Here is a 60,948-nt window from a genome sequence, read left to right on the forward strand (position 1 = left end):
ACTCAAGGAGACCCCGTCTCTAAATAAAATACAAAATAGGGCTGGGGATGTGGCTCAGTGGTCAAGTGCTCCTGAGCTCAATCCCTGATACTCCCCAAAATAAAAATAAATAAAAATAAAAATAAAAATATTGGGCTGGGGATATAGCTCGGTTGGTAGAGTGCTTGTCTCACATGCACAAGGCCCTGGGTTCAATCCCCAGCACCACACACACACACACACAAAAAAAAAAAAAAAAAGTAAAAATAAATAAAAATATTAATTCCTGGTATCCCTCCCCAAAATAAACAGTAACAAAACAAAAAGAAAGTGTCTTTTTTTTTTTTCCTTTTTTGGTGCTGGGGATCTTTTCTTGGATGCTCTGAGACTTGCACATGCTATAAACAAGATCCCTGATCCCTCCAAATTGTCTTCAGTGAGCATAGATTCACTTGTATAGGGAGGATTTATTTTCCCTAAAAGGTACCAAGGTTCTAATTCTGTTCTTTGCTGAGAAATACCAAACAAATCCTCTGGGACCACGGGCTCCTCTCTTTAGCTCTCTGCCAGCTCAGTGAAGTTCCACCTGTCAATTGATATGATCTCTCAGTGGTTCCAAGATCAACTCCATTAATCCATGTGAAAATACTTTGAAGAGTATGAAAACAAACAAACAAACCACTCCCTGCACTCAATAATTCAAGTCATAACGCATAACATCTGCTTCATTTACAATAATTATTTTTTCAGTGCTAAGGATGGAACCCAGGGGTGCACTACCACTGAACTACATCCCCAGCCCTTTTTATTTTCTATTTTGAGATAGGGTCTCACTGAATTGCTGAGGCTGGCCTCCAGTTTGTGATCCTCCTGCCTCAGCCTTCTGAGTTGCTGAGATTACACGTCTGCTGCATTGTGCGTGGCTATGTTTTTCTTTCTCTCTCTCTTTTTTTCTTCCAGTGTTGGGGCTTGAACACAGGGCCCCTCCCATGTTCAGTGCACTGTACTACTGAGGTATATCCCAGCCCTCCCCGGACCTCTGGATTATCTACCACTCAAATAGTCTCTGATTTCATCTGTCTGGTCTTGCTCCCTCCAGGGCATTGCCAGTCAGTAATCATTCTGTGATGCAAGCTTGGTCAAGCCTTCCCCAGCTCAGAATCCTTCCATGGCTCCCACTGCCTTATAAGATTAAGTTCAAGAGCCTAGTCCTGCCATCCAATGCCTCTGTATGGGATTTTAATCCCTTGATGCATCAGACTATTTCAAACTCCTTTGTTTTGTGTTTTGTTTTGTTTGCTGTCCTAGGGATTGAGCCCAGGGGTGCTCTACCACTGAGTGGCACCCCCAGCCCTTTTTATTCTTTATTTTGAGACAGAGTCTCACTAAGTTGCCCAGATTGGGCTCCAACCCATGCTCCTCCTGCCTCAGCCTCCTGAGTGACTGGGATTACAGGAGTGCACCACTGCCCCCGTCTTTATCTCACACCCCAACCCCTTTATTTCACTTGTACTGTTCCCTCTGCCAGGAATGCTTTTCCTGGCAACGACTGCCTGACAAACCCCTACCCATCTTTTGGGACTCAGCTTAGATGCCAGCTCTTGTTACTTCCCCTCTCTGTCTCCTGGTAGAACGGGCCACATCCTCCTTTGTGCCACTTTTCCCAGAGGAGAAAAACTGCAACACTGTAGCGGATCCTGTTGCTCCAGATCCTCGCAGATCTCTTACCAGTCCCTCCTGCCTCCTCTTGGGCTGTGGCTTGCTTTTGCTTCTAAAAATCAGCTCCTGGAGACTCTTCTGAGGAAGAGAGTCCTCAAGTTACTGGAATGGCTTTGATCCTTCCTTTTCCTAGTGTCTGTCAAATGGCTGATTAGATGCGGGAGTTTGAAAGCTCAGCATATTTGCTTCTGGATAGAATTTACACTCCTGAGTTCCCTGAGGGATTAAGTTCCTTTATGGATTAAACTACCTTCTCTGGGTCTTTGCCTGAAACTGCATCTTCCCTTGTTTGCTCCCCCTTCCCGGTCCTGCTTCCCCTGGTCTCTTACTGGCTTCTCTTTGGAGAATGTGCTTAATAATAAATCTCACCCGGGACTCCTCCGCCAGGTTTGCTTCTGAGATCCCCCAGGCATCCGGCTGTTATGCCTTTACTCCTTATTGTATGCCAGAAGCGAGATGCTTTACAAAAGCTAGCTTTCTTACATCTCACAAACTCTGTGAAAAAAGTACATAATTTAATGTTTGTATACCTGAATGTTTTAATTAATTAGTTAATCGATTAATTAATTTTTGGTACCAGAAACTGAACCCAGGGTTGCTTAACCACTGAGCCACATCCCCAGCCCTCTTTTTTTTTTTTTTTTTTTTATTTTGATACAGGGTTTTGCTAAATAGTTCAGAGCCTCGCTAAGTTGCTGAGACTGTTTTTGAACTCGCAATCCTCCCACCTGAATGAATTTAGACTCAGGAATCTGGGTAATTTATCTTGGGTCACCATGCATGGAGACTTATGCCTGTCATCCCAGTGACTGGGCAGACTGAGGCAGGAGGACTGCAAGCTCTAAGCCAGCCTCAGCAAATCACTGAGACATTGTCTCAAAAAAAAAAAAAAAAAAAAAAAAACCTAAAAAGGACCCTGAATGTAGCTGGGTGATAGAGCACCCCTGGCTTTAATCCCTGGTACCCAAAACAGAAATAAACAAAAAACTCCTCCTGGGTCGCACAGCTATTATAAGGATTAACAGCTTAAACCTAGTCTTTTTTATTCTAAGATGTGTCTTTTTTTTTTTCATGGACACAATATTTTTATTTTGTTTATTTATTTTTATGTGGTGCTGAGGATGGAACCCAGCACCTCACATTGCAAAGCAAGCGCTCTGCCACCAAGCCACAACCCCAGCCCTAAGGTGTGTCTTTTTCACACATTCTTAATACCTCTTGAACGCTAAATTCAATGTCTTTCTCTTTGTGAACACTGCAAGAGAGGCAGACTAAGGTAAAATCATTTGGGGGAACTCTGATTTTTGGTGTTTATCTACTTATCTGGGGGATTCATTTGCCAGTTTCTACAACTTTTAGATTGAGTGGCAAAAGCAGGTAAGAGATAAAAATGTCATTAGCCCCTCTCTCTTTTCTCCTACTAACAGGTTCCCTTAGATTAACCATAAATCACTCTACAACTGTGTGATCTTTGGCAAGTTTCCTCACCTCTAGACCTCAGTTTTCTTACCTTTAAAGTGGGGAAATAAAAACATAAATAAATAAAAATAATAAAGTGGGGAAATAATACCTATCACGTAGGATAGGTTAGTGAAAAATCACTTAGAATCGTGCCTGACTCAACCTGTGCACTAATAAAGGCTGACTGTTATTATTATTTTATTGCTATTGCTACTTATAAATTGGTTTATGCTCCAAAAGGCTAAGTCCTTTTGTTCACATGTTCACGGTAGTGTGCAACCACAAAGACTCAGAACAATCAGACGCTGGCATTGAGCCACTCTTACAAGACCTGGATGTGACATGCCGAGAGGGGTGGTTGCTTCAGTATCAATATTGTTATTAGATCAGAAATGTTATTGAATTGTCCTCACAAGCCACAAGATTCAATTCCCTTTCTCTCTTGTAGTGACTTCTAGAAATACCATTATCATTTTTGCAAGGATATTTACAGAAACAACAGAGAAACCATACTCAGCCCCTTCCAATGCAGGAGGTCTGGGTTGTAGCTCAGTGGTAGAGCATTTGCCTAGCACATGGAACTGGGTTTGATCCTCAGCACCACATAAAAATAAATAAAGGTATAATCAGGATTCAGACTACAATACAGCTGTTAAGTGCTGTGTTGTCATTTCCCCTGCTCAAAATAAAGTTGTTTCTTACCTGTACCTGTCTGCTATACCCTTATAGCAGCCAAGGATGCTTGGTCTCATACATGTTCATAAAATTAAATGTTGACCTGACTGGTGTTTCTTGAATTAAGGTTTTTTTCCTTTGCAGCATGGTGACATGGACCAGAAAGAGAGAGATGTTATCATGAGGGCATTCCAATTGGGGTCAAGCCGAGTTCTGATCACTACTGACTTGTTGGCTTGTGGGATTAATGTGCAACATTAATTTTGCTTATAAACTATGATCTACCCACCAATCGTGAAAACTATATTCACAGGAGTCACTGGCAGCAGTTGGTGATGAGATGATGCTCAGAAATGGCGTTGATGTAACTTAGGAGACAGAATCATAAGCCAAATTGGCAGAGGGGGTCGATTTAGGAGGAAAGGTATGGCTACAAACTTTGTTACTGAAGAAGACAAGAGGATTCTTTGTGACACGGAGTCTTTCTACAATAGTACAGTGGCTGACCTTATTTAATTCCTGGGATGAGATATATTTGAATTCAGTGCTGCTGTTGCTGAATAGGCGATTACAACATGCATTGTGCTTCTTTGGGAATATTTGAATCTTGTCTCAAAAATGCTCATAACGGATCAGAAATATAGATTTTGATAGCAAAGTGACATTAGTTGTGAGCTCTTGTGAGGAAAGTCACTGGCTTTATCCTCTTTAAGGTTAGACTGTTGGGATGGGCATAAGAGATAGTCTGTAAAATATTTCTAGATTTCCAGAAATTTATTTCCTAGTTCTGTAGAAATGGTTGTATAGATGTTTTCTATCACTTAATCATATACTTATGGACTAAAACATATAAGTCCTGTATAAAATCAGCCAATTATGTTAAACTAGCATATCTGTCTTTATTGTGTTCATCATTAGCCTGAATAGAAAGGCTTTAAAACTAATTTTTTTTAGAAAGCATTTGAATGTATTTTGTTTGGTATTGTATTTATTCAATAAAGCATTTAATTAGTAAATAAATAAAGGTATTGCATTCATATACAGCTAAAAATATTAAAACAACAACAAATGTAGGACTGGGCACAATAGTGCACACTTGTAATCCCAGCAACTCTGGAGGCTGAAACAAAAGAATCACAAATTTGAGATGAGCTTCAGCAAGTTAACAAGAACCTGTCTCAAAGTAAAAAAAAAAAAAAAAAATGAAGGGACTGGTCATGTGCTTCAGTGGTAAAATGTCCCTGGTTTCAATTCTCAGTACCAAAAAAAAAAAAAAAAGAATTCATCAATCCAATAATTAGACAACCCAATTTTTAAAAATGGCAAAAGAGTGAACTATGGTGGCCCAGGTCTGTATTCCCAGCAACATGGGAGGCTGAGACAGGAAGATTGCAAATTTGAGGCCAGTCTGAACAATTTATACCACCCTGTCTCAGAGTAAAAATAACAAAAAGGGCTGGGGGTGTAGTTCAGTGGTAGAATGTCCCTGGGTCCAATCCCCAGTACCACCAGAAAAAGAAGAAATGTGTACAGATTCTTCTCCAAAGATATACGAACGATCGATCAGCATATGAAAGGATGCTCAATTTTATTTGTCATCGGGGAATGCAAATTAAAAACCACAACGAGATATCTGCACACATCCACCAGGCTAGCTATGGTTTAAATAGGCTGTAACACCAAATGTTGGTGAGGATGTGCAGCAGCTGGCACTTTCATATGTCTCTGATTGACAAGTGGCTTTCTTCTAAGTACCAATTCCTCCTTCTTCTACACGGCTCTGCCTACTCCAACATGATTTTTTTGTTTTGTTTTGTTTTGTTTTTTTGGTACCTGAAATTGAACCCAGGGGCACTCAACCACTGAGCGACATCCCCAACCCTATTTTGTATTTTATTTACAGACAGGGTCTCCCTGAGTCGCTTAGCGCCTCACCATTGCTGAGGCTGGCTTTGAACTCATGATCCTTCTGCTTCAGCCTTCCAAGCCCAGCCACTGGGATTATAGCCATGCGCCATCATGCCTGGTCACTGTGACTTTTAAAGGGATCACATTTGTCAAAGGAGGAAGGGAGAAAGCATTGGAAATTCTGCTTGGGAGGATTTTGTGGACAAATTATAACTGCTCACACCCTGTTGGCTATAGCTCACCCACATGGCCACATCTGTCAACAAATGAACATGGAAGTCCAGGTGAGTGCCCAGGAAGGAGAGGAAGCTGACTCAGAGGGTACACAGTCAGAAGTGCTCACAGCACTTAATAGTGAAATAATTACCATTGTCTGAACATCTGCTTTGTGCCTCAAATGATGCTAGGCACTTTACTTTATTAACTCAATCCTCCACACCACCCCTTCAAAGCAGGCATGGATACAGAAAAAGAGTGAGGTTCAGAAAAGTTGGTCAGTCTGCTCAAAGTCACATAGCTAGAGGGTGGTAGAGCCAAGGTTTAGAAATCTGGATCTGAATGATTCCAGAGCCCCATCCAGTTATGAGGTTGGGATTCCTTTCTACCTGTGATCCTTATTTGTATTTATATTTAACCTTGCCTCTAAAACCACTTAAGAAATTATTATTCTATGTGACCTCCCAGTACTTACTGCTTTGCACATAATTGGTGATGTTTTTGGTTTTTTTTTTTTTTTTTTGTTAAATAATACATGTGCAAAGTGCTTTAAAGGTATACAGATTCCTTTCATGTCTTTGGCTTGGTGATGCATGCCTGTAATCCCAGGCTGAGGCAGGAGGATCACAAGTTCAAGGCCAGACTTAGCAATTTAGTGAGGCCACAAACAATTTAGCTAGACCCTATCTCAAAATAAAAAAATATAAAGTGCTGGGGATGTGGCTCAGTGGCTGAACACCGCTGGGTTCAATCCCAGGTACCAAAAAACAAACAAAACCCAATCTGGAGCTGGGAATCCAGCTCAGTGGTAGAGGACTTGCCTACCACACATAAGGCCTTGGGTTCCATCTCCAACCACAAAACAAACAAACGCCACCACAGGCCAGGCCTGGTGGCCATAACACCAGTGCCTTGTGAGTTTGAGGCAGGAGAATGGCAAATCTGAGGCCAGCCTGGACACCTCAGCAAGACCTGTCACAAAATTAAATACAAAAATAGCTGTGGATGGGGACTGGGTTGTGGCTCAGTGGTCGAGTGCTTGCCTCACACATGGGAGGCCTTGGGTTGGATCCTCAGCACCACATTTAAATAAAATAAAGGTATTCTGTCTATCTACAAAAAACAACATATTTTTAAAAAGAGGAGGGGCTGTGGATGTAGTTCAAGGATAAAATGCTCTTGGATTCAATCCCCTGTATCAAAAGAAGAAGAAGAAGAAAACACCAAAAGGGTATGGTGAAATAATGTGATTATCCTCATCTTGTTAAAAAACTTAATGCTGGGCTGGGGATGTGGCTCAAGCGGTAGCGCGCTCGCCTGGCATGCGTGGGGCCCAGGTTCGATCCTCAGCACCACATACCAACAAGGATGTTGTGTCTGCCGAGAACTAAAAAAAATAAATAAATATTAAAAATTCTCTCTCTCTCTCTCTCCTCTCTCACTCTCTCTTTAAAAAAAAAAAACAAAACTTAATGCTAAAGAACAAACAAAACTAACGCTCACAGCTCTTTAGTGGTTTGCCTCAGATCATACTCTAAAAATAAGATGTAGGGCTGTTGGTGGAGCGATCGCCTAGCATGTGTGAGGCACTGGTTTCGATCCTCAGTACCACATAAATACAAATAAATAAAGGTATTGTGTCTATTTATAGCCAAAAAATATTTAAAAAAAATAAAAATAAGGGGGTGAGGATGTGGCTCAAGCGGTAGCGCGCTCGCCTGGCATGCGTGCGGCCCGGGTTCGATCCTCAGCACCACATACCAACAAAGATGTTGTGTCCGCCGAGAACTAAAAATAAATATTAAAAATTCTCTCTCTCTCTCTCTCTCTCTCTCTCTCTCTCTCTCTCTCTCTCCTCTCTCACTCTCTCTTTAAAAAAAAATAAAATAAAAAAAATAAAAATAAGATGTAAGCATGAATTTTGATGCCAGGTCCAGTGCTGGTTTCAGCTCTCCCATTTTCTAACAGAGTGAACTTGAGTAGATAATTTAACCTCTTAAGGAAAATGAGTACAATCAAAACTTTCACACCCCTGATACTGGTAAAACATTTATTATGGTGCTTGGCACCCAATAAACTATTGATTTAAGGCTTTAAATTCTTTGACATTCATTTGATTTATGTTGTCTGCTATTCCATTTTCCCATATATAAAAGGAAATAATAATTTCTAGTTAGTTGGCTTGTTCTTTGGCACTATTGACTGAACAAGGGGTACTGTACCATTGTACTACATCCCCAGTCCCTTGCAGACAGGGGTCTTCCTAAGTTGCCTTGGGCTGGTCTTGAACTTGTGATCCTCTTGCCTCAGTTTCCCAAGTAACTGGGATAACAGTTGTGCGTCACCATGTGTGGCTGATTAATTCTTTTTAAGCCCCTCCGCAGCCTTCTGAAGATGGTTTGCAGATGAGGGATAATGAGGCTTCGAGAGGTCAGATGACTTGCCCAGAACCCGTAGCCAGTGACGGCTGACATTGGCGTCTGACCTTGTTGTGCCTCCTCACCCAACCCCCTACTCCCTCCTGAGCTGAGACTCTCACCCCGTCAGATGCTCCGTGAAGCCCATGCCAAGGGCCTAGAACTGTAAAGCTCCGTGATGACAACAGGAGTGACGTGGCCCAAGGCCAGCCCTCCTGAGATTCTACAAATGACTGGGTGACTCAGGCTGCCCCAGCTTCAGTCCTGGTGCCCAGGTCAGGCATGTGTCATCCACCCTCCATTTCTCAATCAGCCCACAGCCCTGGAGGGAAGAGAAACAGAAGAAATTACCTAAAAAAGAAGTCTCAGGTTGAATCACAAGTATGAGCTATAACTCAGAGAGAGGTTCGGGGACAGGAGGGGGAAAGAGGTAGGCTTTATGAGAAGTTCCCTCTTCTCGGAGGAGGAGGAGGAGGATGCCCAGATAAGCTGAGTCTCCCCAGGCTGTGAGAGCTGGGAGGCTGGAGTCCGTGCTGAGGGAGGCGGGTGCAGCCAGGGGTGAAGTATGTACTAGGTCCCAAGCGATGAGCCTCTCATGCTCACCTGCACCAAGAAGTAGGCACTACTCCTAAGTCCCAGTTTAAAGGTGGGGAAATTGAGGCAGAGGGGTTAAATGGCTCGCCCAAGGTCTGCAGGCAAGTGCCCAAAGCTGCACTGTAGACCAGGATACTCAGACTTCAAGAAAAAAAGGTACAACTGACCCCACATCTGCTCTCAGCCACGGCTCTGGGGTCTTCCCTCTTCCTGCCGCTGTTGGCTTGTCACCCAGGCTCTCCATCAGTGCCTGCAGTAGCTCTGTGGGACACTTAGGAAATGTCAGAGCAGCGAGGGATGGCAGGTCCCACTGACTCAGAGCCCACTACCCTCCGTGGCCACCTGCTGCTGCCTTCGCAGATGAGCTGGGCCGGGGCAGAGGCAGGAGGACATGGGGTGAGGGGCGCCTCTGCAGATGTCCCTGGGGTGATGGGCCACAGGTTCTTCCACTCACCTCTTGGGGTTTCTCTGCTTGGCACAGGCTCAGTGCCACCTCTTTTGCCTGCCACTAGTGGCTACCGTCTCTGGGGGTGGGACACGCAGAGATTTCCCTCTTGCTAATGAGTCATTTCTCCCTTGAGTGCCCAGGAGTTACTGGGAACCCCCACACCCCCCAACAGACGGAAGCTGCTCAGACCTCATTCAAAGTGAGGAACTTTCCAACCATGCGGGGGCTGCCTTGTGATGTGGTGGAGTCTCCGTTGCTGGCAGGATTCAAACAGAAACTGGATAACCATTTATGGAGGATTCCTGTAGTGGGTGGAGGTTGGGTCTGGGCCTTTAAGGCCCTTCTGAATGTGAGATTTTTATGAGTCACTGTGAGATGAAATTTATCCTGTGCAGCAGGGTTGGATAGTGGGACATGTATGAGTTCGGAGCCAGATAGACCTGGGCTCAGCCACTTCCTTGGGGACTGTGGCTCGTTCATCCCTCAGCTTCAGTTTCCTTGTTGTAAAATGGAAATGATAATACCTACCTCATGAGATTGCTTTGAATATTAGGGATGACATCTGTGCTCTGCCCAGCGTAAACAGGAATTCAACCCATTGTGCCTAGGACAGCCATTAAACAACTCACAGTCTGGTACATTATTCGGTGGTCTTAAATTACAGGCTGAGTGAGAGAATTAAATCCATGTGTCAACCCTATTGCTAAATGTTTGCTTATATAACCTACATAGGAAACCAGCCTTTTTTCTGAGGGTACCTGTCTCCAAAATCATCCTGCAAAACATGAAGACAAGAGAGTAAAATGCAAGAAACACCCAGGGACGCTGCTGTCTGTGTGGACGATTGGGAATCCGAGTTGCTGGCCCACAGGGAATTACATCAGCCCCTCAAATGTTCCCCCGTGGGAAGAGGAATCCCCTCCAAGCCCTTGACATGCCATTAGTTCCCTGATGTGTAGTCCAGCTGATGGGGAACTCTACTTTATGAGACTGTAGGAAACTCCCCAAATCTCCCAGTTTGTTTTCCACTGTTAGCAGCTTCAGATTCTCCCAAGTAGTCGGGATGACAGGCATGTACCACTGAACTATATCCAAATATTTTAATTTTGAGACAGGGTCTCCTTAAGTTGCTCAGGTTGGCCTCAAACTTTGAGATCCTCCTGCCTCAGGATCCAGAGTCTCTGGTTACAGGTGTGTGCCACCACACTCAACTGGAATTAGAAGTTTTTTTTTTTTTATTGTACTGGGGATTGAACCCAGGGGTGCTTAACCACTGGGCTACATCCCCAGCCCTTTTTAAAATATTTTATTTAGAGACAGAGCCTCACTAAGTTGCTGAGGCTGACTTTGAACTCAGGATCCTCCTGCCTCAGCCTCCCAAGTTGCTAGGATTACAGGCTTGTACCACTGCACCTGGCTGGGACTTTCTTTCTTCTTATTTTTGTTCTGGGGATTGAACCCAGGGGCACTTAATCGCAGAACCACATCCCAGCCCTTTTTATGTTTTGAGACAGGATCTTGCTAAACTGCTTAGTGCCTTGCTAAGTTTCTGAGGCTGGCTTCAAACTTGAGATCCACCTGCCTCAGCCTCTGGAGCCACTGGAATTCTGTAATTGAGACCAGACCCCAATTGTATAGGAAATTTATGACCACATGGTTGGCTGAGGGTAGGGTGCTAAACAGACAGCTCTGTAAAACACACAAGTAGGTCTTGGGCAGTCTCACAAGCAGAGAGGTGGGGCTGAACCCCTGAACGGTGACTCTCAGATCTCAGACCTCCAGTGTGAGTTCTCTTCTGCCATGTTGCTGTGTCCCTGGGCAAGTTAATCTCCAAGCCTCAAATTTCTTCTTGCGTGTGAAATAGGATTGACCATATCTTGTTCACATGAGGGTGTCATGAAATACAGCACTTGGTGCTCCACAAGGTGAGCACCTGCTTAGTAGGTGGATATTTTGTGGGCAGGAGCTGAGGGATTGTTATTTGGGCATTAAAGGGAACAGTGACTCTGGAACTTGGGGACATCTGGTGCTGTGGTTTGAGTGCCCCCTTTCATATGCTAATGATATTTGGAGGTGGGCACTTTGAGAGGTACTAGGATGAGGTGAGGTCATGAGGGCAGGAAACCATGATGACATTAGTGGCTTTATAAGAAGTGGAAGAAAGGCCCAAGCTAATGCTCTTGCCAAGTCTTGCTGTGTGATGCCCTCTGCATGTGATAACAGCAAGCAGCCCTCACCAGGTGCTAGGGCCAGGCTCTTGGACTTTCTAAGCCTCTAGATCCATGAGCTAAATATATATATATTCCCCCCACCACCCGCCCCAGTGCTAGGGATGGAAGCCAGGGCCTCATGCCTACTAAGCAAAGGCTCTACCACTGAACTACACTCCCAGTCCCTGAATTCTTTTAATAGCTTGCATTTCTCCCTGCCTCCACGTCCCAACCTCATCTTGTGCAAACTCCTGGCTCTGAGGTCACAGCTACATCAGCTCCTCTTGAGACACTGAGCATACCCTGCCTGTTTCCCTCTTGGGGCCTCTGTCCTAACTCTGCCTCCTGCTCTTCATTCAGATCTCAGTTTCTGGGTCACTTTCCCAGAGTGGCCTTCCCTGACCCAGTCTCATCCAATTTAACTCTCCACATGTCTTCTGAGTGGCTGACCTAGGTTTGCAAACTGTCCCCGTCCCCTACTTAGATCTAAGACTTATTCTCTCCTGGCTCACCAGCATCTGCAGCAGGGTCATAACAGGTGCTCAGAAAATATTTATTGCATGAGGAAATATCATTCCCCTCTCTGAGCTCATTTCCCCATCTATAAAATACAGATAATAGCATAATAACACCTACTTCATAGGTTTGGTAAGATTAAATGGGATATGGGGGCTGGGGTTGTAGCTCCATGGTAGAGCGCTTGCCTAGCACACATGAGGCACTGGGTTTGATCTTCAGCACCACATAAAAATAAAATTAAAAAAATAAAGGTATTAAAAAAAAAGAGTAAATGGAATGTGCATGTAAGGCCCCAGTACGGAATCTGACACCCTTCACTGGTAGTAAATATTTTTACACTTATGATCATCCTGCCTCAGCCTCAGAGATGCTGGGATTATAGGTGAGGACCATCGTACCAGGACCTGGCCCATTTCTTGTCCCTGCCAAAGCCCTTGACAACCCATAGCAGAGAGAGGGCAGATTCAGAGATGAGAAGTGGAGAAGAGCGTGCTTCGATTTGATTGTAAGTTTATTAAAAAGGCCATGGACAGATGAACCCTGAGTTACCAGCTGAGGAAGAAATGAAAAAAGCCCCTGCCCCTGTGGCCTGCACCCCTGGCCTCCATGACCTCTGTCCAGTAGCAGACTCAATAGAAATCTGCCGAAAAGTGCTCTCCATGTCCTCTCCCTGGGGTGGCCCAACCTGAATGCAGGGGCCCGTGGGTGGGCCGATGCAGATGCTGGTGCCTGGAGCCTGGAGCCAGCAGCTCTAGCCGAAAGTGGTTCTAGACCCCTGGCAGAACAGGCTGGAGGAGCTGGCTGGGGAGAGAGGGAGTTCTACTTAACAGTCGGTGGCTCTGTGAGGCGATGCCGGGCTGCCGTGGGGGATCTGCCAATGGCTCCAGATGACCAATTGTGGGGCCCCCAGGGTAGGACCCCGAAGCTGCTCCAGGAGTCTCAGCCACAGAGAGCCCCAGCATGACGCAGTGCCCCTTCTGGGGTTGCACTGGCTATTTCTGCTCCCAGAAAGGCAAATGGATCTTGTAAAACTCCACGGGGGGTTGATGCCATTATTTTCCTTAAAAAAGGTCAGAGTTTGTACAGTGAACCGATTTCCACCAGCAGAGCCTAAGCCGGAAGAGTCCATCCTGGGGAAGGAGAAGGCACTTCTCACACCCTCACGGGGCGGTGATCTGGGCTGGCTGCTTCCCGGACCCCTCGAGGCTCCAACTTGCTCTGACCCCGTGACTCAGGCTGCTCCCTCTGGGAAGGATGCTGCCTCCATCAAGCTAGCACCGCCCTGCGGCCTGGGTGCCAGGCCCCTCACAGAGTGGTGGATGGCAGCTTCCTCACCCGCCGCTGGGCCAGGATAGATGACTCGATGGGCTTTAGCTGGGGGGTGGGCTTGGAGCTGTTGAGCGCGGAGTACGTGGCTGCCATGGCTCCCTGGGAGAGGAGGTAAGTCAGGTGGCCAGTGAGGAGGTGAGCAGGGGAGGGACACTGTCCCAGGTCAGGCCAGCCCCTCCCAGAGCCCCACAGCCCACCCAGCCCACTATTTCCAGCCTTGGTGGTCCTTCATGGTCATTGGTCCTGCCTCCGAGGCTTCAGAGGTTGGTAGTTGTGTCTGCCAGAAGACTAGAGCCCCTGAAAACAGGACTGTCTCATGTCCTCTGTCCCACCTCCTGGTCCTGGGCACAGACATGGGATCTCCTGGTTCCACTACCCCAAGTCCTTGCACATGACACCCTGGCCTGGGCAACCTGCACCCTGCGGCTGCCAGCGGCTGGGCTGTCATACCTTCACAAGCTGCAGGTCCTGGTGGGACAGCTGGCTCTGGGGAAGCTTGTCTTTCTGGGTGATCCATGGGTGCTGCAGGACCTGCTTGGCTGTGAGACGCTGGTGGGGGTCCACATGCAGCATCTTGGACACCAGGTCCTAGCGGCACAGGGGCAAGGGGGAGGTGTGAGAGGCAGCAGGGGAGAGATCATCTGTGTCCCGCAGATGGGGAAGGGGAAGACAACTGCACCGACCATCTCCCACCTGAACCCTTGCCCCTGCCCTGCGATCCATTCTCCACAAGCCACGGCTTCCCAGGCACAGCCAGGGCGTTCCCCTCTGGGGGCTTCTGCTCTCCTCGCACTTCCAGGAGCCTGCTTGCCTTCCAGGGTGGAAAGGGGCAAGAGCCTAAGGGCTGAGGCCGGGCAGATTCCGGTGCGAAACTGGCTCTTCCGCTCATCAGCTGAGGGCCCTGGGCAAGTCACTTCAACTCCCCGAGCCTCAATGTCCCCTCTGAGAAATGGGGGCAACAACACTGCCACACAGGCTGGTGGAAGTGGTGCTGCTTATGAAGGGCTCAAATCTGTTCGCACAGAGGCTCCCAGTGATAGGAACTGTCACCAATACTGAAAACTCTTCCCTCTTTGGGAAGGTCCTCTCCATGGGCAGTTGCTCTGCTTCTGCTCTGTGCCTGGATCCCCGGGGAGGCCTGCAGGCCTACAGCTCCCCTCCACTGAGCTTCCAGAAGAGAGGTGCTGGGATTGTGCAGTCCTCTGTCCCCCACATGGGAAAGGACCATGAATGATCAGTCACCAAGTTACCCCAAAAAAGGGCCAGTCTGCCTAGGAAGCTTCCTCTTGGGAGAAAGGCTACGGGACACCTGAACTGCTGAAAAGCCCCGGGATGGACCCTGCCCCTCCTCCCCGAGCTTAAAGACTCACCTTGGCTGTCTCGGAAACCGTGTTCCAGTTTCCCCCACTGAGGGTAAACTTCCCACTGCCGATCCGGGTCAGGATCTCCTCTGGGGTGTCACTGGGTCCGTTGGCAAATGGAGTGTATCTGGAGAAAAGCCCACACAGCTGGGTACAGCCTCTGCCCTGGAGAAGGGAGGCTGCCCCTCCTGCTCAGACTGCATGCTTCAAGGTGCAGCTCCCGTAGGCAGGGCCTGTCCCCAGGCAGAGCTGATCTCCCCTGAGACAAGCCCCAGCCCAGGCTGATCCCAGGACAGGAGTGGGGAGGGCCCGGCCGGGCACTCACCCCGCCAGCATGGTGTACAGCAGAATGCCCAGGCTCCAGATGTCACAGCCTTCATCGTAGCCCTGGCGCTTCAGCACCTGGCAGGAAGGCAGGGGAGGGTGGTCAGTCCGAGGGCAGTAGGAAGTGGCCACACAGTCCCCAAAAGGTAGAACAAGAGTCCCCGCTGTGGCTAGATCTGCCCTCAGTCCCTGAGTCAAGGCTATAGACACTGTAGGCCTGGACAGCGTGGGCCTCTAGGTGCGGCACAAAGACTCCTGTCGTCCCCACTCACCTCGGGCGCCACGAAGTTGGCTGTGTAGCAAGGCGTCATGAGGAGCCCATTCTCAGCCCGCAGCTGCTTGGCGAAGCCAAAGTCACAGATGCGCAGGCACTCGGGGTTCCCAGACTCGTCCACGTACAGGATGTTGCTGGGCTTGAGGTCTCTGTGCACAACCTAGGGGCAGAGGACTGGGGTCAGCCTCCATATGGGAAGGCTGCTAGGGAAAAATCTAGAATCCAGGAAGAAGTAAAAGGGCTACCACACAGGAGCCCTTCTCCTAGTGCTACTACTGCCTGCTTGAAATCTCAATGGAGCACGATCTAAGGTGGCAGGAATTCAACCTGCCCAACACTGAACTCCGTAGTTCTCCTCTCAAATCTGCTCCTCATATAATCGCATCCTTCCTGTTGTGTGGGTCCTTTTTCTTTTTCCTCTCATATTCCTTAATAAACCCACAGGTCAACTCTGTTGACTCTGCCATTAGAATATTTCCAGAGCCCAGTCATTTCTCAGCTCCTCGACTGGCGGGGCTCTGGTTCCCCACCATCATCCCCTACCCCTTGGATTAGGGCAGCTACCTCCTAACTGGTCTCCCTGCTTCTGCCTTTCCTCCCTACAATGCGTCTCACCATCGACGCCGCAGCGATCCTGTTAAACATACGTCAGATCGTGTCATCACAGCTCGAAACCCTCCACGCCTTTCCCTTTTAAGTCTTTGCTAGGTGTGGTGACATGCTATAGTCCTGACAGCTTGGAGGATCCCTTGTGCCCAGGAGTGCAAGGCCAACCTGGGGGGTTGTTTTGAAAGGAAAAATGACTAGTTAGGCCCGGTAGTGCAGGCCTGTAATCCCAGAGACTTGGGAGGCTGAGGCAAAAGGATTGCAAGTTCAAGGTCAGCCTGGGCCACTTAATGAGACCCTATCTCATAAAATAAAAAGGGCTGGGGTTGTAGCTCAGTGGTAGAGCACCCCTAGGGTCAACCCTCAGTAACACACACACAGGTATGTCGCAATTAAAAAAAAAAAAAAGAAAGAGAGAAAGAAAGAAAACTCCTTATTATGGCCCACGTGGCCCCACCTGATCTCTCCCCGCCCCTCCCCCATGTCTCTTGCGCTCTTTGCCATCTCCCCCTTGCTGTATCTGCTTCAGCCACATCAGTCTCTCTGCTCTTCTTCAACAGGCCAAGCACATACCTGCCTCAGGACCTTTGTACCTGCAGTTCCCTCTTTCTAGAACACTCTTCCCTCATCCATCTACCTGGCTAATTCTCTTTTTCCCTTCAGGTCTCTGTTCTTATCAGTAAGGTTTCCCCTGAACATCCCCACAGAACAGCCCCCGGCCACCCAGTATTCCTGAGCCTTCTTACTCTGCTCTGCTTTTGTCACACAGTAGCATTTAACACCATGGGACATAATATTTCATTTGTTTTCTGAGTCTGCTCACTGGAATGTAGCTTCCTGAGCATTTAGCTCTCACTACTGAGCCCAGCACTCACACTAGCTCCTGGTACAGGGCAGGTACTCTATGCATCTCTGTTGAAGGAATGACAGGATAGCACTTACCCTGAGGCCATAAGCAAATGACTTTCCCCTGGATCCCGTGTGCTCCTCTGTAACCCAAGGGGACCCGAACACCCCACTCTGCATGCTCCTCCCCCTCTGCATGGTTGTATTCATAGCCAAACCTCTACCACTTAATTACAATCCTCAGATCTCTAGCCCTGGCCCAGAACTTTCCTGAGTCCAGGCTCATAGATCCAGTTTCCTACCAGAAGGCAACTGCTGGATGTTCCATAGTCTCAAACTCAACCTATTCCAAATGCTAGATATCATGTTCTCACCCTCCTGCTCCTTCTCCCACGAGCTAATGGAACTCCCTGGGGAATGTCAAAAACCTTCAATGGGCCTGGTGTGGTGGTGAACGCCTGTAATCCCAGTGACTCAGGAGGCTGAGGCAGGAGGAAGGCAAGTTGAAAGCCAGCCTCAGCAATTTAGAGAGGCCCCAAGCAAGTTAGCAAGACCCTGTCTCAAAATTTAAAAATAAATAAATAAATAAAAGAAGTGGGGATCTGGCTCCACGGTTAAGTGCCTCTGGGTTCAATTCCCAATACCAAAAAAAAAAAACCATTCAATGGCTCCCTAGTTTCGGCAAGATAAAGCCCACATCCCTAGCCTGCCCTGGGAGGCTCAGCCTGCCCTGGCCTCATCACACACCGCATTCTCTCAGGCACTCTGAGCTCAGGCCACACGGGCTCCATCCACAGTAGTCCTAACCATGCCTGCCTGTGGAGTGCCTAATCACCTTGCAGTACCCAGCCAGGGACCAGCACAGAGCAAGTGCTAAGTGAGCTCTGTGCAATGAATGAAGGAATCACACCTCTGAAACATGCAGTCACTTTGCAGGTGACATTAGTTGAGTCCTGCAGACTGGCTGGCTTCATTGTTCCAATTGAACCCCAAGCACTCTAGCAGGTGTCCATGGGAAGGGCAGACTGGAGAACAGGTGTGGCCCAGCATAGCCGGCCTCCAGAGGAAAAGAGCCACACAGACACTGGCCCCGGTGATACTCTGTGAGTTGCATCCAAGAACTGGAGGAAGCCCTTGGACTTTCTCCTTCCAACACGGTCACATGACACCACAGTGCAGGCCCCCAGAGAATGCAGGCTGTCTTCCCCAAAGTGCCCAGCCATGCTTGAGAGGCCAGGGATGCTGGGGACACCTGTACAGGTGATATTCCTGGTTTAAGAGGGTTCCTCATCATGATCTCACTGGGGCTATCCACCACACCTTGGTAATTATTGGCTCCATTTTACAGAGGAGGGAACTGAGGCTCTGTGATGAGAATGGCCTTGCTTGTATAGTAAGAGGCAAACCCAGGTCTGACTGTAATTCCACGGTCTATTGAGCACAGCACAGATAACACTTTTGGGAAACAGGAACATGGGTGTTTGTGATCTTATCCCGCCCCAACAACACAGAGAAACGACGAACTCCACCAGGCCTCATCATGGCGGTAAGAGAAGAACACGGAGGCAGGGGGGCAGCTTGGAAAAGCCCTGCAGGTGGTTCTGTGACCCGACCCTCAGGTGGGGAGTGGGGAGATGATGCGGTCTCCCATCTCACGGCACAGGAAGTCACAGCAGGCTGGGTGACTGTGAGGGAGGCCAGGCTAGTGGGAACCACACCAACCAGTCTAAAGGGGCAACTGCTCTTGGTGCCAGTCGACAGTCACTGCAGAGCAACTGGTTTTTTAAAAGTAGGGCCTGGTTTTTTAAAAGCAGCCAAATCACTACACCTTACCAAACCAACCCCAAACAAAAGTCATCCCATATCGTGCAGGCCAAACAAAATATTTTTATAGGTTAAATGCAACCACGGTCAACGGGCCATGACCTCTGGCAGTCACAAGGAGTCGGGCAGGCTGGAGTGTGAGTCTTGGATTTGCCCTCCATAACTGTGTGGTCCACCTCTCTAGCCCTCACTTTTCTCAACTGTAAAATGGTGATGATAACAGTAATCAAATCCCTGGGTAAGGGCTAGAGATGTGGCTCAGTAGTAGAGCATCTGCCTAGCATGTATGAGGCCCTGGGTTTGATCCTTAGCATGGAAAACAAAACAAAACAAAATCAGAAGACATCCTGTCCAGAGCATCCAATCTTGTGCATGAGTTCAGAGCCCAGACTTCAGATTAGCTGTAAGGCTTCAGGCAAGTTACTTAAACCTCAATCCTCTCACTTGTAAAATAAAGATCACGATGACACATTCTTCACCAGTTCCTTTTTTGTAACAATTAAGTGAGTTTAATATGCAAAGTGCTCAGAACCTTGCCTGGCCTATAGAATGTGGCAAGTGGCGTGAACTGCCAAGAGCAGCCCCAGGGACAGTCCACCGCTGAGCTACCTTCCCAGCCCTTTTAAAGTTTAATTTTGGGATAGGGTCTTACTAAGTTGCCAAGGCTAGCCTCAAACTTGGAATCCTCCTGCCTCAGCCTCCTGAGTCAAAAAGATTACAGGTGTGTGCCACTGTGCCCAAAAGCCACAGTACCTTTATCACCATCAGCATCCACAGCAGATGTGCATTTGGGCACCCGTGACAAATTGTTCTGTGTGAAACATCTGGTTAAAGACAGAGCCAGGGGGCTGAGGTTGTGGCTCAGTGGCAGAGTGCCTACCTTGCACATGTAAGGCACTGGGTTCAATCCTCAGCACCACATAAAAATAAGTAAACAAAATAAAGATATTATGTCCATCTATAACTAAAAAACAAAACAAAACAACAACAACAACAACAACAAAAAGACACAGCCAAAGCCTGGTGTTGGCTCTATTGAATCTGCATCTCAAAGGCTGTTCCTGGCATGATGGGGACCTTATGGAAACAGACAAGATGGAGTCTGGGGACATTTTTTTTTCCTTTCTCTCCTCTCTCTCTCTCTCTCTTTTGTACTGGGGATTAAGCCTTGGGGTGCTTAACCACTGAGCCACAACCCCAGCAATCTTTATTTTTTATTGTGAGGCAGGGTCTCACTAAGTTGCTTTAGGGGCTCTCTGAATTGCTGAAGCTGGCTTTGCACTTGCCATCCTCCTGCCTCAGCCTCATGAGCTCCTAGGATTACACACATGTGCCACCATGCCCAGTAGTCTGAACTTTAATAGGCTTTACACATTAAACAAAGAATGGCTATAAAATAACACGAAAGGAGCAGACAACCCAATTTAAAAACATGGACAGAAGATGGGGACAGCCATTTCAGGAAAGAAGGCATTCAAATGGCAATATGCATGTGAAGAAGCATCAACTTCACCAGCCATCAGGGAAATGTCAGTTAGAGCCATAATGAGATTCCATCCACACCTATCAGAATGACTACTTAAAAGATGGAAAACATTGCTGGGCACAGTAGCACACACCTGCAATCCCAGCAACTCCGGAGGCTGAGGCAGGAGGATTGCAAGTTCAAGGTCAGCCTGGGCAACTTAGCACAACCCTGTCTCATAAACAAAAAGAAGGACTGGGGATGTGGCTTACTGGTCAAGCACCCCTGAGTTCAATCTCCAGTGACCCCCGCCACACACACATAGGGATCCCAGAGGATCTGGAGCCCCAGTCACTTTTTCCCATCCCTCAGTTTCTGTTGGATTCCCATCTTATAGACCACAGCTACTCCAGATGCCAAATCAACCCAGAGAATGCCCTCCAAATACTTCAATAAGAACAGCTGCCCAGGGGCTGGGGCTGTAGCTCAGTGGCAGAGCACTTGCCTAGCATGGGTGAGACACTGGTTTCGATGCTCAGCACCACATAAAAATAAACAAATAAAATAAAGAACAGCTGCCCATTTCCTCATCAGTTGTCTCTGATATTTGGAGAGGGCCAGACACATCGCAGTTTCCCAAAGTCAACTCCTGGTTTTGGGAAAGATACAATCTCCTTCAAGTGGTTCCTCAAACTTGGAACCTGCCTTGTGGAAGGGACGCCCTTTGGAGGCATCTCCTGCTCTAGAAAGCTCTTCCTTGCTCTGAGCTTCGGGCAACCCACTGGTAACTCACTGCCATGGCTTTGTCTCCTAAACCCTCTTGGAGGTAACTTTAACTAGTACTCACTTGACAACAAAACAGGAAAAGGAAACACACTCACTCTTTGATCTCACACGTTTGATCATTAGTCTGTTTGCATTGGCCATTTCAGAAACCAAAGCCACTTCAAACAGGACCATTAAAAGCACATGTGGTCACCAAACTGAAGCTTTGAGCATGAGGTAAAGTTCCTTTTTATAAAAGAGTTCCTGCTAATCAATCACACTTAGTCAGACAGCGCCATTTTTGTACACCCTAGTGAAATAATTGATTCAAAAACCCTGAAAGGAGGAAGCCATTACGTGAGGCTCTCTACAATGAGGAGATAGGCCTGTTATCACCTGGCGTGAATAATGGGGGGCAACATGAGGTCATGTGCTCAAAGCACTTGCACCTCATGGAGTGGCCTCCTGCTGATTTTGTCTTGTTTTGTTTTGCCCTATCCTGTTATTATTGTTTTGTAGCAGAATGGCCAACGTATTATTAGGTAACTGCAGATATTTGGTTGTGCACAAGAGAAGCTAGTGTACAACTGCCAATGGGACATATGATTCTTTTGTTTTGGATAAACACTTGAACACAACTCAGGTCCCATGGCATCTGGACTCTAGGCCTGAATGGAGGAACAGCCTTCCCTGTGCACCTGCAATGATGTCACGATTCCCGCCCCCCACCCCTTCAATGTATGGAAATAGGTGCCAATGATTGAACATGGTCACAATAGGTCCCTTTTCTAGACTTTTCCTTAGTCCTCTACAGACATGATTTGGCCAAGATAAACACAGTTGGAATTCCTTGAAGGTCAATGATTCATAATAGTTAAGTATTCTACATGATTCTCTGGGATCCCAGATCCCGGCTTTCTGAACTTCTCCCATCCCACCAAAATTTGAAGCTACATCTAAATAAGATTCTGGAGCAAGCTGGGTATGGTGGTGCACGGCTGTTAATTCCAGAAACTCAGGAGACCGAGGCATGAAGATCCCAAGTTTGAGGTCAACCTGGGGAACTTAGCAAGACTCTGTCTCAAAATAAAATTCAAAAGGGCTGGGGGTGTGGTGGCTCAGTGGACCAGCATGTGTGACACAGTCCTGGGTTCAATCCCCAGCAATTAAAAAAAAAAAAAAAGGCTTTAGAGGAACTTGCAGTTTACAGGAAACATGAGCAATAGAGAAATAACATAAATAATGCCACCAGAAAGTAAAAGACTTATTCAGAATGTGGGACATTCTACAGAACAAACTGATCTCTTCAGCAAGTAAGTGGCTTACAAAAGGGAGTTTTTACTATGCAGGTGACATGGGTGTACACATTTAATAAAACTCATCAAATTGTTCACAGAACATCTACCTCATGCAGATTTTACTTCAGTTTAAAAAGAAGACTTGCACGCACAAGGCCCTGGGTTCAATCCCCAGCACCACCAAAAAAAAAAAAAAAAAAAAAAAAATCCCTGTGCTTTAATTTTGGGATGGGGTTGTGGCTCAGTGGTGGAATGCCCGCCTAGCATGCATGAAGCACTGGGTTCAATCTTCAGCACCACATAAATGTGAAATAAGATACTATGTCCACCTAAAATTAAAATATAAATATTTTAAAAAAATAAGAAGATTTGGATAGAACAACTAAATGAAATAAATGTGTGGACTTTGCAGGGATTATGATTTCAATGATATCCAATCATGAAAAGAGATCAGGATTTCAATTATTTTTTTTTAAATATTTATTTTTTAGTTCTCAGCCGACACAACATCTTTGTTGGTATGTGGTGCTGAGGATCGAACCTGGGCCGCACGCATGCCAGGCGAGCGTGCTACCGCTTGAGCCACATCCCCAGCCCCAGGATTTCAATTATAATACCCAATCATGAAAAGACATTTTTGAAAGGACAGGAGGGAAAATGTTTTTGTGAATTTATGTGAAAACAACTCACTGCTAATTTTGTTAGTTGGTTGAAAAATAATGTCCACTGTTTTTTGTTTTTTAATGTTTATTTTTTAGTATTTGGCAGACACAACATCTTTGTCTGTATGTGGTGCTGAGGATTGAACCCGGGCCGCACGCATGCCAGGCGAGCGCGCTACCGCTTGAGCCACGTCCCCAGCCCCACTGTCCACTGTTTTTAAAATTACAGATATATGGGCTGGGGTTGTGGCTCAGTGGTAGAGCACTTGCCTAACTGAGTTTAATTCTCAGCACCACATAAAAATAAATAAATTAAATAAAGGTATAAAAAATTACAGATATATGACTAAGATGATGTGAAGTCTAAAACATGCTTTAAAAGACTTTAGTTATAGGGCTGGAGGTTTAACTCAGTGGTACAGTATCCCTGGGTTCAATGTCCAGTACCAAGCAAAAGCAAGACTTTATAAGCCTTTGTAGGTCAAGTGTCAAAATGCCTGTAACTTCCTTTCAAATGCATTTTCCAAAATATATATATTAAGGGAAGCTGAGGTAGGAGGATTGCAAGTTCAAAGCCAGCTTTAGCAACTTAGTGAGACCCTGTCTCTAAATAAAATATAAAAAAGGGGCTGGGGGAGCCGGGGCTGTAGCTCAGTGGTAGAGTGCTTGCTTAGCAGATGTGAGGCACTGGGTTTGATCCTCAGCACCACATAAAAATAAATAAATTAAATAAAGGCATTGTGTCCACCTACAACTTAAAAAAAAAATTAAAGAAAAAGGCGGGCTGAGGACGTGGCTCAGTGGTTAAGCGCCCTTGGGTTTAACCCCAGGTACAAAAACATAAATAAAAATAAATTAAAGGTTGTGGCTCAGTGGTAGTGCGCTTGCTGCTCAGTGGTAGAGGCAATGGGTTCGACCCTCAGCACCATGTAAAAAGAAAAACCAAAAACCTAAATAAAGGCATTTTGTCCATTTACAACTATAAAAATTTTTTTTTAAAAGATATATTAAGTCTAGAGGAAAATGAATTTCATTATATTATTCTTTGACCTTTTCTATAAATTTGATCTTTCTTCTCAAAAAAGTTGAGAAAAATACTTCAGCAGCAACAAAAAAGAAACAAAGGAGGGCTGGGAGGTGGCTCAGTGGTAGAAATTTGCCTAAAATGTACAAGGCCCTGCACTGAAAAAGAGAAAGGGAGGGAGGGAGAGATGAAAAGAAAGAAGTGGCAAATGTAAGTACTAGGGCTAGTTGCCCAGGCTGGTCTTGAACTCCTGGACTCCAGCGATCCCCCAGCCTCAGCCTCCTGAGGGCTGGGAGGTGTGCTCCACTGGGCTGGTTTTGACAATTCTTGAATTTGGGTGTCGAGCACTCTGGTGGTTACATTATTCTTCTTAGTCCTGCGCGTGTGTTGGGGTCCTGCCTCCCTGCTTACATGTGGCAGTTACTGCTAGCCAGCCCTGAGAGTGGGAAGCCGCACTCTCAAGAAAAGTACTTCGCTTCATCCCACAACCACCCCATGATAAGGCAGCTACCACAAGTCTGCAGAAGACCGAAGGCTCAGAGAGGCCGGATGGCTCTCCCAACTGCATGCGCAGGTAAGATGAGAAGCCATGACCACAGCACAGTCAATTGGATTTCAGAGGTTACATTCTTTTTTTTCCCTGCTTGGTGCCAGGGATTGAACCCAGGGGCACTTTACCTCTGGGCTACATCCCTAGCCCTTTATATAGACATTTTTTTGAGACTAAGTCACTGAGGTTGGCCTCTAACTTGCAATCCTCCTGCCTCAGTCTCCCGAGTCACTTGGATTCCAGGTGTGCACCATCTCACTCAGCTCAGAGCCTACATTCCTAATCCTCACAGACTGATTAGAAGTACCTCAGAACATCACCTCATCCAAAGAGAAACTCGGTTAACTCACAGTCATACAGAACTTCTCTACCTTCCACTCTGCGCCTTGGCCCAGAGCCACGTAGTGTTTACTTGCTTTGTGCAGCAATAAAGGCCACGTTCTGCTCTCTGGCTCTACACCTCTTCCGCCCATTGCTTCCAGCAGCATTTCCTCCTGCATCCATTTCCTGTCTTAGCAACTGGTCCGCAGCCAAATTCACCCCTTGGAAGGCTTGCACCTCCCAACAGGGACCCTGCAGCTTCCCAACTCAAAGTCCACTCTTCCCCGCGGCTTCCACCCCCACTCCTCAGCCTGACATCCTGGCTCCACTCTTCTCTGGCTGTGGGGTCTTGGGCAAATGACCTCACACTTGTCATCTTACCTGTAAAGTCAGGCCAATAACTACAACTAACTCAGGGGTGTGAATTGAGATAATATAGGGAGACCTCACCCTACGTTAAGCCTTGGCATAGCAACTGGCACTGAACAAACTGTTCCTTTCTGCAGTTCGGCTTCTGTCTCTCTTAACATCCATCCACTCATCTACACACCTGTCCATCCACTCACCTACACATCGTCCCCTCTGTCTGTCTGGCTGGGTGGAGACTGGCACTCCTGGGCCAGACCATGGTTCTTCCACTGGATGGATGGCATGACCTTTGGCACTCTCTGCCCCTCCCCAAGTCCACACTCACCCCCTGTGAGTGCAGATACTCCACGGTCTTGCTGATGGTGTGCAGGACGAAGCTGGCCTCCCGCTCTGAGAAGAACTTCTGCCTCAGTATCTTGTCCAGCAGCTCCCCACCCCGCATCAGCTCGGTCACCAGGTACACGTGTTTGCCATCATCATACACCTGCCGAAGACCTCGCCATCAGGCCCCTGTCCCCAGTGCCAGGCCTGAGGGCTCAGTCACAAGCACCCAGCAGGGAAGCATGACACGAGCCTCCGGCAGTGTTCTGCCCTGGCCGGACCCTCACCCATCTGGACCCTGTCCTCCTGGACGAGGTGGTGCTGGCCCTGGTCCCTGATGAGCAGGGAAGCTCTCAAGAGAATGTCCAAGTCTCAAGGAGAGGACACTTGGGATGTGTCCAGACCAGAGGGACCCAGAGTGCCCCTGCCCCTCTCTGTGCCCTGGGAGGAGGGTGAGAAACCAAGGCATGACCTCCCACAGACAAATCCTAGCGTCAAGGATGCCGGGCCCCGGCCCAGCCTCGAGGACGTCCACTCACGTCTTTCAGGGTGATGATGTTGGGGTGCTGCCCGTACCGCAGGAGAATCTCAATCTCTTCTGAGGGGTCCCGCTTGCTCTTATCGATGACCTGAAGAAAGTGGGAACAAATGGCATCTCAGGGGGACAGACTCCAAGGTATCTCCCTGCCCTGGGGGCTCTCCTTCAACATCCAGAGCTTCAGGCACTAACCTTCCCCGCCAAAGGACCACACCTACATTGGCCTCACCCCCAGCCCAGCAGCCTTGGCCAGGATGTAGTCAGGAGGCCCACCTTGACAGCATACTCCATGTTGGTGCCCTTGTGAACACAGCGCTTACACACGGAGTAGGAGCCCACACCAATCGTCTCCTTTACCACATAGCCATCACTGAAAACCAGGTTCTTCCCATGGAGTTGCTGCAAGAGACCAAGAGATGAGGCTAATCCCTGGCTCCACAGTGCCAGGGGTCACCCCAGTACCAAGGCCTTCCTGCATGGAGATGGAGTAGGGGAAGAGCCAGGAGCCTGGGGCAATGCTGGCTGTGTGACCTTGGAAGGACCTGCCCCTCCTTGGGCCTCAGTTTTCTACTCTATACAGTGGACACACTCACTGCCTCCTTGCTGGCCCACGGTGGTCTACAGTGAGAGAGGGTGGTGGAAGGGTGGGCAAGAGAGTCAGAACACATACTAAGCGGTGCGTGGTTCTGAGAAGCCTGGGAAAGCCCACAGGGGTGCAGAAGTGCTGAGCTGGATTCCAGCTCTGCCACTTTCTGCAGCTTTGGGTAGGTAGCCTCCTGTTTCAGGGTGTCACAGCCCTCGGCATGGGGTGTCTCAGGTTCTGAGACATTAACAATAGTAAATGCTCACACAGCGTCCTGCGTGTGCTGTGTGCCGGGCACTATTCCAAGCATGATCATCAGGTGGCCATGTGCCACCTGTTGCTCTCATATCCAGTCTGGTTTAATATTTGTCTTGGACAAGGATGTCCCAGTTTGGATAATAAATTACAGTCATCTTGACTTTACTCATATCAGCTCAGGTAATCCTCACAGCAACTCTATCATTACCTCCATTTACAGATGGGAGACTGAGGTCTGGAAAGACAAGTGTCTCAGCCAAAGTCCCTTTACCTTGGAGGCTCTGGACCCAGGCAATGAGATCTGGAGTTGGCATTTCCTTTTTTTTTTTTTTTTTGGTACTGGGGATTGAACTGGGTGCTCTACAACTGAGCTATATCCCCAGCCCTTTTAATTCATTTTTTAATATTTATTTATAATTATATATTTTTTAGTTGTAAATAGATATTTTGTTTTATTTATTTATTTATATGCGATGCTGAAGAGCGAACCCAAGGCCTCACACATGTGAGGCAAGTGCCACAACTCCAGCCCCACATTTATTTATTTATTTATTTATTTATTAATATTTTTAATATTTATTTTTCAGTTTTCGGTGGACACAACATCTTTATTTTATTTTATGTGGTGCTGAGGATCGAACCCAGCACCCTGCGCATGCCAGGCGAGCGCATTACTGCTTGAGCCACATCTCCAGCCCTATTTATTTTTAATATTTATTTTTTTAGTTGTAGTTGGACACAATACCTTTATTTATTTTTACGTGGTGCTGACGATCAAACCCAGGGCCTCACAGATGCTAGGCGAACATTTTACTGCTGAGCCACAACCTCAGCCCCTTATTTATCTTTATGTGGTGCTGAGGATTGAACCCATTGCCTCACATGTGCTAGGCAAGCACTCTACCACTGATCCACAACCCCAGTCCTGCCCTTTTAATTTTGAGAGGGTCTTGCTAAATTGTCAGGCTGACCTTAAACTTGTGATCCTCCTGCCTCTGCCTACCCAGTAGCTGGGATTACAGGTGTATGCCACCGTGCCCCCAACCAGAGTCTACATTCTTTTTTTTGGAGAGGGTACTGGGATTGAACTCAGGGGCACTCAACCACTGAGCCACATCCCCGGCCCTATTTTGTATTTTATTTAGAGACAAGGTCTCACTGAGTTGCTTAGCACCTCACCATTGCTGAGGCTGGCTTTTAACTTGAGATCCTCCTGCCTCAGCCCCCTGAGCCACTGGGATTACAGGCGTGCACCACAGCTCCTGGCCAGAGTCTACATTCTTGTCTCTCAAATCTCAAATTCCCATGAAGCAGCGTAACATACAAACAAGGGATAAATGTGGATACGCAAGTTCCCTGCCACCCAATCAACTAGGGCCTCAACAACCACTCCCCAACTCTACCCTGGACATCCCCTGGCATTTGCCCTGACCCTGGTCTGTGCCAGGAAATTTATATATTCATGTTTCCATCCAATGATGAGAGCCACTGTGTGAGGCGGCTTTGTCAGCCCTGCTTTATGAATGGGGAAGAAGATCAAGGCGCTTGCAGGCCTCTGGCTCACCCAGGGGCACTGGGACTTGACCCAGGGTTGTGCAGCTCCACAGCTGTACCCTTAGTTGTTCTGCCCTGTGTCTTCTGGGTGGAAAAGGACAACTGAGCAGCAGTCCCCAGCCTCCCTCACCTGTACCACCGAGTGCAGGGGGGCCTGTGTGGCCCGAGGTTTGCCATCGTCCTCCATGAGGCCAGTGGCCACGAAGCTGAAGCCACGGAACAGCTGATGGGCACCAGCACTCGGGGGGATGCCTGGGGAATCTGTAGGGGTGGAAGGAGCATATGAGCCTAAGGAGGTACCCACGACCCTGGAGCAGCCAAGCACAGGGAGACCATGCAGGTCCTGCCGGTCACAGCAGCTAGCCATGGAGGGCCTTAGGGGCCCACCCACTCCAGGCCTCAGCCCATCTGTTCACACGTGTGTAGAGCAGCCAGTCCCGTCGCACGGGAGACATAAGACTCTCTCATTCAGCCTCCAGCCCACGCCAAGCCCGGGCCAAGGATCCCGAGTGCCTCTTCCCCGGCCTCCTGGCCTCAAGTCCGCCCCTTTGGGTCCATCTTCTGGACGGCAGCCAGAGGGAGGGCTCCAATACAAGCTGGCCTGCACCCTTCACATGTCCCTGCTGCCCCCAACTCCTCAGTGTGGCAGTTGAGACCCTGGTGATCTTGGCCTCCTGTCTCCCCATTCTGCTGACTGCCATGCTGGGTCTCCAGACCCTTAAAAGGGTCTCTGTGCCCCTGCGCGTGCCAGTCCCTCTGACCAGATGCTCCTTGTCAGGGAGCATCCGCCCTCTAAGGCTCAGCTCCCACGGCCTCCCTCTAAAAAGCCTGGCTGTCGCTGCTCCTCCGGGCCCCTTCTCCTATGAACCTCCCTTCTAAAAATGGCCTGAGCTCCATGAGGCAGGCGGGGTGGGTCTCGTTCACCACCATTCCCCACGGCTGGCACATGGCAGGCACCTGGTATGGATTTGTCAAACAAGTGAATAAAGATGAAGTGGATCACCCGGAGACATGCTGAGCTCCCTGTCACCAGCAGTGTGCAGGCCAGAGTAGAAAAGCACCCCCTTTGCTCAAACATGCCCCTCTAGGCGACATCTCAGAACTCATACCCTCCCCTCTGTCCACTGCTGAAATCTGGCCAAGAATTTACCAGGCCCCCTCCCAAAGTCTCCCCTCTGGCTTCCTGCAGTGACTCTTGGGAATGAGTAGGGCTGGGGCTGAGCCCATGTTCCTGATGAGTACACTGAGGTCCGGCAGTCAGGACAGCCAAAGCTGATGCCCACACTTGGCCCTGGCCTGTGGGCGCTGTCACCTCTGCTCTGCCAGACTGTCTCCACCACGGCTTTGCTGGGTCAGATTCCTTATCCCTGACGTGCGCGCAGGCCTGATGTGTTGAATCCTCCCAGTGGGCGTGAAGGCACCTGGGGCAGGGGTCCTGCTTTTTCTATTGTGCCTTGGCCACCCACACAACTTGCTCTCTCACCCAAACACAAAGAGGCCCACAGAGCCCCAGAGTGGGAGACTCAGGGGGCGTGAGACAGGGACAGAGTCACAGTCCCACAGAGGCAGACACTCATGGCCTATCTACCCACATAGCCAGGCCTCCCAGAGATCCTAACCACCCCCATGCCCCAGGGCGCCCCATTCCCTGCTTCCCTCCTGTACCAGCCCCAGGCTGACAAACCAGACAAGGGACGCACCCTTGGGTGTGCGGGATGTGAACTCAGTGTCAAAGTAGAAGGTGTCGTCAGGTTGCGCCACAGCTGGCTTGAAGGGTGGCTTGATCTCACGACGGTATAGCTTCTGCAAGGTGGGGTGGGTGCTCTGGTCACCACGGTGCCTCCACGTGGGCCCAGCAGACAGTGGCATAACGGCTTGCCCTGGGGAGGCCAGCCCTCAACCCAGGAGCATGCCTTCACCCTTTCCTCCATTCCTGAGGCCCTCATTGGCAGAGCCCCCCACCTCCCACCCTGACACACTCACATTCCAGTCGATGGTGGAGTAGAAGACATGCCGCTTGATTTCCTCTGCTCCATCCGGGCCGGAGCCTGAAAGAGCCCAAATAAAGGGTCTACCCCTGGATGGCGCAAACCCAGACAGCCCCTGCCTGCCAAGCAGCTGCACAGGGCTCTGGGACCAGCAGCTGCTGAAGCAGAGAGGAGGAGGCGCTCACCCTGCCAGATGCACCCAGCCACTGCCCCGAGGCCTGAGGCCCATTTAGCATCTCGATCTTTCTGGAGCTTCTGATGATCAAGCTCCAGAGTACTTATTGAAGAGGAAAGTCCAGAGAGATTGACAACTCTTCCCAGACTACCCAGTCAGGACAGAAGCTGGATTTATCCTGAGACCTCCTGAGGGCCCTTGACACCTCCTGACACAGGTTCTATCTCTGCTCTTCTTAACCTCTTGTCACTTTCAACCATGAGACCCCAGGGACCTGACCTGGACTGGACCTCACAAACTAGGTCATGGTCCAAGTGATCCCAGGAGTGAGGAACCCTAAGTACACTGAACACTCACTCCCCACCAGGCACAGACGTCTTTCATCCACAGGGCTCTGCTAGCTGGCCTGGGACCACCATCTCTACTAAGACAAGGAATCTGGGGCTCAGAGAGGTGAAGTCACCTGTCCGGGTCACATAACTCATAAATGGCACTCATTCACTCAACAAATATTTATGGAGGCCCCACTGTGTGTCAGCAGCGGGGACAGATGCAGCTGGGATGAGGACCGAGCGTCTTTCTCCTGAACTCACGTGCCTTCTCTTGGGCCAGCAGCCTTGGCGGAGAATCTGTGTGGGGGCCCTGTCCTTGTCCTCAGAGGGAGTGGGAATGACTCAGTTCCTGCCTCCCCCTACACACAGGTCACCCCCTCCAACACCACACATGGAGCCAGAAGGCAGGGTGGCCAGGGGCATTGTCTGCCCACACAAAGGACAAGGGGCCCCTTTCAGCCCCAGATGTGTCCCTGTGGCCTAGGCTGCAGCTGCTCCCTGCTCCCTACCACCCCATGCCCTCCCCTGAGCTGGGGTTGCTTACCGAGCCGGTTGGCAGGATTCCGCTTGAATAGGGCCCGCAGCAGGCTCTGGGCTTCCGTGCTCAGAAACTGGGGCATGCCTAGCTTTGCCCTGAAACAGCCCCCAGGTCTCATCAGGGCTGAGCCTTACCCCAGAAGCCCCAGCTCCCCTCCCCCTATCTGTCCAGGTCTCATTCCCAGCTTAGTCTAGACAAGCCAACCACTAACTCACCTGCCAAAGACTTCAAGGATCCCCCCCACGGGCCCTGGTGCACGGAAAGGGGGCTGTGGAAAGTGTAATGTTTAACCCAGGAGTGTCCCATAAATGAGGGCCTCAGAGGTAGGGACAGGGTAATCCTCTGGCCCCCCAAATGGGGTGGAACTTGGGGAGCCCTTCCAGTACCAGGGCAGGGCTGGAGCTTACTTCAAAATCAGGGTCATGGTTTCCTTCCGGTCCTTTCCCTGGAAGGGCAGGGAGCCCGTCAGCATCTCAAACTGCAGAGGATAAAGGTCCATTTAGGCTCCACCCATCTCATACACCAGCTGGCCTCCTCCTGCCCAGACCGCCATACTCTAGCCTAGGATGCTTTTTTTTGCTGCGCTGGGGACCGAACCCAGAGCCTTGCATATGCCAGACAAGCCCTCTACCACTGAGCTATATCTCCAGCCCTTTTTATTTATGTATTTAAAATTCTGAGACCGGGTCTCACTCAGTTTCCCAGGCTGGCCTTTAACTTGTGAGTCTCTTGCCTCAGCTAGGAGTAGCTGGGATTACAGGTGTGTACTGCACCTGGCTCTGTCCCAGGATTCTTGCTGGTCTGTTGGACCTCTGAGCCCAGCTGCAGCAAAGACTGCCCCTTCCCTTTCCCCTCTGCCAACCTAGACCACTGGGAACCACAACGCTAGGGGCCTGAGACCCAGAGACCCAGAGCCAGATCAGGGGTGCCCCATGAGGGGTCCAGCCTGGCATCCATCCATCCAAGAAAGGAAACCGTGGCAGCATGTCAGATGAGGCCAGCTTGGCTGTGAGAGGACAGAGGAGAACCTTGGAGGTGACCAAGCCCCTCACTGTATAGGGGGAAACTGAACCCATCCTAGACTGGATCTTTTTTTTTTTTGTACCGGGGATTGAACTCAGGGGCACTCAACTACTGAGCTGTATCCCCAGCCTTATTTTGTATTTTTTATTTTAGAGACAGGGTCTCACTGAGTTGCTAAGTGCCTCGCCATTGCAGAGGCTGGCTTTGAACTCGTGATCCTCCTGCCTCAGCCTCCTGAGCCACTGAGATTATAGGTGTGTGCCACCACACGGGGCTCTGGGCTGGATCTTTTAACCCTGCCTAGGTACTCACCATCAACACTCCGTAAGACCACCAATCTGCACTGTGAGTGTGGCCCTGGCGGTTGACGACCTCGGGGGCCATGTACTCTACCGTCCCACAGAAGGAGTAGGCCTTCTTCTCGTGGTCAATAGCCTCCTTGCTCAGGCCGAAGTCTGCAGCAAGGAGGGCACAGGACAACCCTTTAGGACCTCTGCCTTCCTCCTGCCACACTCTGCACACTCAATTCCCCTGCCCAGAAGCATGAGGGCATCGCCCCGTCACACTCATGAGAAAGCGAAGGCCCAGAGAGGTTAGGTGACCTCTCTGATCCCATGACGAGCCATGATTTCATCTTGAGGTGTTCCAAGTTTGAGGCCTGGGGTTTGACCCCTTCCAAATAGTTGGCACTCCCTCCCTGGCCCTCAGCTGGGACCTATCGGGAATTCTTTCTACCCAAGTCCAGAGGCCTGAGAGGGCCAGTGCCCACCACTCACCAGTGAGTTTGATGTGGCCCTCCTCATCCAGAAGAATGCTGTAATAGAGACCTGGGAGTCAGGATCTACCAGAGGCCAGTAACTGTGTGGGTTCTGGTGACACCACAAGGCAGTGGGTCTTTGGCTTGCCCAGAGGAGATGCCTTGCCCAGATCTATCTGATGAATGAGTGTTGGATTGGGTTGTGGCAGTGCCAGGCAGGTGTGCTGCTGACCTCCTCCATCAATCCCTGCAAGAACTGGGTGCAGCAGGTTCTATTACGGTCCCCTTTTGCTAATGGGGAAACTAAGGCTCAGGAAAGTTAAGTGACTCTCCACAGTCACAGAGCTGGTAGGTGATGGAGATAGGATTTGAATTCAGGTGTGCCTAGCTGTTTTTGAGATGGACTCTCACTGTGTTGTCTAGGCTGGCCTCAAACTCCTGGGCTCAAGTGAACCTCCTTCCTGCCTGCCGAGTGGCGGGGACTATAGTTGTGTACCACCATGCCCAACTTGAGGTGTGCCTAATGCTAAAGCCAGATCCCAGTCTACCCCATCACTTGCCTCTGGATCCCAAGTTATCGTTGGAAGGTACTGTATTTAGGTATTAAGGGAAATTCTAAAAATGGCCCCAATAAGGAATGCTCTTAATTACACTGGATTAACAAAAAAGTGGGGTGGGGGTGTGTGTACCTGCCTCAGTCACAGCAGCACTGGTGATTAGACAGCCCCTAACATGAGCCTGCTGCTGTCCCTTCCCCCTTCAGATAGCCCCAGAGAGGGGGAAGTTGCTGGAGAACCACACCCACCCCCTAGGCGTGGCCCTGTTCTAGAAGAGGCCTGGAGACTGTTTCTGCAGGGCAGGGCAGGGCAGGAGGGGACTTCACTCACTTCTCAGGCTTGAGGTCTCTGTAAATGATGCCCAGGCTGTGCAGGTGGTCCAGGCCCAGAGCCAGCTCGGCCAGGTAAAACTTCACATCCTCCTCTGTGAACATGACCTGCAACAGGCAGGCAGGAGCTGCAGCTGGAACCGCTTCTTCCTCAGGAATGGGGATGCTGAGTGGTCAGCAGCTTCCTGGTCCCAAGGGTCCACCCTGGGGACACAGCCCAGCACCACAGACCTTTCTCTCTCTAAAGGGGTTTGAAGTATGAAATGACTAATATACAAGTCACTCATTGTAGCATTGTTTGGAATCAGCCAAAGGCTGGAAACAGCCCACATGTCCAGGAGCCTGGAACAAACTGCCTGTCCCCTGCATAATGGAGCCTGTGCAGCCACCACCTAGAGCAGGAGTTTCTCTGTGATCCGATGGGGAGCAATTGCCGAGGTAGACTGTCTTGAAAAAGGACAGGTACAGAACTGTGTACTCAGAATGGCGCTTTTTACATAAGAAGGTGGGAGGTGAGGGTTCAGATCATGTATCTGGTTTGTTTGTAAAAGGAACATGGGAAGGTTAAACAGGAAACCAACAGAAGTGTTCATCTATGGAGGGGTGGAAGGGACTGGGTTAGGAGGAGGACTTCTCAATGAATAGTTTTCTTTTGAATCATGTATTACCTACTCAAACATTAAAATTATATTTTAAAAATGAAGTTTAGCTAGGCATGGTGGCACACGGCTGTAATCCCAGCCACTTGGGAGGCTAAAGCAGGAGGGATCACACGTTGGAAGCCAGCCTCAGCAACTTAGCGAGGCCCTGTCTCAAAATAAAAAGCAGGGATGTAGCTCAGGTGGGTTCAATTTCAAGTACAAAAAATAAAATAAAATTTAAATAAAAAAATAATTAATTAATTAATTAAAAGTTCAGTTTTCTTTAAAAGCTGAATTGCATTAATGGTCCCATTTTTTTATTTGGCTCAGATTCTTTTGTATCCATTCCAAATCCCCTTGGATAACATGTGGGACAAGAATGCTAATGTCTCTAGCTTTTCCGGTGGAGCTGAGCTTCTCCCATGCTCATGGCCTTGGCCAGCGCAGCCCTGAAAGAATGGAGTTGGAGAGGTGAGAGGTACACTCACCCCCCAAAACAGGGTGGTCAAATCCAGGGCCTATTCATCCCCAGCCCATCTTGGGAGAAACTCTCAGCAGCTTTGCCAAGTATGACCTCTATGCCAGGACAGGTGACATCTCCTGCTAGGGGCCGCTGGGTAGGCCTGCGAAGTTCCAGGCCCAGGGCCACGTTGGACGTGTTTTTCACAAGGCCCTGAGACGGGAGGCCTGGTCATGCCCCCGGATCTATCCTGGGGCTGTCAGCGGGACATCAGCTCACCTCTTTTGAGAGCCGTGTGAAGAGGTCCCCACCACGCAGGAAGTCCAGAATGAGATAGAGCTTGCCCTCGGTCTGGAAGGCTGGGAAGAGGGGAAAGGCCATGGTGGTCAGCTGGGCTTTGTGACCTGCCCCTTGGGCCCTGGCTCCCGTGGTCTGCCAGGAGGGAGGTGGGACAAGGTACAGGAGAATGCAGCAGACCACAGGCACGGGCCAGTGCTGGGGTGGGAGCTCAGGCAGGGTGTGCGGTCTCACCATAGTGCAGTTTCACCACAAATGGGTGGTTTACATCAGCCAGGATGTCTCTCTCCATCTTGGTCCGAACACGGTCACGCACTGGCCAGAGGAGAAAGGAGTCACCAAGAGTCTACACACCGAGCCACTCTCTCGGTTCCAACTAAGGGCTCTTTTCCACTTGTTCCTCCAGGCCTGCGTTCCCACGGTCCCTCACCTAGGGCTCTGGGGACACTCGATCTTGATTTCCTTCTTCCTTCCCAGGCTGCTCTGCTCCTCGGCTGGCTTTCTGCCCCCCGTTCCTCATGGCAATGCCCAGGGCTAGGCCACGGCACCCCACCAGTTCTCTGGCCTCCCACCATGCTCCGTTGAGGGCCACCGAGCAACTTGTGCCCCTGCCTGTCCTATTTTCTGAGGTCTCCAGACTTTGCCTCTGTACCTCCCCGCAACACTCCTTTACCAGGCCCCTCTCCATCTGCCATCAAAATTCCCAAATTCTAGTCTGGGGTGTTGAGATTTGGTAACCTAGGGAGCTAGCTAGAGGGGTAGATTTTCTGGGTCTAAAATCCTGAAAAATCCTGATTGGTTGCTCTGAGTGGGGCTTCTCCACATTTTTTTTTCCTTTTTCTTTCTTTTCTTTTCTTTTTTCTTTTTTTTTTTTTTTTTTTGGTCCTAGAAGTCACATCTCCAGACCTTTTTATTTATTTTTTACATTTTCGAGACAGGGTGTCCTTAAGTTGCTGAGGGCCTTGTTAAATTTGCTGAGGTTGGCCTTGAACCTGAGTTGCTGGGATTAAGACACGTGCCACTGCCCCTAGCCACATGCTTTTCTTTTCCTTTTTTTTCAGGACCAGGGATTGTATCAAGGAGCACTTAACCACTGAACCATCTCCCTAACCCTTTTTAAAATATTTTGAGACAGAGCCTCAAAATATTTTGCTGAGGCTGGCTTTGAACTTGCGATCCTCTTGCCTCAGCCTCCTGAGCTGCTGGGATTACGGGCATAAGCCACGCACAGGCCTTTATTCGCTTTGACACAGCAGGGTCTGTGCCTCTGAGGTTAACTATTGCAGCCACAGTTTCCCAAACACACCTTACATTTCCAAACCATCTCAGGTAAACGGTCCCTCCTTCCCGGAGTGCCCATCCTCTGTCACTGGGGTCTGGAAAACTCCTAACTCATCCCTCCAGGCACATCTCACATGGCTACTCCTTAGGTGTCCCCCCAGCACTCAACCTGCCCTCTGTGAGGCTGCACCCCCTCCACCTTCAGGCTCCAGCTTTGACCACTGCCACACACAGCAACTTTGCCAAGTATGCCCTGTATTGTGGGAAAATGAGGAGTCTCCCCCAAAATTGCCTTCACCCCACAGGCAGCCCTTCATGAGCCACAAGGCTGATAACAACCTTAGCTGTCACTCCTATTCTCCCTGCCACACCCCCAGCCAGGGCTAGGCTTGGACTCCACCCTGCAGTCGCCACACTGGCTGCCACACTAGTCAGTGACAGCCGCCCCGCATCCTCTTCCAGCTGTCCTCAAACCACTTGAAACCTCGGAATTCTAGACTTTGGCTTGGGGCTCCCTTCCACACCTTTCTGCCACCTACCTCCATGGCTTCTTTGATTCACCCTCTTATGGGCCCAGCTGTCCCCGGTCCCCACCCTGAGCTGAGAGCCAGAGACTCTTCCAACATCACGAAGCACCTCTGCTACCCAAGCACCTGTGCCTGAGCAACTTGATATTGATGAATTCTGGGGGATACGCCCCCCCACCCTGCCAAAAGCAGGCTGCATTCAACCAAATACCACTCTAGACATGAGCCTTCAGCCAGCCACCTTCACTTGGCTTGGGAGGGGGGCCTGAGGGCAGGGACGGCTGAGAGTAGGCCTGTTTCTCCACCTTCGTGCTGGGTGCTCCTGAAGACGGAGCTGCCTCCCTCATCCCACCCAAGCCCCATGAGACCCTCTCACCTTTCAATGTTGCCTTCTTTAGCACCTTCATGGCATACAGGTGCCCACTGTCCGGCCGGGTGACCTTGCGCACTAGGAAGACCTGAGAGGGCAGAGGAGGAAAAGCCAGGGAGAAGCTGGAAGGGGGTTGAAGCCACCAGCTCTGTCCTATGCTGTCCTCTTGCTTCTCTGGGTCCCACATTGACCTTTTCCTGGGTACCCAGGTGACCTTTCACACTTGCCCTCAGAGCCTCTGGACCCCAAGGTGACCCTGACCCCCACCTCTGATGTAGCCGATGCTGCCCTCCCAGACATGGGCTCATGACTCACTTTGCCAAAAGATCCCTGGCCCAGAACCTTGAGGAGCTCAAAATGGGATGGATCGGCCTTCTCGGAGCCAGCCTTAACGTGGTGTGTGATGGAGATCTCCTTGAGGATGCCCTCATCCTGATGGAGGGAGAGAGTGGGTAGACCAGCAGTAGCACAGGGTATATCCCCAGCTAAGTCATTTCCCCCAGAATTCATCAGATCCCACAGGCCACCCCTGGTCAGGGAGCCTCAGGATCATCAATATGAACAGGGTTCAAGGTTGGGCAGGTCAAACCACCAGGTGGTGCAAGCTCAGGAGAGTCACTGCTCCTGTCACTCCTGATGTTCTGGCCTGCTTAGGCTCAAAAAGGTGCCCAGGCCCAGCCAGGCCAGACCAAGCCAACCTGACTCAGGCTGAGGCGAAGGGACCTGCCCCAGGTCCGCCCTGTGGGGCTCCCCTCCCCCTGCTGTTTTCGTTTTGCCACAGTAGGAAGTGGGGCTTGTTCTCATAATGGGGAGGCAGAGCTGGGCCTCTGTTCCTGAGATGAGGGGATCCTCTGGTTGAATGGATAGGGCTAAGACACACGGAGACCCAGAGTCATCCAGATATCCCCCTCAACCCAGTAAATGCCTGTGTGGGGCAGGTGGGAGTTAGGCCAGAGAATCTATGCCTTACTTGCCCGAACATCCCCCCTCATCAGGTCCTCTGTTCTATCATCTGGTCTTGCCCTGAAGCTCCAAAGAGCCTCAACAATTCCCCAAGAAGCAAGTCTAGGCAGGCTGGAGCCCAAAGCAGCTTAAGCCAAACCAGCTGCCTGGGCACCTGTTCCAAGGGCCACAACCAGGCCAGGACTAGATATCTGGACACACTTACCGAGTCCCGCTGGGGACCAGAGCCAGGGCCATGGGCAGGCAGAGAGGTCTGGCCGATCCTGGGCCGCTGCTTCCTGGGCAGCCAGGGGAGCAGGGCCCAGAGCCGCAATCGGGGCGGCTTGGGATCCTGCTCCATCCGCCCAGCAGGGCCACAGCACCATGGCAGGGACAAGCAGCCTCCGGGGCTGCTGTAGAGGTGGTCGGCCCCAAGGCGGATGTACAGGATGAGGGCGCATGGGCTGGGCCGGCCCAAGGCAGCCAATCATTCGGGGCCTGTGGTTTCCCAGCCCTGGGCCTCCACCCTCCCCATGTTCCCTCTCTTTCTCTCTCCCCAGTGCCTGAGGGCTGCCCTCTGGCCCTCCTTGATATTCCCTGAATGCCCACAAAGGGAAAGCCCCATGCCAACCCAGCTGCTGAAGCAAAAGGTACCCAACGGGCACAGTCAGACACCTAACGTGTACAGGCAGATAAAGAGACACCCAACAGGTGGAGACAGATAAAGACTGGCATCCAACAAGCAGGGGCAGGAATGCGCACAGGCTCAGCAGGCAGCGATGTGTGAGGACACACACCAACAGGCAGAGATAGGAGGGAGTCATGTACCTATCAGGTAGAGGCAAGAGGAACTCACATCTAACAGACAGAGGTGGAGAGACTAGCATCCAACATGCAGAGGCAAATGGGGACACAGACCCAAAAGACAGAAGGGAACACAAACCCAATAAGCACCCAACATGTGGCATGTACCCAACTGAAGAGGCACTTATCACACAGAGAACAGAGACAGGAACTCACACACACAGACAGGCTGCACAGCAGAGAAGCATCCATCACGAGGCCCACACAGACTGACAGATACCCAGGGCAGACTCAGGCAGGCAGCAAGGCAGGATCCCCAAAGGATTAAGGGCAGAGCTGTGGGTTCTTGATGGTGTGCCTGGGGGTGGGGAAAGGGATGAGAGGACACAACCTGCAGGGCCCAGCACTCAGGAGAGCAGCCCAGCATCTGTGTCAGACAAATCTCTGAGGTATTCCATTTCCCTAGGTTTTTTTTTTTTAGTTGTTGATAGACCTACATTTTATTTATTCATATGTGGTGCCTCACACATGCTAGGCAAGCGCTCTGCCACCGAGTCCACAAACCAGTCCACCCTAGTTTGTTTCCTCACATTCCAGGGCCTGAGAGAGACCCATGACTAAGGTAGTGGCCAAGAGGGCCATCTCCTGAGTAGAATCTGATAGCTTTGACTCCCATCCAAAGATCCCAAATACCCCTTTTTTCAGGAACATGAAGTTGAGGCCCAGAGGAGAGTAACTCCCAGGCACAGAGCAAAGCAGTGGCAGAGCCAGCATGGACCCAGCCCTCCTCTGGCTCCTGCCTGGCCTGGGGTCCACAGGCTCCAGTACCAGCAAAGGGCGGGCAGGTAAGTCGGTCAGAGCTGCTCCCTGCCCACTCTCACCTTCAGACCTAGGGCCAGTCTGAGACTTCCCGCTCCAGGTCTTGACCCTCAGACTCAACCCTATCTTTGGCAGACTGTACCTGATGGACAAAGGAGTTGGTGTAACAACCCCTCCACCCCCAACCCCTACAAAAAGAAGCCGCATGCTAATCAGGCCCCTGAGCATTACCTTCTGCTGGGACAGGCAGAAAGCCTAGCTCAGGGAGGGGCTGAGATGGGCCAAGACCACACAGCAATCCCTGGCCACCCACCCTGAGATCTGCGCCTCTATCTTGCCAGGCTGTCTCTGACAGAAAACACTCCCTGGGGACAGAGGCAGCCACCCGGAAACCCCAAGGGACAGAGCCATCCCCAAACTTACTCCTTGCTCAAAGACATGGTGACAGATACTACTGGAGGCAGGCCACCCTTCTGCTCACCTTCCTGGGACAGGAGACCAGGTCTCTCTCAACCCTGGGGAAATCTGCTGGGGTCTGCATGGTGGGGCTCCAGCAGTGGCCAGAGGGCCCCGCTACTCCTCTTACTTCTGCTTTTTTTAGTGTTCTTGGCCCAGAAGGCAGGGTCCCTGGCCCCCCTCCTTCTCACTTCCCCCTTGGTAAGGAGGAGGGACAGCAGATGGGTCAGGAGCCTCTGCTGAGGAGAGGACACTGCAGACCCCAAGCTTATAACCCAGGGACAGCCCAAGGGTATGTCCCTCAGGGCCTGTCTCCTCTGACCCTAATGAGGGCGACAGGGTCACAGATAGAAGTCACAAGGCAATGAGGTGGTGACACAGTGGGCTCCCAGTACCCCCAAACATGCACCTGGAGGCCCCCAAGAGCACGTGGGACAGCAGTTGGAAAGGCTGGGGCCCGACTGCCCAGCAGACAGTGTAGGCACTGGCTTGCCCCAGCTGTGGCCACCCAGAACAGCAGCCCACAGAACAGATACCACCATGCCTGGCCCTGCCCCAGCTCAGGTGCCCTGAAGACGCCTGCCAGTCCTAGGCCCTGGGATGGGCAAGAAGACTCCAGCCAGGACCTCACAGAGGGCTACGAGGAGGAGTGGGCCTCCGAGGCCGGAGGTGGAGTGGGCCCAGCCCCTTCCCATGTGGCTTCACCTCATCCTCACACCAGTACACCCACAGGAACTGACAGATACACCCAGTGATGATCGGAAACCCTCTCCACAGCCATCCCCTGCAGAGAAACACGCTCCCCCGCCCTCGGGCGGACTTCCCCTTCCCCATGCTCGTCGGGCCTCGATAACAGTCTGCGGTGATAGCCTACAGGCTTGTGAAAGATCTCCCCTCAGAGGCCCTGTTGCTTCCTTAGGCAGGGCAGCCTGGACACCCAAAGTCCCTTGGTCTAATGCCAGTGCCAATTCAGGGCCTCCGACTCCCTTCATCCCTCAGAAGTAGGGAAAGCACTTCTGTGGCTATGGGGTACCAGAAGGGGCCAGAGGAAGGAAACAGTCTCGGCCCTGCCTCTGCTGAAGGGTGTGGGGGCCTAAGGCCGCTGGTGGCGGAGGAAGGGCCAGCCACCAGCCCAGACCCCTGGGTTTCTGCCTTGTCTCCGCTGTACACACTTCCTCTTTATTTACTTCCTCCCACAGGGCAGCTGGGAGAGAAGGGGAGAGCGCACAGGCGGATCCCCAGTCCGTAAGGTCTTCATGCTTGGCCTCCCCCTACTATGGTCAAGCCCACCTGATAATCCCCGCCCTAACAGACACCAGCAGTTCTTCCTCCGCTGGCAGTGATCTGCAGGACCTCCCAGGTGCTCCCCTTTCTAGTGGGACAGATGTCTCCAGCTCTGTCTAACAGCATGCCTCTGGGAAGGTGAGGGGGGCCCCCAGTTCCCAGGCACCGGACTTGGGGCCAGTGATAATGAGAACTGAGACTCCTGTCCCTGAGCATTCAGGTCCCCCGCCCATTCTATCTTTCAACTTTTGCTGATGTGAATTCCACCAGGCGTATGCTTGGCACTGGGGTTAAGAGCCCACGTCTCAGTTCCAAAGGGAGATATCATCATCCCCATTTTAGAGATGAGAAAACTAGACTTGAAGAGAAAGTGACTTGCCCGAGGTCACATGGCTAGCGAGGCCGAAAAGTAAGAGTGAAACTTACTGACTGCTTCCAAAGCCTGCGCTCTTAACCTCTCACCACAGCCCTCTTGTAAGGCCAAACTGCCTACCCACCTATGGAGGTCCCTGATAGTTCCTGGTCCCTGCTCTGTTCAGGCAGGAACCAGACACTAGAAGGCAGCAGATGCTAAGGCAACCCAGGCCTTGACCTCTGGCAGCTCTGAAAAGAAATAAGATAACAAAACACAATTACCCTGCCCCAGAGCTGCAGTCAAGGTGCTGTGGAGGCCCAGAGCCAAGGGCGGGGTCTGGGTAGATCTTCTGGAGACAGGACAGTGTAGTTGGGTACAAAGATTGTTGACCAGGCAGAATGCAGGGTGTGGAGGGGAGACAGTCCTGGTAGAGAAGGAACTGGCTCCTCACTAGCTAGGTGCTCCCAGGCAAATCTCTTTCTTTCCCTGTCTGAACCTCGGTTTCCTCCTCTGTAAAATGAAGTTTCAAATTACACATTTCATGCTCAGAAGGTTATTTCTAGAAGGTTGTTTGTAGAAGTAAAATGAGCCGTGGAGACAAAGAGACATTTTAAACAGAAGTTCTCCCTGGTTTAGTTGATCTGACTGCCGCAGAATCTCTACTGGGCAAGCTAAAGGGACAGAATCCAGGCACTGGCCCCAGGTGCTGAGCGGGTGGGCTGACCTGCTGTGGCTAGTCCAAGGAAAGTTCTTCCCAACACCTAAGGTGCCCAAGGCTCCCCAAAGTCCACAGTCACATCCTGCCTAAGCTCTGGCCAGGGGCGCATGAGGGATCCGGAGGGATCAGGGTTTCATAAACAGGAAGAGAGGAGGGGAGGGGGGAGACATTCAGTTCTCAAAATAGCAGGGCAGGCACTTCAAAGGGGTCCAGCTCCGGAGATGGCCAGAGGAGAGGGCCTGGGGTGCCCAGTCCATGCCCAGGAAGGGAGGGAAGGAGAGTGGGAACCCCGTGTGCCTGAAGATACCAGGTGCACCCAGGTGCTGAAGAGATCCAGGGAGTACACGCTCTGCACCAGCTGTTTACACCCTCACTGCTAAAACCCAAATTCCCCTCTGCCTGAAATAAACAAAATAAGCAAGCATTAGACACCAATATTATTCTAGAAACATTGTTGGATACCTTAATTTATACATATCACATTTCCTCTTCCAGGTGGCCCTGAGAGGTAAGCTCCACACTGCTTCTATTGGAAAAGATCCAAGCCTTGCAGGAGCAAGTTACTTGTCCCAGGTCACAAGGCAAATGGAGACAGGGGGCAGGAATCTGAACTCAGAATCTCTGACTTCCAAGTCCCCTCCCCTGCTTCTTCTCCATTTAGAAGGCCCTGCTGCTCAGATCCTGCCGTCCAAAGCCTGGCCAAATGCTAGCTCTGCAGGGAAGTGGCCAGGTGCCCAAGAGTCCACCCAATTCTTCTTCCTCTGCCACACATAGCAGTGACCATCTGTCTGGTCCACTCTCAGCCCTAAGCTCAGAGGCCACCAACTGGGGCTATGATGTGCTCATCACATCTTGCCACCAAAAGAAAAATGGGCACCTGGAAGGTGGTATATGTCTCTAGTGGACATAGAATGGAGGTTGTGTATGCCCACAGCCGTGTTCCTGCCGCACCCTAGAACCCACCACACAGTTCTCCTGTTTCCACCCTCCCTCCAAGACCAGGAGCTCCCTGAGGCTGGGGGATGTTGACTTCACTTTGGGGCTCCCAGTATCATAACAAGGTGCACTAATTTTCTGATGAAGGATAAACTGGCCCATTGCCAGTTCCTTCTACTGCACATTGATGAGGGACTGATCACAGGTTGAGCGCCCCCTGGTGTAGTAAGCCTGGAAGTGGGCAGTGGGGATACTGGTGGCTGGAACAAGAGATGGATATGTAGACACCCAGGGATGCTGGCATTGGGGTCAGATACCCGGTGCTCCTCCTCTTCAGCAGAAATCACAGGATGGGGAGATGGGGAGCCAGTAGAGGTTACCTGCCTGGGAAACCTCCTCCTTCCTCTCAATCAGCCTCTCTGACTTTTGTACTAGGGATTTAACCCAGGAGTGCTCTACCATTGAGCTACACCCCCAGCCATTTTCACTTTTTAATTCTAAGACAGAGTCTCACTCAGTTACCCAGGTTTGCCTTGAACTTGTGATTTTCCTGCCTCAGCCTCCTAAGTTGCTGGGATTCCAGGTATGCACCACCAAGCCTACCCTTCCAATTCTTGGGGTGAGAAGCTGCATTCACCACAAGCTCCCCAAAGACTGCAAAATCCCCTGCAACCAAGAAACTCAGCCCCAAGGTCTGAATTTCTGGCTCTCCACCAGGACCTACAGCCCTTTTGTTTTATTTTAGGTAATTAGGAGCAGCTACTCTGTGGGAGAGGCATCTCCAGACCAAGGGGTGGGGGCTGGAGTGGTGGCTCAGTGGCAGACCACTTGTCAAGCACATGTGAGGCACTGGGTTCGATCCTCAGTACCACATAAAAATAAGTAAAAAAATAAAATATGTCCATCTACAGTAAAAAAAAAATAATAATAATTTTAAAATGATAAACCAAGGAGCCCAGATCTTGACAAGTAGCTAGAATCCCAGGCTGGATCCTGGCCTCTCTGCTGGCTGTTGTCACAGTAACCAACAGTGGAGGGGGTGGGAACCTCCTTCTCTCATCCTACCCCACCCCACCAGCTCAAATACCTTATCTTAGGAAGCTGAGTCAAGGTAAACACCAGGACCAACCCCAACTCCATCTCAAAGGTCAAGCCTATAGTAGATGGGCTGACCCAGGCCTGGAAGGTGGGGCTTCTCACAGGAAGTGGAACTGAGCAACACTCAAGGCATTCACACCAAGGGTGCTGATGCCCCCTGGGGGGACCAGGTAGTCACCACCCCATTTGTCCTCCACATCACTCCTGTGAGAAAGGTACTATTTTTCCCAACTTACGGACTCCCACACTGCAACTCAAGAGAAGAGCTTCTGGGCCAATGGTGGGGGATACACTGAGACTAGAATCCAGGTTTGCCCATGTTCTGCCCCAGCCCAGGGGGCTTCCAAAACCACTCCACAGCTGCCTCCCTTGACCCAGAGCTACCTATGAGTTGGGTATGGTCCTTCCTACTACAGAGATAGCCAAAGGGAACAAGGGGACCTACCCAAGGTCACACAACAGGAACCAGCCTCTGGCGGTTCTGGCAATACAAGAACCAGGAGCAGGGTCTAAGGAGCTCTGGAAGGAGCCGGGAAGCAGAGATAGCAGGGGAGAGGAAATGGGCCTCAGCCAGGTGAGAGCCTGAAGAGCCACTCCCCAGGCGCAGGAGCTGAGCACAGTGTCTGAGCCTCTCCCATCATTGTGTAGACTCTCTCCTTAGAGTGATCCAAATTCCCTAAGTAAATAAATCCAGGAAGTGCCCTGGCCGGGGTGACAGGTAGCCAGAGTCCCAGGCTGGATCCTGCTCCTAACCCTTTCTGGGCTGCGACCCCGTCATGTCACGGGGAGGTTGGAACACGTGAGTTCTATGCCCAGGGCTGCTATGAGGATTAGGAGGGATGAGAGAAGGAAGGCTGAACTGGGCAGAGGGGTGAGGACAGGGCCCTCCTCTCAGGTGGGGCAAGGGCAGGCCTCTCTCCCCAGAGCCACACAAACAGAACTCCCACCGTCCCTAGCCCAGGCCACCGGCCCTGGTCCTCACCTTGGACAGCTGAAGTCCAGCTTCTTCCCCTGAGGCCTGTCCATTCTGGAAAAAAGAAGGGAGATGGGGAGGCATTGTGAGAACTCACCTGAGTGGAGGAAGAGGCGCCTCATCCTTGGTGGCTCCCAAGAGTCAGGGAGGCCATGGAGAGGAGTAGGAGTCCTGGGTGGGTCCCCTCGACCTCTGCTTCCGCAGTGAGGGCACAGGAACCAAGTCCTCTGTCAATAGTCCCTCACGACCCTGGCAGAACAATTTCAGGGGCTGCATGCCCTCCCCTGCTCCCCACCTAACACACACCTCATTTCCAGGGAGAAGGAAGAGGCCTGCGTGGCCCAGGCTCTGCCAAGAGAGACTGTAACCTGCGGTGAGAGGTCTCAGTTTCCCAATCTGTAGTGTGGGGTTGGTTACCCAGATTTCCAGAGTTGCCGCCAGCGTGGAAAGAGACAAAGTCTGGGCAAGTGTCCAGCCCAGAGGTGGCGACTGGGACCCCTCCCTCCCCATCAGGCAGAGTGATGGCTGCCTCCCCCATCCCCCTGCATTCCTTCACTATACCACTTGTCGCACTGAAGGGACTGTTTACTCCCGGGCCTGCCCTTCCTAATAAACGGGGAGTCCAGAGAGGGCAGAGAGGAGATCTTGGTGACAACAGCTGCTCCTCTGAGCTCCTGCCACATGCCAGGCTGGGCTCAGTGCCTCACACCTGTGGCTCCATCTAATCCTCACGACAGCCCCAGGAGGTAGGTCCTGGCCCCACTAGCAGAAGAGGAAATTGAGGCTCAAATGGGGGTTAATGATGGCACCTAAGGTCACACCACTGAAAAGCAAGGATTCCAAATCTTGTCCAAAGTCCAAGAGGTGTTCAAAGAAGTCTGTTGCAGAGACTCCCCTCGCTCCCAAGGCAGCTATCGGTGGGAAAGCTGAAGTCCACCCTGGGCAGTGCTGGCTTTTCTAGATTTCACCCTCACACGGGGCACACTGGGGTGTACCAAACCAGGCCATCTGTTTACTGTTGAGGTGAGCTGGGTAACACTGCCTACCTGGGCCTGAAGGAACTGTCCTCAGCCCTCCTGGCATGGAGAGTGTTGTGAGGCAGGCGGTGGGATCCCAGTAGCTAGGAAGACTTAGCCTAGGGCAGGGCAGGACTTTGGAGCCCGGAGCTGGGTCCACAGGGCAGCTGTGGCCTTGCTTGGCAGCAGCAGTCACAGCTGTGCTTTGCCTATTACATAACCTCCCTGCCCTGGAGCAGCACCCTTTGCAGCTCCTAGGACATCCTTCCTGCCCCTGAGCTCCTTTAATGCCCCTAAATCCTCCCCAGGGGCCAAGTGTTCTGCAGGTCCCTACACATATACCCCATCACCTCTCAGCAGCCTAGGGAGAAGGGACAGGTTGATCAGAACCCAGGGCATAGAGTAGGGCAGGCTTGCATTTGTAGGCTGGGTTCCAACTCACCCAGCATTCTAGACTCTTCTTTTTGTTTGTTTGTTTCCGCACCCTCCCTGAGTTGCCCTGACCCTCTCCAGGTCTGCCTTTCCAGACTTGACACAGGAATCATCCCACAGATGATCACAACTGCTTACCCACCAGCCCCCTGCCTGGCCCACTCCACTCTGAACCTTTATCATCCCCCAAATCAAGGGTGACCTTTTCACTTAACACAGTCACCCAATATTTACTGAGACTCTTCAATGGACCAGGACTCAAATATTTCTGTGACAGAGAAGAAAGACTTTGTTGCCTGGAGAATAAAAATTCATGCTTCTTAGCGTGAAATTCAAAGTCATCATCTCCAACTCTTCTGCCAGGAGCAGTGGCCCACACCTGTAACCCCAGCTGCTCAGGAGGCTGAGGCAGGAGGGTCACAAGTTCAAAGCCAGCCTCAGCAAAAGTGAAGTGCTGAGCAACTCAGTGAGACCCTGTCTCTAAATAAAATACAAAGTAGGGCTGGGGAAGTGGCTCACTGGTTGAGTGGTCCTGAGTTCAATCCCCAGTACAAAAAAAAAAAAAAAAAAAATGTGTGATCCCAGTGGCTCAGAGGCAGGAGGATCAGCCTCGGCAATTTAGTGAAGTCCTAAGTAACTCAGTGAGACCCTGTCTCTAAATGAAAAATATGCAAAAAAGGTCTGTCATAAAGAATAGACAAAATAAAGGCATTCTGTCCATCTACAATTACAAAAAAAAAAAAAAAAAAAAAAAAGAATATGGGTTCTACCCACAGAATGGGAGAAAATCTTTGCTAGGTATTCTTCTAACTGAATATGTGTGTGTGTGTGTGTGTGTGTGTGTGTGTGTGTGTGTGTGTATATATATATATAATATCAAAAAACTTAACACCAAAAACCAAATAACCCAATTAATAAATGGGCAAATGAATTAAACAGACACTTCTCAAAAGAAGAAATATAAATGGTCAACAAATATATATAAAAAATTGCATTTCCTTAATTGCTAACAGCATTAGCAATTAAGAAAATGCAAATCAAAACTAAAATGAGATTTCATCTCACACCAGGCAGAAAGGCAGCCATCAAGATTACAAATAATAAATGCTGGAGAAGATGTGGAGAAAAGAAACATTCAACACTGTTGGTGGAATTAAAATTAGTACAACCACTATGGAAATCAATATGTAGGTTCCTCAAAAGACTAGGCAGGGAACCACCATAGGACCCAGCCATACCACTCCTTGGTATTTATCCTAAAGAATTAAAGTCACCATGCTGCAGTGATACATGCAGCACAACTCACAATAGCAAACTATGGAATCAGCCTAGGTGTCCACCAACAAATGCATGGATAAAGAAATGTGGTATATATACACATAGAGTTTTACTCAGCCATAAAGAAAAAGAAAATCATGTCATTTGCAGAAAAATGGATAGAACTAGAGACCATCATGTTCAGCAAAATAAGTCAAATGCAGAAGGTCATGGATCCTGTTTTCTCTTATGAGGAAGCTAGAGAAGGAAAAAGGGATAAAAAGGTGGGGGGTGGATCTCATGAAATCCAAAAGATCAGCAGAGGAAAGGAACAAAGAGGTGGGAGGAAGGGAGGGAGGGGGAAATTATATTGTTATATTGTGCACATGTATATGTAACAACAAATCCCATCATCATGTACAACCATAATGTACCAATAAAAAAGTGGAAAAAATAAAAATTTCCACCAAAAAAAAAAAAAAAAAAAAGAATGCAGGTTCTAGCTGGGCATGGTGGTGCACACCTGTAATCCCAGACACTTGGAAAGCTGAGGCAGGAGGATTGCAAATTCAAGGTCAACCTGAGCAATTTAGTGAGACTCTGTCTCAAAATAAAAAGTAAATTAAAAGGGCTGGGGTTGGAACTCAGTGGTTGAACACTTGCCTAGCATGCCAGGTGTGGTGACACAGGCCTTTAATCCCAACAATTTGGAAGATTGAGGCCGGAGGATCACAAATTAGAGACCAGGCTCAGCAAATTTAGTGAGGCTCTGTGTCAAAATAAAAAATAAATTAAAAGATCTGGGGATATAGTTCAGTGGCAGAGCATCCATGGGTTCAATCTACAGTAACAACAAAACAGAAAGGGCGGGGGGGGGGGCGGCTAGGGCATGGCTCAGTGATAGAGCACTTGCCTAGCACATGTGAGGCACTGGGTTCGAGCCTCAGCACCACATGAAAATAAATAAATAAAGATATTGTGGGGGCTGGGGATATAGCTCGGTTGGTAGAGTGCTTGCCTCATATGCACAAGGCCCTGGGTTCAATCCCCACTCCATTAAAAAAAAAAAAAAAAAGGTGTTGGGGGTGGTGGTTCTAGAACCCAACCTTGTGGATTCAAATCCTGGTTCTACCATCTGCTAGACCCTAAGAAGGTAAAAAGGTCACTTCATTTCTCAGGGCTTGTTTCCTCATCTGTGAAATACAGATAAAAATATTCATCAGGTGGATGCTAGAAATAAATGAAATAATGTCTATAAATATATACACTAGCACATAATTGGTCTATAAACAAGCAATTGTTATTATTGGGTCCTAATTTTTAGCAAAACTGTGTTTCATACCCCCAAGCATTTGTATAGTGGCTCACTCTAAAAAGAAAACCCTTTCTGCCTTTCACTTTGGCAAACTCCTAGGCTTCTTCCAGGGCTGTTTTTTTTTTTTTTTTTTTTTTTTTGAAACAGGGTTTCCCTAAGTTACTGAGGCTGCCTCAGTCTCCTGAGTCACTGGGAATACAGATGTGTGCACCACCACCCAGCTTCAGGACTAAATTCTGGTGCCACCTCCTCTGGCCACAGTCTCAAGTTCTTCCCTCGCTCCTCTATGCACTGAGCACACTGCAGGTTAACTCACAAAATGATCATGGCCTGTCCATCGTCAGCTCCTTGGTACCTAGCCAGTGTCTAGTATGTAGTTTGTCAAATGAAAAGTCAACTCAGCAACAAGAGCAAGGAGGCCAGAGCAGGTTGCATTACTCCCATTTTTCAGATCATACTCAGAGTTAAGGGACTAATCTGAGGTCCCTCAGCTACAAGGCAGCAGCCATGGGACCATAACCCAAAGTCATGTGGCTGCAAGCTGAGATTCCTGACAAGGGATGGGAAAAGGATGTAGGTATAACAGAATTTGTAGGTTTCTTAAGCAGTGGCCTGGATGATTCAGGGGACCCTCCTCCAGGCCATTTGGCTTGGTCTCTGGCCTGGCTCCATCTTCATGGGACTCGAGCCTCAAAGAGCTGATACACAGGTCTCTAGAGGGGAGAGGGCAGCTCTAGAGAAAGGACTGAGTGGTGCTGAGGGAGAGCCTGGGCCCTAGAAGGCTGGGGCCACCTGTCCTTCTGGCCTGATTGCCACAGGGGATGGTGGGAAGAACACAACTGTGCAGCCACCAAGACTTGGCCACTCATTTTGGAACTGCCAGCCACTTACTCTGACCTTGGGTCTGTTACATCACTTTTCAGATCCTCTGTTCCTCCTCTGTACCATGAGGACAGGTCTGTTGTGTTGACAGCTGCCCTCTATTATTTCGAATGGTAACAGTACTTGTCACCTAAGTGCTGAATGAATGAATAAGTGAATGGGGACAATGATGTTGACCCTGAGTACAGGGAAGGCCATTGGGCCTCTTAGAGGCTGGAGATTCACTCTCCTCCCTTTTCCTCAGAGACCACTCATGAGGACAGCTGCCCAGGACCCTCAGACCACTGCACCCCCTCAACCCTTTCAAGAGATCAGAGATGGCTTCCAACAGACATTCCTCCTTCCCACCCAAGCAGCTCTGTCTAGGGGAGAGGGACTCAGGGCAATGTCAAGAGAAGCCGGGCAGCAGATGGAGAAAGACAACAGCACGTGCCCGAGTCAGGAAGCAGCCCCAGGAGCTGGGTTCTGAGCCCAGCACTGGCAGCCCTCTGAGTGGCCGGAGGCTGGGGGCCAGGTGCCAGGGCACTGCCAGCCCTCAGCAAAGGCTGGACAAGGGCCCTGCGGAGGAGGACAGTCTGCCAACATCCGGAGGCACTCTTGGAATACTGTCCACCTGGGTTGGTTTGAACCCAGCCCATCCCCATCCTTGACTCCCCCAACTTGGCGAAAGACAGCAGGAAATCTGGGTTCCAATTCTGGCCCTGACGTTAATTCATGTGCCAGTTCTGCTGTCCAAGTTCCGTTGTCCCATCTGAAAATGGGGTGAATTCCCCAACTTAAGAAGTTATTGTGAGAATTAAAATAAGGTGACACAGGTAAAGCAGGGTGGGTGGCAGATAGTAAAGCTCTGTAGGTGGCAGGACCAGGCCTGGGGACAAGGCTACTACTTTCAGGAGGGCCAGGGAAAGCCCAGGTGGACTCCTCAACTACACTTTCAATGAGTTTTCTCCACTTGGGCCGCACCCTCGGCCAGGCCCTGCCTCCCAGTAGCTCATTTTCGGTAGTATCACAGGGAAGGTGGGACAGTCCAGATCCCAGGCCTCTGCCAAATGGCCCCACCAGCCCCTCACCTGCCTCTTTCCTGGCCAGGAGCCACCAGCAATGGCGCCTGTACCTGCAGGTCAGGCCACTGTATCGCTTACATGTCACCTGGGCTAAGAGAACAGCGAAGCCCTGTTCTCCAGTCAGAACAGAAGAACCGGCACCCTGGCTGCCCTGTGGCTCCTGTTACTCAAACAATAACACCCAGTCGCCTGGCACCCCCATGAACCGGGGGAGGGACACAGGCGGCAGTGCGCAGAGCTCTGCACCCTCTCAGGCCCTGAGAATAGAGCTTGAACCCAGCTCTTGCCACTGCAGAAACAGAGGTCCAGACAAGCTGAGGACTGACTGAGGGTCACACAGCATTTCCAGGGTGACACTTTTGGAGAAAGCATCCCTCCCATTCTCAGGAATTCACCAATCTTCTCTCAGGTAGAGTAGGTAGAGTAGTACTGAAACTTAGAGGAGTTTCTGGATTATACTTGGCCCCCTGGTGAAGCTAGTCCTTGCCTCAGGATTTTCCAAAGAGAAGCAGGAAGTGATTTCCTGGACCAAGAATCCCGGGTTGTACCTTCCCTGCTAGGAGAACCCAAGGGAAGTTGCAGGGTGAAGTTCCTCCCTAGCCCTTCACGTTCAGCTCCACATTCTCTCCAGGCCCAGGTCGCAGGGGCCTGCCTGGGCAAAGGAACCTGCCTTTGAGCACCCCCCAAGGCCATTGTGCCACAGTCCTACTGTGCGTGTGGTGGGGAGAAGAGGGGCCGCAGAGGGCAGTGTTCCTCACCTTGGAGGGTGAGTCAGCGAGAGAACCTCTGAGCAGCCTTGTAGGGCCTGTAAAAACCCCATGGCAGGGATCCCAGAGCAATTTACTCCAAATTGCGCCTTCAGGTTGGTTACCTAATCTTGCCTCGCCCACCCTCCAATAGCCTGTGTTGGCCATCCCTTTAAAGGGGCAGCACACTCTGGGTGCTGGGGACCTGGGGTCCTCACCCTGATCTTCATCTGAGGTTCTGAGAGGCAGGACACACTGTGGCTGCCCCAGGTGGGAGAATAGAGGAGGGGACAGATGCAAGCACCAGGGGCTCAAATCAGGATCCTGGGTCAATTGAGGTATCCAATCCTCTTTGCATACTCCCAATGGCTCCCCTAAACTTGGAGTATCACCTGCCTCCTGCCTAGCATGAGGCTACGGGAAAGTTTTCAGCTTGATGGTTCGAGGCTTGACCTTGATCCTGGGGTCACAAGGTAAAGGAAAAACTGGCCTTCTGAATGCTTAGGACCTGGCCCTAAGCACCCTTACCCCTCCCTCAGAGGACAGGAACTGCCACTAGTAGAGACTGGGTGGCAGAAGCCTCACTCCCCAAGGGCTCAACCCTTCAACAGGGAAGGAGGCAGACACAAGGTCTTCCCCCTCCAGGAATATTCTTCACAAGGTCTAAGGGCCTTCCCCTCCCTTCTCCACATTCTGGGGTGGGTGACACAGGTGTCCTCTGGCTGTGGCCTCAGGGCAAAAGGAAACAGGAATCCCAGTCCCAGAGGGGTACTGTCATTCCACATTCCACAACTGCCAGGGGTCCAGAGGGACAACCCTTCTAGGATCAGCAGCAGAGAAACAAGGGGAGCTCTTGTGAGAGGGCACAGGGATAAGTGGGGGTCCCATGATCCCTTGTCTCTATTAGAATCAAAGACATCTGACCCAAGCCCTGCCCATTTGCACTAATGGAGAGAGCGCGACAGCTCCCAAAAGATGCCGGGTCCTAGGAGTGTAGGGTCAAGGGGACCAGATCTCAGTGACCCAAGGGATCCGCTCTCCTGGCTAAGGAAGGGAGCTACTCAGCGTTTGGCAGAACTGTCCTCCGCACACGCACACCCGAGGCACACGGGGGTGGAGCCCGACAGTGGGCAAGAGATCGGAGGGCACTCGCGCCCTCGCGGGCGTCCGCCGGGCTGCAGCGGCGCCGCGAGCCGCCCCGCCCCTGTGCGGATCCGGGCTCGCCGGCCGCCGGCGCCCGTCCCCCGCCCCGCTCACTCACCTCCGGGTCCAGCGGCACCAGCTCCATGAGCGGCCAGGGCTCCTTGAGCTGGGCGAGCGGCATTGCGCCGCCGCCGGGCCGCCCGTGCTCCTCCGGCGACCCCGGCTGCGCTTCCTCCGGGCCCCGGGTTCCCTAGCTCAGCGACCCGAGCCCCGCACGTCCCCGAGCCCCTCGCTCTGGCTGGGCCGTCCGCCGCTGCCGCGGCACTCGCACTTCGGCTCCCTCCGTCACCCGGCGCCGCCGCGCCCATTGGCTACCTGCGTGGGGGCGGGGCTGATGAAGCCCCGCCCCTGCTCCCGCGGCGCGGCATTCCCGGAGCGGACCCCTGCCCCCGCCCCTCCGAGCCGGGCCCCGCCTCCACCTCGAGCCCCTGGCCCGCACTCGGCTCCGCCCACGAGAGGCCCTGCTGGTTCTTCCCTCCCCTGGCTTATGCCCTGCGCAGACCCCTCTGGTGCCACCGCTCTCCTGCACTCAGCTCGTTGGGAATCCCAACCCAGATGTTCCTTCCTCCAGCAAGGAGGAAGCCCATGTCCCCACCCACCTACATTCACAGGGTGTCCTGGGTCTGATCCAGGCGGAGACTTGAAAGGAGCCTGGACCCTGCCCTTCTTAGGCCCACACCCCACCAAGCCCTCTACAATCCCCATCCCCTCTACAAGTTCCTGCCCAACACGGAAGCCCGCACTGGGATCTCCAGGTGAGCTCCGTGCCCCAGCCTCAGGTAGGCTCTCCCCCTTCTGTCAAGACTCAGAGCACCCTCCGGGTGATTTCTTAATGTGCATTTTTTTGCAAAGTGTTGTGCCCTGTCACTTGAGGGCACTCCTTTCAGCCCAGGTCTGACATCTCTTCAGCTGGAGACCCTGCTCAGGCTGGTCTGAGCTTCCTGCTCTGGTAGGAAAGCCGGGTCCAGCCTTCCAGGATCAGTCGGTGCTATCGCCCTGGAGAGATTCAGCCTCCACATAAAAAGGTCTTGGGGTCCAGGTGTGACCTGACTTATTCACATGTGAGGGAGCAGAAGGATGGGTTTGCGGGTTTCACAGGCATAGACTTTTGGTCAGTTGTGTGCAAAGCTGCTCTAAGGCAGGGGGAGGGAAGGGAATGTTTATCAACAGCCTCCTGTGGGCCTAGGGTGTAGCTCAGTGGTGGAGAGCTTGCCTAGCAGTGCCCTAGGGCTCCTTCCAGCACCAAAACAACAAAAAGGCCAGGTTCCACCAACAGGTGATATCCTTTTTTTTTTTTTTTTTTTTTTTTTGCTCTGGTTCTAGGCATGGGAAGCAAGTTCTACCACTGAGCTTCACTCCACGTGTGATTTCCTTGAATCCTCACCACCATCTAGTTTTTGGGGTGCTTGTTGTTGTTTTGTACTGGGATTGAACTCAGAGGCTCTTAAAACCCTGAGGTATACACCCAACCCTCTTTGAGATAGGGTCTCACCAAGTTGGAGAGGCTGGCCTCAAACTTAAACTTGTAATCCTCCTGCCTCAGACTCCTGAGTCACTGGGATTATAGGGATATGCCACCTACCCTGGCCTACCACCATATGGTTTGCAAATCATGAAACTAAGCCAGAGGCTCAGAAGGATGAAGCCACTTACCAGCAGGTCAAGAGCACACTAGGGATTAAAAAAATCAAAGTGGAGACTGGGGATATAGCTCAGCTGGTAGAGTGCTTGCCTTGCATGCACAAGGCCTGGGTTTAATCCCCAGCACCACCCTCCCGCCCCCAAAAAAAAGAAAAATCAAAGTGGTGCTAGGGCTGTAGCTCAGTGGTTGAGTGCTGCCCAGCATGCATGAGGTCCTGGGTTCAATCTCCAGCACCACTAAAAAATATAAATGAATGAAAATAAAAATAAATTTTAAAAAATCAAAGCGGATAATGATTTCTCCCCAATCCATATGCTCTTATTCCTTGTCCCCAGGGTAGGACCCCCCCACCCCCACCCCCGCACTGTTGAACTGTCCTAATGTGAGTTTTGAGTGGAAAGGACTTTAGAACCCAATGAATCCAGATTTGAACCCTGGCTCTGCCCCCTCAAGATTGGGAAACTCGAATGAAGATGTGAATTTGGTGTCAACATACCTTATATATAATCAGAGATATGATAAATAATGGTGTATTAAGAATTGTAGGGGCTGGGGATGTGGCTCAAGCGGTAGCGCGCTCGCCTGGCATGCGTGCGGCCCAGGTTGGATCCTCAGCACCACATACCAACAAAGATGTTGTGTCCGCCGAGAACTAAAAAATAAATATTAAAAATTCTCTCTCTCTCTCTCCTCTCTCACTCTCTCAAATAAATAAATAAATAAATAAATAAATAAATACATGGTCCTTGCTCACATGGAGTTTGCCTTCATTCTGGTGTGATTAAATAATTACAGCCAACTCTAACATAGCACTGTTCTAAGCTCTTTTCCTGTATAATATAATCCTTGTAACAACATTAGGAAGCTGGTGTACAGATGAGGACAATGAGGACAGAGAAGGTAAGCCTTTTGTTCTCGGGGTCCTGCCAAGGTCACACAGCTAGAAAAGGCAAGAGCTAAAAGACTACCAGAGTCTGGCTCCATCTGCCAGTTAGGAAAAATGAGGTCTAAACTGAAGGCACCCTGGACCTGTACATGACCGTCAGTTAGACACCACTTCAGTTGCCTTGTTTGTGGTGCTCTGACCCCTGCTGCTCAGGCCTCCAATTGTACAACTTGGACATACTTTGACTATATAATTATCTGTTGTTTTTGTGAATACCCAAATTTAATTGGATATCCTGGTTGGGGGGTTGTTTGTTTTTCACTACTGGGGATGAACCCAGGGCCTTAACACATTCTAACAAGCACTCTACCACGGAGCTACACCCCCAGCTCTTTTTATTTTGAGACAGAGTCTTGCTGAGTTGCTCCTGTTGGCCTCAAACTTTTAATCCTGCCTCAGCCTCCCAAGGAGCTGGGATATAGGCGAGCACCATCACACCCAGCTGATCCTGTGTTTTGTTTAGTGTAGTAATCCTACTCAGGGCTTCAAAGAGATTGCACGCGTGCCAAATGTCCATCTTGCAGCCAGCCCTATTTAAGTGATACTTACAGAGGAAGAGACACGGAGACCCAGAGAATGAGGGCAGCGGGCTGGTGAGGGAGGCCAGCTGAATGGGCAGCAGTAGAGGAGTCGGGGAAAGCTGGAATGGGCCTGCCTTCCCTCTAACCCCTTCCTAGGGCCCTGACCCTCTTCCTTCCCCATCTCATAGAAATCTCCCTGTCAAACACTTCATCTCACTTAGGCACTGAGTAATTGATTGTGCTTTCAACTTTATGAATTTCACATTTCACCTCCTAAGTCCCCTCTCCCCAAGGATGTTGGAGAGAAAGTGGGTCATAGAGGAGCCCATATACTAGAGGGCTATATCTGAGGCACCTGGGCAAGTCAGCAGAAAGCTACAAAGAGAAAGCCATAGCCTTCAAAGTGCTGCCACTGCTTTAGCTTGGCTCAGCTGAGATCACATGACCCAAATCTCTAGGCTTCAGCCACACTGATTTTCCTTTTATTCTCCAGCCACAGGCCCTTTGCATATGATACTCCTCCTCCACAGTCACTTCCTACAGGATGTCTTCCCTCACCCCCCTGTTACACAGACCCAAAGCAACAAATACTTCTCCATGATGCTTCTGGTAGTTGTGCTTTTACATGCATTTATGTGATTCCTTGATTAACATCTGGCTTTTCTATTAGACTAAGCTCTGAGAGGGTAGTACTTCCTGGCTCCTCATTGTCTTGCCAGCACATAGGTGCTCAAAGAGAATAAGATAGAATTGGGGATAAGGGTGTAGCTCAGTGGGTGAATGCATGCTTAGCATGGACAAGGCCCTGGTTTCCATCCCCAGCAAAACACACACACACACACACACACACACACACACACACAGAGCTAAGCTAAGTGATATGTCCAGCATCACCCAGCTGAGAAACAGTGAAGCTGTTTGACCCAGGCGCTCTAACCCCATGTTCTGGGGTGCTCCACTCTGAGTGCTGGATATTAATAATAGGGACAGTACTGGGAGTTAGAACAGGCTGTTCTGGGTGGTTACTTGAAGTGTTTGTTAAATGAGTGACTCATGAGTATGAAAGGCCTTGCTGGACAGTGATTTTATTATCTGTACCTGTTGAAGAGGTGAGGAGCAGGGAGCAGGGGCAGAGGGCCAAGTTTGGGTCCCTGTGCTGCAGCCTGGGCGTATATGCAGTAGAGTTCAAGAGCACAGGGTCTGAATGGGCTCCACCCCAGGCATCCAGTCTGTCATTACTATTCTTTCTTGGCCTCTCAGTAGAAGAGGGTCTTGGGACCCACATGTTTCCTAGCAGCAGGTGGGACATGGTGAGGTAACTAATCACAGTGGTAGTTACCTTTAAAAAGTGATTATACTATGGCCAGGCATGGTAGTGCATACCTATAATCCCAGCAGCTCAGGAGGGAGGCTGGCTGAGGCAGAAGGATCATGAGTTCAAAGCCAGCCTCAGCAACTTAGTGAGACCCTGTCTCTAAATAAAAAGTAAAAAGGGCTGGGGATGTGGCTCAGTGGTGGTTAAGCACCCCTAGGTTCAATCCCTGGTGCAAAAAAAAAAAAAAAAAGAAAAGAAAAGAAAAAAGATTACAATATGCCAGAACCGGGCTGAGTATTTAAATACTCATTTAAGTGATAATCATCATTACCATGAGGGCTGAGAGAACTGTGTGGCCTGCCTGAAGCTGAGTATCACGGGCAAGAGCTCATCAAATCACCTCAACAAGGCCATGAGACAGAAATTACTGTTATCATTTTTCAAATGAAAAAACTGAGGCTCAGAGAGGAAGGGGATTGCCTGTGGTCAGCTCAGACAGCCTCAGTATTGCAGTGAGAACCCAGTTCTCAGACCTCAAAGTCAGTGTTCTTACCACTTTACCACACTCATTCCAGAAGGGGGTCAGAGGTACTCAGTGTGCACAGTGGGACACAGTGACAGGGATAATCAGTGTGCCCAGTGGGACGCAACTTCCCTATCACACTACTAACAAAACCCTAAGCCTTTGCCATGGCTGCAAAGCCCCCCAGGACTGGCCCCTGCTCCCTCTGCACATCCTCTCCCACCTCAACCTTGTCCTCTCTGTCCTGCCACCAGGCACCCTTGTTACTCACTGCACATGTCCCGTAAGCCCCCACCCCAGGCTTTGCTCCTGCAGTACCCCGCACCTGGAACATTCTTTCTCCAGCTCTCAGAGTTCACCCCCTCACTTCATTCATACCTCTGCTCCAATGTCACCTCTTCAGGAAGGGCATTCTTGACTATCTCTACAGAAGCTCTCCAGGGACACCATCTCCTGGGGTGTTTTTTCCCACCCATGGCCTGCAGTTCATCCAGCAACCATCTCACATATTCACCTGTTGGCTTCCCTACAGGAACAAAGCTGCACAAAGCAGGACCTGTCTACTTGGTTTACTGCTGTCTGCCTGGAGCACCTGACACATCGCAGCAGGTCAAGATCTCCTTGTGGGGCCGGGGTTATAGCTCAGTGGTGGAGCGTTTGCCTTGGGTATATGGTGGTTTCCATCCTCAGCACCACATAAAAAAAAATAAAATAAAATAAAAATAAAGGTATTGTGTCCATCTACAACTGAAAATATTTTTAAAAAGAGAAAAGATTTCCTTGTGGATGGAACTGCACAAATCTGAGCTCTAATCCCAGCTCTGCCTCCTCTTAGCTCTGAGCCTCAGTTTCTGCATCTGTTAACTAGGGGTGGTTATGAGTATTACGTGAGATCAGGCAATAAAATACCTGTGCTGTGCCTGTCACATGATGCATGCTCACTGTGAATGGTAGGTAGCAATCAAAGACTCTTTCTTCCCTCCATATTTTTCCCCCTGCAAATGAGGGAAAGAGCAGGAACCTGGGGTTGGGTTCACTGGGCAGACTCTCTGTTGATGTGGGATGAAGAGAAGAGGCTGTGACTTGGAGAAACTCTCATGACCGTGATCACAGAGCTGGTAAAGAATGAGGCCAAAGAAAGGATGAGAGAGGAAGAGGAGGAACAGAAACCTGTAGGCGGAATGTCCCAGGGCTACAGTGGGTGGAGGAGAGTAGGTGGTAGAATTGGCCAGTGGGCTTCTGCAGGGGTAAGTATCATTGACATTGACCTGGAGATGGGCGAGGCAGAATCTTGCTGCTGCCAGTTAGAGAGGAGAGGAGGTGACAGGAGAGAGAACCCCATAGCAAGAAGAGATGGAATTAGAATTGGAATTAGAAGGGTTAGAAAATACAGCAGGTGGTCATCAACAAGTACTGGGCACTAGTCACATGCCGGGCACTATCCTAGGCACCAAGGATATAGCCAAGGAGCAGACAAGAGGGTTTCTGCTCTCCAGGGTAGAGGCAGGCAGAACCCAGTCCACAGACCAAAGCTGGCCTACTGCTTTTATACGCTTGCAAACCAAGAATGCTTTTACAATTTTCAAATAATTTCAAAAATCAAAAGAAGAATATTTCATGACATATGAAAATTGTATAGAATTGAATTTCAGTATCCATAAATAAAGTTTTATTGGAACACAGCCACGCTCCGTTTACGTATGGTCTATGATTCTTTCTCACCACAACAGCAGAGTTGAGTAGCTGCAACACAGACCATATGGCCTGCAAAGCCTAAAATATTTACTAGTTGGCTCTTTAGAAAAGAAAGTTTGTCGGCCCCTGCTCTAGGAGCTTATGTTCTCAGTGGGGGAGACAGACAGTCCAACAAGCAGGTAAACTCATTTCTGGGTACCTCTGAGAGCCCACCGACCTGGGCATTTCCTCATATCCTGCTCCTCCCAACCTTCCCCAGCATGAGGCTTCCTTACACTGCAGGGCAGCCCGGGTCATTGTGATTAGCCTTCTA

At 50.3% G+C, this 60,948-nt stretch overlaps 1 protein-coding gene across 7 annotated transcripts; it reads right to left on the reverse strand.

Moving 5' to 3' along the window:
- Positions 1 to 12,645: 12,645 nt before the first annotated feature.
- Positions 12,646 to 54,273, reverse strand: RPS6KA1 (ribosomal protein S6 kinase A1). 7 transcript variants are annotated; one of them, XM_081305160.1, is made up of 22 exons: positions 54,052 to 54,272; positions 46,088 to 46,132; positions 38,009 to 38,125; positions 37,700 to 37,781; positions 35,750 to 35,830; positions 35,498 to 35,577; positions 34,119 to 34,225; positions 33,251 to 33,288; positions 32,787 to 32,929; positions 31,859 to 31,929; positions 31,458 to 31,546; positions 30,402 to 30,466; positions 30,119 to 30,221; positions 28,549 to 28,679; positions 26,297 to 26,422; positions 26,025 to 26,114; positions 25,490 to 25,648; positions 15,433 to 15,594; positions 15,162 to 15,238; positions 14,846 to 14,963; positions 13,926 to 14,063; positions 12,646 to 13,574 (listed from the first exon to the last, which is right to left on the reverse strand). In XM_081305160.1, the coding sequence occupies exons 1-22, from the start codon at positions 54,112 to 54,114 to the stop codon at positions 13,452 to 13,454; spliced, it is 2,208 nt and encodes a 735-aa protein (XP_081161286.1). In that variant the 5' UTR covers positions 54,115 to 54,272; the 3' UTR covers positions 12,646 to 13,451. The 7 variants fall into 7 exon arrangements, with proteins under 7 accessions (XP_081161286.1, XP_081161283.1, XP_081161288.1 ...); XM_081305157.1 differs by lacking the exon at positions 54,052 to 54,272 and adding an exon at positions 46,385 to 46,623; XM_081305162.1 differs by lacking the exon at positions 38,009 to 38,125 and having other exon boundaries at positions 54,052 to 54,273.
- Positions 54,274 to 60,948: the final 6,675 nt, after the last annotated feature.

The sequence above is a fragment of the Spermophilus citellus genome (genome assembly GCF_964194105.1).
Source record: "Spermophilus citellus genome assembly, chromosome: 9".
NCBI lineage: Eukaryota > Metazoa > Chordata > Mammalia > Rodentia > Sciuridae > Spermophilus > Spermophilus citellus.

Excerpts from the sequence above, each read along its gene's own strand:
- RPS6KA1 (XM_081305157.1), bottom strand. The coding sequence starts at position 46,588 with ATGGGGAGGGAGGGGTCCCAGTCGCCACCTCTGGGCTGGACACTTGCC. Across the intron at positions 31,930-32,786 it reads GGTCTTACGGAGTGTTGATG|TTTGAGATGCTGACGGGCTC; the intron begins GTGAGTACCTAG and ends TATCCTCTGCAG. Across the intron at positions 28,680-30,118 it reads CACATCCCGCACACCCAAGG|ATTCCCCAGGCATCCCCCCG; the intron begins GTGCGTCCCTTG and ends CCACCCCTACAG.